The following is a 52,172-nucleotide window of genomic DNA, read 5'->3' on the forward strand; positions in this document are numbered from 1 at the left end:
CGTCTTAGCAAAAGTTTAAGTTGTAAAAAAAGTCCGTATTTTATATATGAAAACATGTGAACAAGTTGAGTTTTAAACTTTGGAAACATAGGTTATAAACGGGTTGGGTTGGTTAGAGGCTATTGAAATATAAACTAAATAGTGATTAAGATTCATTGGAAGCTTTTGATAAAAATTTAAATTTGGTTCAAAAAGATACATTTTTGAAAAAGTCAAAAATTTCTTTATATGTGGATTCTTTATATTTATGTTGATTTTTATATCATACCTTATATCCTTCTCTAACTTGACCCAAATTCTATCTAGAATGATTTTGAGCCTAATATTTAGGCCTAATTTGATATTTTTGTTTGGAGTATAGTTTTGTCTATAGAGATTTGAGCAATGAAGCTTTTACTGGTAAAGCTTTTAATAAAAAGTAATTTATTATTCGATAATTATATTTCTAAAATATTATGGAACTGTAACATCTATTTATTAACTAAATATGAAAGTGTTTTTAGTAACAGATAATATTATTAAAATTAAATTGAACCGGCTGGTTGGACTAGTCTTATCGAGAACCAGTCATCTATCCAGTACAATTTAAAGGATATTTTAAAATGGTCAATACTCGATCAAACATGGGAGAACCAAGCAAACCAGGTATACAAGGTTATTTTCTGGCCAAAGATATCGGTAAGACTTCCCTCTTCCATTTTATTCTTCTGTATTTCTTACTAGCCTTTTCTTTACAAGATAATTTCATTATTGGTGTTGTACTAAACATGCTACTAACGAAAACCCTTCTTTTTGTTAAATTTTTTTCTCTTTTTTATACTCTTTCAATCCGTTGGACTCAGTCGCTACTGAGATAGCTGAAGTTCCATACTTTTTAAAACATGAAATCGTTTTTTTTTTGGTTTCTGGGTAAGAATTCTTTCTTTTTTTATCCTCCATCTACGAGTTCCTCCGTGGTCTCGGCACCGTCCCCGACGAGCTCGACGGCCTCGAGCTCCCCGTCACCGAGGATGTCATGCGGGAGCGCGTCGACTTCCTCCATTCCCTTGGCCTCACCTTAGAGGACATCAACATTTACCCCCCTGTACTTGGTTGTGGTGTCAAGAAGCACATGATCCCCGTTCTCGATTATCTGGGGAAGTTGGGTGTCTGCAAAGGCGACCATCACGGAGTTTTTGCGGTGGTACCCGCAGGTCCTCCATGCGAGCGTGGTGGTCGATCTCGCACCCGTGGTGAAGTACTTGCAGGGATTGGACATCAAGCCTGGCGACGTCCCTCGTGTCCTCGAGCGGTGCCCGGAGTTACTCGGCTTCGAATGGAGAGGACTATGAGCACATCAGTGGCCTATCTGATTGGAATTGGTGCTGCAAGAAGAGAACTAGGAGGGGTTCTCGCTCGGTATCCGGAGATACTCGGGAGCGAGTTGAGAGAGTGATCGAGCCTTTCGTCGAATATCTTGAGAGTCTGGGCTTACCGAGGCTGGCTGTGGCGAGACTGATTGAGAAAAGGCCTCAAATTCTTGGTTTTGAGTTGGGGGACCAGATGAAACCCAATGTTGAGGCTCTGCTGGAGTTTGGTGTTCGGAAGGAGGCATTAGCTTCTATGATAGTTCAGTATCCAGACATCTTGGTGATTGAACTGAAGGTTAAGCTTCTCTTGCAGCAATGCTTGTTTGAATCGAGCATTTTGGTGGGTCGTGATGAATTTGGAAAAATCATTGAGAAAATGCCTCAAGCTGCTAGTCTTAGCCGCTCTACTGTGTTGAAGCATGTTGATTTCCTCAAAGGCTGCTGCTTTTTGTAGAAGCAAGTGAGCTGAATGGTTGTTGGCTGCCCCTAGTTGCTTGCATTGAATCTGGATATTATAAGAATGAGCTTTGAGTATTTTCAAATAGAGATGGATAGTGATTTGGAGGAGCTGGTTGCACACAATAACACCAAGGTATCAGATTATCACCAGGAAAGGGTTAAAGTGTTTACTTGGATGGCTATTCAATTGTTCTGATGAGGAATTTAAAGAAGGATGAAGTATGACTCCATTGAGATTGAGGAAATGGAAACAGAACCATTGTTTAGCATGAAGACATTTCTAGAACCCAGGGAGGAAGATGAGTCTAGGACTGAATATGATGTAGACAGTGAGTATGAGGACCATGATGATGACTTTATGGGAAATTAATTTACTATCATTTTGAGTTGCCTGTTGGTGATTAGTTTCATCTCAAAATGATGTGGGAGTGCGCTAATGGACTGCTATCTCTTTGAAGCCTTCCTCAGAGTAACCTTGTGATGTATACAGCAAAACTTTTCCTTAAGAAAAGCATCCCTTGAAAGCTGAGTGAGAAATGAATTTTATGAAGGCTAATTGCAATGTCAGACCTAAAGGTACACATACACCTAGTCATGCTCTCATCCTTCAGAATTTTTTTGTCAGTCTATCTTTATGAGATGAAAGATTGTATCTCTGGGAAAAATTGTTACGTGCTTGAGCAGCTTATCGTCGGTATCCATATTATATGCGAAGTTGTGGCTTTTTTGAGTGAAAGTAAGCCTTGACACCTTTTAGATCCTAAAGTTGATGTCTGTGTTACATACTTGCAGCTTGATGCTTCTTATAGGCTTTGAAGTTATAGAGTTACTAGTATCGCCTGATCAGATATCCTTCAATATTTGAAGTTATGCTTTTTATGATTTTAATAGATGATGCAGAAGAAACTTATAAATTATAAAATTTTTTAATCAGGAGTCATTATTGAATCCGTGTATTTTATTGTTCCTTTCCCAACTTAAGGCATGCTCCAAACCAGTTCTGTTCTGCACTATCTATCTGTACCAAAATTTCTATTTCAGTGTTTCAAACTGATTCTTTTAGGTCTTCCTTTCTTTTAAGCTTCAAGAGATTCATATTTCATGTTCTTTTTCTTATTTTATTTTTTTTGCATACCTCAACATGGTCATTATAGAATTTTTCATTGGTTCATCTTAAATTTTTCATGAATAGCTGATGACCTCTTAGAATTTTTCATTGCTGTTGGTGGGTAGTTTCAGCAAAAAATGACATGGGACTGTGCTAATGGACTGCCATCAGTGGGAAGCCTTTTCTTTTTTTGGTAGAACAGATTGATTATACAAATCTAGTATGAATACATCCCATAAAAGCCAGAAAGTAAAATATCCTGAAACAAAGGTGGGATGGAAAACGAATCAGTTCATAGGACCTCGCTCGAGTGTTGGGCTACGTAAGAAGCAACCCAGTCAGCCGCCCAATTAGCTACTCTGTAGATATGCCTGGCCACCAAGGACACACACTCTCTAGAGCTTCTCCAATTGCATGTAGGAGTGGGTGGGCACCAGCTGATCTTGCTTGCCCCTGAATCCACCCGATCATTGCGGTCGAGTCACCTTCGACAATAATACAGTTAGCTCTAAGGACCCGCCTTGCAAGGGTGATACCAGCCCAGGCCACTCTCAGCTCCACTCCAAGTACATATGTCTCAAAAATCGGCATACTGCCTGCTGCCACTAGACTCGAATTTGGGCCTTGGATAACAAAACTTGCACCCCCTCTACACCCGTCATCCACCACGCTATTGTCGAAGTTGACCTTTGATGAGAGCACAAAAGTGTGATCTACATACCACTTAAATTAATCTTATTGTTAACAGATGATGATAATATCGTCGAGTTAAATTGTATTTTGTGTTTCGCATAGTCTTATCGTAAATCAGAGATAAAATGCACATTTGGTACAGGTTTGGTTCAGGAAGATGCTTAACCCAAGCTGTGCGCACCCAATCTCGCCATATCCTAGTCGAACCCATCATTTATCAAACTCACAATTATGGGCAGCAGCCAGGCCTGACCATATTAGAGCGACACTTGGCGACCATCCACATGGAATGCACCAGAAACATCCGAAGCCCATCCTTCCGCATCAGTCTGCATCCCAAAACACCCAAAGCACCGCATCCTCTTCCTCTTGATTCTCCTGCGGAACCAGCGAGCAGCACCCCACATCATCTTCTTTCCCCGTAATCCCAGCTTCCGGATCAAGCAACGCAATGCCCGTGATCACCTCCCAGCATCACGCGTCCGTGAACCGTGTCCAACAGCGTCCGCGTGCCAACCTCCAGCCCGAAATCCAGCCACGGATTGCCGCCCTCCGCCTCTGCAGCACCCGTTTCTTCCTTCTGCAGCGCCCCAGCAACGAATCCATCTTCCGCGATCAACGTTCGAGATCCCTCTCCTTCCGCCTGTGAAGCACCCCAGCAGCCGCAATCACCGCCCCGGCTGTCCGCGTCCTCCACCGTTCCAACGCTCGTGATCACCTCGAATGGGAGGCGGTGAAGATTGTTATAAGAGGGGGGAAGAAGAGAGGCATCGGGGGGCCGCCTGCTGGGGTTGAAGGAAAAGAGAAGAAGGAAACAGGGGATGCCCTGTTTCCAAAAATAAAAAGAAAAAAAAAAGATATAGAGAGAGGAGTAACAGGGGAGAGTCTTTGATGTTGATGGCTGGCTAATCCTTTAGGTGAAGGGTGATGGAGGAACCCTTGATGTATTGCTATCTTTGAAGTAAATTCTAAACCTTTAATTCTTATAGATTTATATTTCCAATATATTATGGATTCTTGCATAATTATTTTGTAGATAGTTCTTTAATGGTTTATGTTGATCGACATGTGGACCGCTTTAGTATTTGATTTATCGTTGATGTAATAGGCACGATAAATGCTTAGAAATAGAGTTCATATGTCCCTAAAATATATCCCATGCTTTGATCTATCCTATATTTATATCTTTAATCAAGAATCGAAGAATTTATTTCTTGAATGCAAAATTATCAAGGGGGATTCCAGATCCTTACTCCATCTTAATCTATCCATACTTTGATTCTCTGTGTACTGATTTGTTTTCTATTTGTAAAACATCATCTTAATCAACAAATTAACTGAATTAATTAATTTGAGATTACGCTAATAATCCATATATCGTTCCCTGAGAAATCGACCTCGGATTTCCGAGTTATACTACTTGTGCGAATCTCCTGCACTTGGGAGAACATTTTTTTTCGAAAGCATCAAGTTTTTGGCGCCGTTGCCGGGGAGCGGCTGAGTTATTAGTATAATTTTAGATTTAATTTTTACCTTAGTAGTTAGTATTTTTTTTTTAAAAAAAATTAAATCTTTACTACTATTTTTAATTTCCTGCACAGTTTGCATCAAATTCTGATATCATAGAAATTAGCCGTCTGATTTGACTCAAATTTGGTCAGCTAGTGCAAGACACGTTGTTCAATAATCTGAACGGTCTGATTGACATTCCGAGACTTTTAAGACCATTAGATTAATACGAAACCTTGCTGCTTTATGTTTTAAATTTTCTGCATTTAATTTTTTTTGAATCAGAATTTTATTGTTATTATATCTCATTAACCCTTGTTGCTAATTGAAAATTGAAAAAAAAAAATGGAAAAACCTAAAATTTCAAATTTCAAATTTCAGAATTCAAATTTCAAACTTCAACTCATAAAAATTAAAAAAAAAGAAATAAATAATTTGCTTGATCAACTATTCAATGAAATTTAATGTCATGTCATAAAACATTAAAAAAAAAATTCTCTTGATTGTTGCATATAGTATAAGGCATCAACATAAAATATTCTAAGGGCTGAACCCGTTTAAAAAGATAAGGTCGGGATTTCATCACTCGTTCTTAGCCCAAAAATCACCCCAGTGCATAAATATCCTAAGCTTAACTAAAATCAACTAGACGTTGGCCCCTAAGGACATTCGAGCTCAATAGGACGAAGACCACCGAAAGTTGCACCAATTTCGCTCTGTGGCTTAGTTGATGTTTAGGCAAGCTTTGTCCCTATAAGGGAGACAATTCATCTGTTCGAAGCAAGTGGGTTTTAAGTGGGACCTTTGCGAACGCATCGTGACCCCTCCACTTACCTGGGAGCTTACCTGGTCAACTCGGTTCATTAGACCGGATTGGAGGCTTAGGTGTCCTCTTCAAACCAGTTAGGAGCTGTCTAGAAATTTAAGAAAAACATTAGAAATTAAGGTGTAATGTTTTGATGCATGCTTGATTGTGAATAGATTTTTGTTTTTCTATATTAGGTTGTCCTTTTAGATATCTTTAGGTAGCACTTATATTAAAAAAAGAATAAAAATAAAAAAAAGAGAGGAAAATATTTTGCATGCTAAAGTGGAATAGGGACGACACCGGTCGATTAAGTCGTACAACTTTAGATCATCCCTTAGGACACATCCTTGAAATTCCTTCGCAGTATCTCACACCTTGTGAGATGGCTGATTTAAATGAAGATGCGGGGAGTCACCACAATCGAGAACGAGAACCCCATGTTATGACTCTAAGACAATACCTACAATCGGCTAGGACTAGTCAGCCTTCATGCATAATTTTTCCTGATAATGTAGGACATTTTGACATCAAACCAGGGGTAATCCAATTGCTGCCCAAGTTTCATGGGTTAGAGTCCGAAAGTCCGTATCTTCATTTAAAGGATTTTGAAGGATTGAGCATTACATTTAGAGTGCCAAACGTCACCGAGGATGTCCTTAAGTTGACATTGTTCCCTTTCTCTCTAAAGGATAAGGCCAAAACATGGCTAAACTCTTTGCGACCTAGATCAATAAGAACTTGGCAAGATATGCAGAGAGAATTTTTAAAGAAGTTCTTCCCCACACAAAGGACCAACTTTTTGAAAAGACATATCAGCAATTTCCAACAAAAAGATAATGAAATATTTTATGAATGTTGGGAAAGATTTAAAGACCTTCTTCTCTCATGCCCTCATCACGGATTCGAAACTTGGAGAACCATTAGCTTCTTTTATGAAGGTTTATCTCCACAGTTGAAACAATTTGTAGAGACCATGTGCAATGGTAGATTTTTAGAAAAACACCCTGATAAGGCGTGGGAGTATTTGGATTCCCTCGCTGAGACTGCCCAACTTTGGGATAACGGGGATAGAAACAATAAGTCTTTACCTAAGCCTACTAGCTCTGTACAGAGAGGCCTTTACAACCTCAGAACTGAGGATGATCTTCATGCTAAAATGGCAGCCCTCACTAGGAAGGTAGAAGAAATTGAGCTTAGGAAGGTTGAACCTGTCAAGACTATAGAGCTTAGAAACGAGTATTGTGGTATCTGCGATATGTCGGGTCATACTACTACAGATTGTCCCACCATACCGGCATTCAAAGAAGTTTTGCACGATCAAGCAAATGCTATGAACTCCTACCAAAAGCCTTATAACGATCCATACTCGAATACCTATAACCCTGGTTGGAAGAATCATCCAAATTTTAGGTGGAGAAATGATCATCCTCAACAATCACACCATTCAGTTCCTCCACCTGCACATCCTACTTTTGCATCACCACCCTCTCAAAAGCCAAATATCGAGGATACCTTGCAATCCATACAAACTTTTCTACAAGGTCAAGCTAATATCAATGCTCAAAATACTCGAAATTTTGAAGACATAAGGAACCAATTGTCAATGTTGACTACCGTCCTAAGTACCCAAGAGAAGGGTAAGCTTCCAGCTCAACCCCAACCTAACCCACAAGTGCACGGTAGTAATAATACGGCTCCTTCTAGTTCGCATACAGAACATGCAAAGAGCATCATGACTTTGCGTAATGGAAAAGTCATTAATCAGACCGTCCCATTGAGACCGCAGGTCTAATTCTGATGCTCCCAAAGCCGATGAAAGGGACAAAGAAAAAATTGAGGTCCCAACTTCTACCGAGAAAGTAGAATGTCTTTTTCCTCCACCTTTTCCACAACGGTTAAAGCCGTTGCAAAAGCTCGAACCTAATTCTGAAATTCTTGAGCTTTTTAAGCAAGTAAAGATCAACATACCTCTTCTTGATGCAATCAAACAAGTACCCTCATATGCCAAATTTCTGAAGGACTTGTGTACTGTTAAGCGCCGATTAAATGTTAAGAAGAATGCATTTTTAACTGAAAATGTGAGTGCTATTTTGCAGCACAACATTCTCCCTAAATATAAAGATCTAGGTTGCCCAACCATCTCATGCATCATAGGCGACTTTAGGATAGAGCGAGCATTGTTAGATTTAGGGGCGAGTGTGAATTTGTTGCCATATTCTGTATATGAGCAACTTGGTTTAGGTGAGTTGAAACCAACCTCCGTCACTTTGCAATTAGCTGACAGATCAATTAAAATTCCGAGGAGGATTGTCGAGGATGTATTAGTCCAAGTAGACAAGTTCTACTTTTCTGTCGATTTTATTGTATTGGACACACATCCGGCTTCGAACTCACAGTCTCAGATTCCGGTCATTTTAGGACGTCCATTCCTTGCAACTTCTAATGCATTGATTAATTGTAGGAATGGCATCATGAAGCTTTCTTTTGGTAACATGACCTTAGAACTGAACATTTTTAATGTGTGCAAACAACCCAATGATCCTGAAGAGAGTAAGGAGGTTGATTGGGTTGAAACCATCGCAGAAGAATATTTGTTAGCTAAAGCAATTAACGACCCATCCAATGATAGCTTAATTGATTGGTGTCCTAATGGAACCGATGATGATGATTTGTCCGTCATACCTATTGTGGATAATCTGGATATCAAGATGGTCAATGGGTGGAGACCAAAAGTAGGAGAATTTGAGAGGTTGTCGCCTCGAGAGGTGAAAATAGTACCATCCCATGAGCAAGCACCCAAGCTCGAATTGAAACCCTTACCAAAGGAACTTAAGTATGCTTTTCTTGGACCTGATGACACTTTTCCTGTAATCATCTCGTCTGGACTTGATCATACTCAGGAAAAAAAATTAGTTGGTGTTCTAAAGAATCATAAAGGAGCCTTAGGGTGGTCTATTGCAGACTTGAAGGGGATTAGCCCCTTAATCTGTACGCACCGGATATATTTGGAGGACAATGCCAAAACCACAAGGCAAATGCAACGAAGGTTGAATCCTACGATGAGAGATGTGGTTAAGACAGAAATCCTCAAGTTGCTTGACGTGGGTATTATTTACCCAATTTCCGACAGCAAGTGGGTAAGCCCTACTCAAGTCGTTCCTAAGAAGTCGGGTTTGACGGTGGTAGAAAATGAACAAGGTGAACTAGTTCCAACTCGTGTTCCGACGAGTTGGCGCATGTGTGTTGACTATCGAAAGCTGAATTTGGTCACACGAAAGGATCACTTTCCTCTACCCTTCCTAAACCAAGTGTTGGAGAGAGTTGCAGGGCATGATTTCTATTGTTTTCTCGATGGCTATTCGGGATATTATCAAATTGAAATTTCACCAGAAGATCAAGAGAAGACTACCTTCACTTGTCCTTTTGGCACATTTGCTTTTCGACGAATGCCATTCGGGTTGTGTAATGCACCTGCAATATTCCAAAGATGCATACTCAGCATCTTTGAAGACATGAACGAGAAGTTTTTGGAAGTGTTCATAGATGACTTCTCCGTTTTTGGTGACTCATTTGATGATTGCTTGTCACATTTACAAGCAGTCTTAGCTCGATGTATAGAAAAGAATTTGATATTGAATTGGGAGAAATGCCACTTCATAGTACCAAAGAAAATTGTCCTAGGACATATTGTTTCATCGAAGGGCATGGAAGTAGATAGAGCTAAGATCGACTTAATTGCTAAGCTACCTGCACCCAAGACGGTTAGAGATGTTCGATCATTTTTGGGACACGCCGGATTTTATAGGAGGTTCATCAAGGACTTTAGTGTCATAGCTCGACCATTATGTAACCTCCTGTCCCTTGATACACCATTCAATTGGACTGAAACCTGTCAGGAGGCATTCGAAAAGTTAAAGTCTATGCTTAGCATTGCACCCATCGTACGACCACCTGATTGGTCATTACCTTTTGAGATTATGTGCGACGCTAGCGACTATGCGATAGGAGCCGTCCTACGACAACGCAAGGATAATAAGCCATATGTCATTTACTATGCAAGCAAAACCTTAAACGATGCTCAAATGAATTACACCACCACCGAGAAGGAATTGCTTGCAGTAGTATTTGCCTTAGATAAATTTCGCTCTTATATCTTTGGTGCTCCTATTGTTATCTTCACAGACCATGCAGCGTTAAAATATTTGCTAGATAAGAAAGAGGCCAAATCACGCTTAATACGATGGATACTTCTTCTCCAAGAATTTGACATCACTATTAAAGATAAAAAGGGAGTAGAGAATGTGGTTGCTGACCATTTATCACGGCTAGTTTTTCATGATTCAGTGCCACAGTTTTCCATCAAGGACTCATTCCCTGAAGAGCAGTTGTTTGCACTTTCTAGTATGCCATGGTATGCAGATATTGTAAATTTTCTTGTTACAAGCCGGATGCCAGAACATTGGGGGTCGACAGATAGAAAAATTTTCTTGCGCGAAGTAAAGAATTATTACTATGACGAACCCTATTTATTTAAATATTGTAACGATCAAATCTTTAGACGATGCATACCGGATCATGATATACAAAGCGTACTTTCTTTCTGTCACACTGATGCTTGCGGTGGACACTTTGCCTCTAAGAAAACTGTTGCAAAGGTCTTGCAATGTGGTTTCTATTGGCCTACTATGTTCAAAGATGCCCACGAGTTCTGCAGGACATGTGATTCATGTCAACGTATTGGAAGTCTAACTCGTAGGCAAATGATGCCTCTTCAACCCATTACTATTATCGAAATTTTCGATTGTTGGGGCATCGATTTTATGGGCCCATTCCCACCATCTTTTGGATATGAGTACATTTTAGTTGGTGTTGAGTATGTGTCCAAATGGGTAGAAGCTGTGCCTTGTCGAACAAATGACCACAAACCAGTTTTAAACTTTCTTAAAGAAAATATATTTTCTAGGTTCGGGATGCCCAAGGTTATAATTAGTGATTGGGGAAAACATTTCTGTAATAAACCTTTTGAGATCCTGTTACGAAAGTACGGTATCACTCATAGAATTGCAACTCCTTATCACCCGCAGACTAGTGGCCAAGTAGAGTTAGCCAATCGGGAGATTAAACGAATTTTAGAGAAAACGGTGAATCCATCACGCAAAGACTGGTCTTTAAAACTTTCTGACGCATTGTGGGCTTACCGTACTGCTTATAAAACTATTCTAGGTATGTCCCCGTATCGGCTAGTCTATGGAAAAGCATGTCATCTACCTGTTGAAATAGAGCATAAATCGTATTGGGCCATTAGAAAATTAAACTTTGAATTGTCAGATGCTGGTTTAGCTAGAAAATTACAACTTAGTGAGTTGAATGAAATTCGTCGGGATGCGTATGACAATGCTAGACTTTGTAAAGAAAGAATGAAAATTAGGCATGATAAATCAATTCTAAGAAAATCTTTTGAACCTGCACAAAAAGTTCTTTGTTATGACTCTCGATTACATCTGTTTTCTGGAAAGTTACGATCAAGATGAACAGGTCCTTTCATTGTAAAAACTATTTTTCCACACGGGGCAGTTGAAATTGAGAATCCACAGGATGGCAAAATTTTTAAGGTAAATGGACACAGATTAAAACCTTTTCTTGAGAATTTTGCAGATGAAGAGTACTCCTTTTCCTTGGGGGAGCCTTCTTATGACTGAGCTTGACGACAAAGGTATGTGTATATTAGTTAGAATTATATTTTTCTTTTATTTCTAGTTTTCTTCTTAGGTCTTCTTTTCTGGAAATCAACAGCTCAAGGTATTCTTCTTCCTCCAATATTATTTTCTCTATTGTCTCTCATATATAGTTTTCTTGCATCTTTTACATTGAGGACAATGCAATGTTTAAGTTGGGGGGAGGAAAATATTTTGATTTAAAAAAAAAAAAAAACTTGTTTTTGCATTTGATTTATTCTATTACTTTCTTTTCTGAGCAAATGCACGTGTATTTTCCTATTAAGCTTGTGCAACTATTAAGGCAAGGAACACATGCATACTATGATTGATTAGAGACCTATTATTAGATCCCCACACGTATACTTAATGACAATAGGAAAGCCTCAGGAGTTCACATTTGTTAACTGCATTTTTGTTAGCTTTATCCGTAAAAAAAAGTATGAGTATCCTTGTTCGTACCATAAGGTTTATGATTTGGTTTTCACATAAAGATAGAGGTTGAATATTCCAGTTAGATTACTTAGGTGCCTTATGATCCGACCTTGGTTGACCTATAGTCACGTTGCAGTCACATATATAATAAAAATATCTATATGGTTCAGTCTACCATCTCTTTTCTTGCATGATAATTAAAAAAAAAAAATCCTTATGATGACAAGTCTGGCCTTGTGGCGTAGTCTGGTTCGAGCAATTAAGTCCGAGGGGTGTTTCACCTAATGTCTTGAGCCAACTGGATGGGGGGTCATTGGCTGAAAGCTCGCTACATGAACCTTACTAGAGCCTAATGGGGTTGGACTATTGTAATCGTCATATGTGTTTAAAAATAAAAATAAGCATGAATAGGGTTGGTCGGACTGAACCTAGTGACATGTGGTAATGACTGGTTTGACTCCATTGTGTTGGACCTCTGTGTACCCGGGTTGTTTAGTTGGGATTGATAGCTCTTTCTTTACATGCGAACCATCCTTGACAAATTTAGACAACATGTGATATTCTGAAAATGTGATGGATCAGGTTCTAATAAATTGTAGAAAACATTTGTGGACTTGAGTAGTGCACCTAAAACTCAGGCGGTACCCTGTTGTGGTGGAGGTATTAGTGCTCCAAGAAAGTCATTCTATTTATGCACACTACACTTTAGTATTCCCCTTGCTTTGATACTTGCCAAGCTTAAGAAAAATATATATCACATGTGTATTAGCTTAGGCTTTATTTCATATTTTTTTTTAGGATCTCATGACATATCATTCATGATGTTTGTGGGTAACATCCCTGAAAACCCTCACGAGACAACACTCGTCCACTAGGGTAACCTAGGGGTTAACGGCTTGTTGCACATGCTAAGTGCAATCGTGATTCCTACGAAATTGAGTACTTATCTTAATTTTATGCAATTAGTTCTAATAAAACATCAAAGGATCAACCAACACTCTTTACTCTCATGTTATTGTTTACTCCAAATTGCTAGAGACTAGCAATAAACTAGTTGGGGGTGTGATGAGAGCACAAAAGTGTGATCTACATACCACTTAAATTAATCTTATTGTTAACAGATGATGATAATATCATCGAGTTAAATTGTATTTTGTGTTTCGCATAGTCTTATCGTAAATTAGAGATAAAATGCACATTTGGTACAGGTTTGGTTCAGGAAGATGCTTAACCCAAGCTGTGCGCACCCAATCTCGCCATATCCTAGTCGAACCCATCATTTATCAAACTCACAATTATAGGCAGCAGCCAGGCCTGACCATATTAGAGCGACACTTGGCGACCATCCACATGGAATGCACCAGAAACATCTGAAATCCATCCTTCCGCATCAGTCTGCATCCCAAAACACCCAAAGCACCGCATCCTCTTCCTCTTGATTCTCCTGCGGAACCAGCGAGCAGCACCCCACATCATCTTCTTTCCCCGTAATCCCAGCTTCCAAATCAAGCAACGCAACGCCCGTGATCACCTCCCAGCATCACGCGTCCGTGAACCGTGTCCAACCGCGTCCGCGTGCCAACCTCTAGCCCGAAATCCAGCCACGGATTGACGCCCTCCGCCTCTGCAGCACCCGTTTCTTCCTTCTGCAGTGCCCCAGCAACGAATCCATCTTCCGCGATCAACGTTCGAGATCCCTCTCCCTCCGCCTGTGAAGCACCGCAGCAGCCACAATCACCGCCCCGGCTGTCCGCGTCCTCCTCCGTTCCAACGCTCGTGATCACCTCGAATGGGAGGCGGTGAAGATTGTTATAAGAGGGGGGAAGAAGAGAGGCATCGGGGGGCCACCTGCTGGGGTTGAAGGAAAAGAGAAGAAGAAAACAGGGGATGCCCTGTTTCCGAAAATAAAAAGAAAAAAAAAAGATATCGAGAGAGGAGTAACAGGGGAGAGTCTTTGATGTTGATGGCTGGCTAATCCTTTAGGTGAAGGGTGATGGAGGAACCCTTGATGTATTGCTATCTTTGAAGTAAATTCTAAGCCTTTAATTCTTATAGATTTATATTTCCAATATATTATGGATTCTTGCATAATTATTTTGTAGATAGTTCTTTAATGGTTTATGTTGATCGACATGTGGACCGCTTTAGTATTTGATTTATCGTTGATGTAATAGGCACGATAAATGCTTAGAAATAGAGTTCATATGTCCCTAAAATATATCCCATGCTTTGATCTATCCTACATTTATATCTTTAATCAAGAATCGAAGAATTTATTTCTTGAATGCAAAATTATCAAGGGGGATTCCAGATTCCTACTCCATCTTAATCTATCCATACTTTGATTCTCTGTGTACTGATTTGTTTTCTATTTGCAAAACATCATCTTAATCAACAAATTAACTGAATTAATTAATTTAAGATTACGCTAATAATCCATAGATCGTTCCCTGAGGAATCGACCTCGGACTTTCGAGTTATACTACTTGTGCGAATCTCCTGCACTTGGGAGAACATTTTTTTTCGAAAGCATCAACCTTGAGAAAATTCTAGAATGGGGACTCCCAGGTGAGAAGCACTATCTGAGTCGCTGCAGAAGCAGAGGGGAAGCTCCAGGTGTCCTGAGCTATCGCAGTCTCTCCAGCAATAGAGGGGTAGGTGACCTCAACAGCTTGCATTAAGGTCCTCTCCAAAACGAACCTCGCCGATCGCCGGGTGCCTTCGAAGATGTAAGCATTCTTGGCCAACCATATATGGTAGGCAACATAGGCAGCTCTAATGCCCTATGCCCTGGACGCCTTGGTGGTGCTGCTCTGCAAGAACTCTAAGAAAGTCGAAACAAGCATCCTTGATTGGAGCACCGTCGGAAGCGGGTTGGACAGCTCCCAAACCTGAGTTGCCCTCTGGCACCAGATAAAGATGTGGTCAATAGACTCCACCTCACTGCCACAGCACGGGCAGGTCAGGAGGATGCCCATTCCCCATGTACCAACAACCCCTTAGTGGGAAGACAGCCCCAGGCCAACTACTAGATGAAAAGGCTAACCTGAAGGTGAACTCTCAGTCTCTAGATCCGTCCACCCTCCAATCTACGGCCAGCCTCCACCCTGTATAGACTGTAGAGCTTCCACGCCCTTACCCTCGGGTTGTAAGTGGACCTCTTGACCCTCGTATCCGGATAGCCATGCACCGGGATCGCAATGGACCGCACCCTCTCAGCAAGCCTATCCCCAAATAGTTGGGCCACCAGCTCCATATTCCACCTCCGCTCACCAGGATGAAACAAGTCGCAGACTCTCAGTGTCGCCGTAGTCTCCATACTGATTATAGTCGGCCAACGCCTCAGTGGTAAAACCAGGCATCCTACATCACCTAAACCGATTGGCCATCACCCAACAACCACCTGATATTGGAAAAGAGTCAAGAGACCTTCTGGGCATGAGCGCAAACTTCCCTCCAGAAGAAGAACCTCTAATTTTCTCAGTTATTAGCACCTAGGGTCAATTGGCCGTACTTAGCCCGCGTCGCTGAACTCTAGAGACTATCAGGCTCAAGTATAAATTTCGCAGCATGCCTAGCTATCATGGCCTCCCTCCTAACAATTAGACACTGTTGTATACCCAATCCCCATCATGAAGAGGTTGGCAAATAGTCTCCCAGGAAATCAGGTGCACCCCACCACTACCACCACTGTGTGAGCCCCACAAGAAGCTCCTAAACATCCGTCCAAGCTTGATCACAGGTTCTTCGGAAGAATGGTATTAGTCAGGAGGTAAACCGGTATCGAGCTCAAAACCGATCTAACCAAGGTCACCCTGCCCATCATCGATAAGGCTCTGGATTGCCATGCCTCTAGCCGTGCACGCATGCCCTGTTCTGCTGCCGCACACTTGACCCTCCGGAGTCTACTACCAATGATAGGCACACCCAGGTAGCTTCTCGGTCCATTCTGCTCCGAGATCCCCAAACATTCTTTGAGTGCAACCTGTAGCTGAGGGCGAGCCTTGGGACTGAAGAAAATAGCAAACTTGTGGAGATTCACCTTCTGGCCTAACACCTGATAGTAGTAGCCTTCAAAAATCCTTCTGAAGAGACTGGCATTCCGAAGAGAGGCCCGTCCGAGCAACAAACAATCATCTGCAAAAGGCAAGTGCAAAATCGGCCGGGCCTCTTGCGAAGGCACATAGGAGTCAAGCGCCTGGTGCAAGGTCGTGGCCCGAAGTGCACGTGACAATGCGTTATCACACGTGATAAAGAGGTAAGGGGAGAGGGGACAACCTTGGCGCAGACCGACAGTCGATCGGAAAAATTTTGTCGGGGTGCCATTGATCAGGATGGCAAAGAAGGGCGCACATACACGATTGAGGATCAATTTAACCCATGCACTGTGGAAACCATAGCTCTCCAGGGTGACTTGGAGGAAGTTTCAACGCATTCGAACATAAGCTCTCTCCATGTCGAGCTTGATGGCCTTGAGACTTCGGCGGAAAGGCGCTCTCAGCAGATCATGCATAAACTCCTGGGCCAAAAGGATATTGTCTGTGATGCTTCGCCCCTCCACAAATGCCCCCTGCTCAGGGCTAACAATATGGGGAAGGATCAGTTTCATTTTGCAGACCATGATCTTAGCAACTGCCTTGTACAGGGTTGTGCATAGGCTAATCGGTCTGTAGTGACCTGGTTCAGATGCATCCTATATCTTCGATATTAGAGTGCTGAAAGTTCTCTTCCAGGCCTCTGGCATCCTCCCAGAGTTGAAGAATTGCTGGATCGCGACCACCAACTCATAGTCGATGATTACCCAGAATCTCCTGAAGAAGGGGCAAAAACCATTGGGACCTGGCGCTTTATCCTCCGCCATAAACCAAATGGCCTTCCGAATCTCATCCGACATCACCTCAGCTATTAGGGCAACGTTGTTTGCAGCACCAACCTGCGAGTCTGGCAGTGGATACGAGAAGGATCCCTTCCCCCCTCCCAAAGTAGCAGTCCACCTTGCTTGGAAGAAATAAAAGATCTCCTGCCTGATCTCCTCATCCCTATCAATCCGCTGCCCATTGCTGCTCCTTAAGATTCGAATCCGATTCCTATGTCTCTTGATGACCGTGGACTAGTGGAAAAATCTGGTGTTCCTGTCCCCCTTCCTGATTCACTGAACTTCGACATCTGCTGCTATAGGACCTCCTACTGCTGGAGTAGGGAGTGGTGCATGGCAAGTTTCCCTCGAAGCTCGGCTAACTCGTCCTGAGTGAGTCTCCCATTCTGGTACTCCCTTTCCTGGAGCTCCGTGATAGCCACCTTAATGTCATCCAGTCTCCTGAAGATATTGCCGACCTCCACACGATTCCACTTGTAGAATCTGCGCTTAGCTAACTCCAATCTGTGCATCACGCGATACATGGCATCACCATGCATTAGGATCCTCCAAACCTCTCGGACAATATGCCAAGACTAAGGGTAGGCGAGCTTGAACTTCTCAAAATGGAAGGGGCTATGATACTCAGTGCTAACGAGAATTGGACAGTGATTTGAGGCAATCCGCGGCAAGTGGCATACCTGGTAATTAGGAAAACACTGGATCCAGCCGGCAGTGGCAGAGGCTCTGTCAATTCTCTTCCATACCCTGACCGTGCCGAGATGATTATTGCACCAAGTAAATCTCGGGCCAGTGAAACTAAGATCAACCAAATCGTTTGCTCCAATAAAGTCACGAAATTTTCTAATTTTAATCTTATCAGAATAGGGTCTGCCCCCTCTTTTCTCCTGGGGGCCATCAATACAATTAAAGTTACCCGCCACCATTGACGGAATGCCCTGCTCATTCAGGTTGGAGATCTCCTTTCGGAGTACCCGATGCTATCCGTAATCTATACTAGCATACACACCAGAGAAGAGCCAAGGGTTTTCATTAGATTCTGAAATCACAATAGCAACATGCTAAGTACAATTGTGGAAAACATCCACATTCGCCTCTCCCACCCTCCAGGTTACAACAATGCCTCCGGCCAGCCCCCGAGACTCAATGGCATAAAAAGCCCCATGAAACCGGAAATCGACGATGAACACGAGCAAGACTCCCACTAGATAGCCGCATCTCCAGCAACACACAAATTCAGCATATGTTGTTGCACCAGTATTCTAAAAGTGGATAGGAAGGAGGGTTTGCCGGCTCCCCTACAATTCTACAACAGAATTTTCATGGCGGGGACTAAGCAGAGGATGGTTGGGCTTCCTCCCCCGAGCTCCCTCCAACATCCGAGTTGGCTAGATCACCTTCCAAAGCCAAGCCTTTTCAAGAGTGACCTTGTGATGCATACAGTAAAACTTCTGATGAAGAAAGTTATTCTTTGAGAGCTGAGTCAGAAATGAAATTTATGAACTCTTTGCAACGTCATGACCTAAAGGTCCAGCTAGTCATGCTCTCATCCTTCAGAAAATTTTGTCGTTTGTCAATCTTTATGAGATGAAAGATTGTATCTCTTGTAAAAATTATTGCATGCTTGAACTGTTTATCTTCACTATTTATAGTGGATACATTTTTGCAAAAGTTTGTAACTTTTAGAGTAAAAGCAAGCTTTGATACCTTTTAGATCCTAAAATTGATGTCTATATTACATAACTGTAGCCTCATGCTTCTTATAGGCTTTTCAGTTTTTCGAGACTTACAAGACTTGCCAATCAGATGTGCTTAAATATTAAAACTCATGCTCTTTATGATTTTAATAGATGGTTCGGAAGAAACATATAAATTATAAATTTTTTTATCAGAAGTCATTACCTAAATTCATGCATTTTAGTGTTGTCCCATCTTAAGGCATACTTCACCTCTCACATACTATATGCACTAAATTTTTACTTCACTGTTTCAAACTGATTCCTCTAGATCTTCCTTTCCTTTGAGCTTCAGGATTCATATTTAGTGTTCTTTTATCGATGTGCATTTTTGCATGCCTCGACATGGCTGTTTGAGAAGTTTTTCTTATTTGCCTGGAAAAACCCTTATGAATAGCAGATATCCTTTTAGAATTTATCGTTGCTGTTCAAAATTTGAAGCATGATAATGATTTTGTTTACCTATTGAATCACAAAACTATACAAATTCTTTTGTTGCTGAACTGCACTAGTTTCCTTAAGTATTTCTTGCATTTAAACTTTGCACTTATTCTTCTCATCCATTTCATTCTATCTGCAAGTCAGACCTCTGACAACTGATTCTATTAAAAGAATAAGGCAAGGCATTCTATTATCAAACATCCAATTCTTGTAAGTTTACCGAACTATCTTTTTAATAAAATACCCTTGATTATTGAATGTTTGCTAGTCTAACTCCTATCTAAAGAGTGTGATACAACATGCAGAAATTATTTGCTTTAAAAGATATTCCACAGAGTTGTCCAGTGATAGCTCAACAGTTATTTCTAACAACTTCAAATTTAATTAGATAGGGTGCTTCTACTAACTCACTCAACAGAATTTAGTAGTGTAGGATAAATTTCAATTTCATCTGGTTGCCAATCCCCATGTCCTTGTAGATTTGTTTACACCCAATGCAAACTAATTATAGACCAACTGATAATAAGAATAATGATGCATCAACCAAGGAATTTTGAGTTATTCATGTATTGACACTTGAAGGGATAATGTAAGACAGTCTAGGATTGGGGCTATAGGGTCTAGAGAAGCAACGTTGAAACCTGTAGGCTGCTGGAATTAGTCTATGACCTGAGTTTTCAATAGAACTGAACTAAAAAAGTAATGTTTTTGAAGAAAATAAGTATTGGTTATTATCAAGGTTTTAAATACCGATATCAAATCTATAATGGTTGTCCCAAAATAGTACAATACCAATGCAGTATTGATATGGCTGGTATGTACCGAGACCCTCGTAATCAATAAAAAAGAAAAGCAACTAGCAAACATTAGAAAGGTATCCAACTGGTTTTGGCAACCTGAGGTTGGTACTAGTGTTGGTTTTGCATCAGAATGGGATGGTAGCACCAGTACTGGTGGTACCATCCCATTCCAACAGTATTTGATTCCTTGACTATTATATAACAAGTCTAGGAATTAATTTGGATTTTAAGGGCTTAAACAATCAAATAACTGGAATCAAATGCTTGCTAGAATTTTTTTGGGAAAATATCTGATTATACATGACAGGAAGGAACTGGACGAGATAAAGTTATGTTTTGGATCAAAGAGGTTAGAAGAAAGCCAAGTGATGACTGTAATAAAAGAATGAAAGAAATAAATGGTAGAAGGAAAGAGGGAGGATAGTACTGGACCCAATCCGGAATCTTAGAATCACACCTAGGTTGCAAGCCTTCTTGCTTATTCTATGGCATCATACTACAATAAGCAAGGTCAGAGGAACCAGTAACAAACCCCGTACTAGTTTTCCGGCATGTACCGACACAGCGGAATAGACGGAAGAGAGGGAGAATGAGAGAGGAAGAGAGAGAGAGAGAGAGAGAACGGGAGAGGGAGGACGAGGACACTGGCGGAGGGCCCGTGGAGCCCGACAAAGGCCGCGAGGGGGCCGACGCCGAGGAAGAAGGGCCGCTTAAGCGGCCGACCCCTGTTTCGAACCATGGGCTCTCCGCCGGCATCCTCTCCCTCTCTCTCTCTCTCTCCCTCTCTTCTCCGCTTGCTCTCTCTTTCCTTCTCTTTCTCCGGGTCCGGAAACGCGTTCCATTTTTTGAGCCGGAACCGTACCGGTGAGCCACCGGTATGATTTGAAACGGTTTGAAACAGGCGGAACCAGCCGGTTCGGATTGGTTCCGCCGACCTTGACAATAATAAAAAGAACTTTGAACTTTCATTCATCATTTTTTTGCATAAAAAAGATATGATTACCTCTATCAACTCTCATATCTAAAGGAATAGATAAGCCTAACAAGACTTTTAGGCTCTCTAAAATACCCTTATAGCATGTGATTACTGTTCATAGTTACTATAGCATGAACAGTAGTGGTACAGTAACTTGATTCATAAAGCTATCAATAAACTATAGATCATTTAATCTCTTTTTTGATTTTAAAAGATCCACTGAAAACTAGAAGTAACCAAAAATAAAAGGAAATACAAAAAAATTGATAACTAAATTAAATATGATAAAAATATTTAAGTTGCAGCCGCTATGATGCATCGTGGAACGATCTTGGATCTCCATCATTTGATTTTGCTGTGTAGGAACTTGCCCTGGTTTCTTTTAAGTCAGTTCTGAAGCTGCATTGATTGATTTCTCATAGCAATGATAACTTTTGATGGATGCCCCCCATAGGATGTCTAAAAAAATTCCTAATGCTTGGACTCCAGGCATCTTCTCATCCTCTCTAAAACATAATAAAATGAGTGTATGCCTCTCTGCTGAAACAAACCACAAGTGCCAGATTAACGAAAGCTGAAAGAATGTTGGAAGATTTTGCATTTGTGAACAACTTCATAGTCCTCTTTGATAGCTGTTGCTAGTCCTTTTGGATTATTCAGACTTAATATAAGCTGCCTTGCGATCTTCATAATTTGTTAGCTCTCCTATTGACTGATAAGTTCCTCTTTCTATGTGTGTGGAAACATTTCGGCCATGATCGAGTAATCATTGACCATGATTTCAGAATCTTTCAAAGACTGTTGTGTTGATTGCAAATTTGCAATGAACTTCTTCAGATGGTAGAATCACCTCCTTCTTTGGCTCTTTCTATTATTGGTACAAAAAAAAATCGTTTACTTTTAAAGATGTTTCTTTTTATTTATTTCTTCAGATGTGGTAAATTTTGGCTCTTTTTTCACTTGGATCATAATACTTACTTTGTTGTCCTCAATCTGACTTTCAAGCTGAAATAATTTATCTGATGTTGAAATTGATCCTGGCTTCTCCTCCATGATGTCTTTGTGCGCTTTGCCAAGCTCTCTAGTTGTTGATAATATGATACTCTGCCTTTTGTGTGCAGGGCTGTTGGTGTTATGACACTTCACCTTTGATGTACACCTAAAAAAGCTCCCAATTTGGAATTTCTGTAATTCAGTCAACTTACAATTCTTCCTTGAATCATGATATTTCGAGGTTAGTAGAGAGTTCAACATTGTTTTTACTTTATTGTGCATGCTGATCAATAACTCATCACGTTGTCAGTGTTAAAAGACCCCTATCATGATGATACCAGGACTGTCCTTGACGAGTGTACATGGTGTGTAATCTATGTTATAAAACCAAACTGATGTAGGGCAGTGTAGTATAGGGATCTATAAGGTGTAGAGAAGCAGGACTGAAACTTTTAGGTTGCTGAAATTTCAGGCTATAACCTGAGTTTTTAATAAAACTGAAGTAAAAAATTAATGAATTTTGAAGAAATAGGTATTGGATGGCTATTATCTAACCTAGGGTTTATGAAGTGTTTATACCAGGAATCAAGAGCTTGCTGGAGTGTTTCTGGAGAAAAAGCTGATTATACATGACATGAAAGATTTAGGGAAGATAAAAGTAGATTTTTTTATCAAAGAATATTAAAAGAAAAGGCAAGTAATGACTAGAATAAAAGGATGAAAGAAAAAAATGGTAAAAGGAAGAGTGACGATAATACGGGACTCACTTTGGAACCTAGGAATCACACTTAGGGCTACAAGCCTCATGCTTATTCTACGTCATCACACCATAGGAAAAAAGAAAACTCTGATCTTTCATTCATCCCTTCTTTTTGCCTAAAAAATCTGATTACCTCTTTTAACTTCCATGTTTAAAGGAATTGATAACCCTAACTAGACTTTTAGGCTCTGTAACATACCCTTATAACTTCTGGTCACTGTTCATGTTTATTGTGCCGTGAATAGTGCATGAACAGTATTGCTATAGTAATTTGGTTCATGAAGCTATCAAATAAAACCAGAGATTACTTAATCTCAGCCCTTGATTTAAAATTTTCTTCTAAAAACTAAAACTAACCAGAAAGAAAATACAAAAAATTGACAACTTTATTAAATCTTATAAAAATTCCTAAGTTGCAGTCTTATGAAGAATCATGGCATGATCTTGTGTCTCCATCAAGTGATCACGATTGGCTGCTTCTGAAACAGGCCATATTTGGGTAGTTTGTTGTTTGAATTAACTATCTACGAAATCAATTTGGATAAAGAAAAGTTACAAATGTAAGGAACCATTAACAACCACTAAGAAGTTACCAAGTAGATGTAGTGATTCATAACCCACCGAATAACCGATGTGGGACTAACCACACGCCCGCACGGTCCTCATATACTCCTCCTGTTTCAGCCATGATATTCTCGTCAGGTTAAGGGTTCAAATCCATACAAATCTAATAACAAGCACTACGATCGGCTCGTGGTCAGCCCCAATAGATCCATGTTATAGTATCCCCTCGTCCATATAAGTTGGGTCGGATTTTTTCTGATATCATTTATAACAACTCAGGATCTTACCCAAAATAGCTAACTAGAAGGTATTATATGCGTTCCTTAATCCTATATAAGTACCCAAGATCTATCCAGCAAATAACCGATATAGGAATAAACACACGTCCGTATAGGTCCTCACATGCGTTGTATTAGTTTAGACTTGTGATTGGACAATAGCTTGGTACTTATGATCATATGATGGAACAGTTTGAAGCCCAGGTGTCTGCATCTTCAATTGGTCATGCTTTAAGCACTGGCTAGTTGGGCCGATGCTGAGCATGATTCAATGCAGTCCATCTAGCAACGGGGTCAAAATCTCAACCTCATGCCCTGGTCCTCTGCTGTTTTTTTGGTTTTCTTCCCCTTTTCGTTTTTTATGTTATGTTTTTGCTGTGGGAGACGGTTTGAAGTTGGTGAACTAGAACTTTGAAATATCAATTGCCTAGGACTGGAATGCATGAAGCAAAAGCAAGCTATCAAATTTGAAGTGAGTTTAGTCAAGTTTGGATCCACTCCATGATGCATAAATCATTGTTGGTGGACTTCCATTCCTTCTTTCTTATTTTTCGGAGAAGATATGGTTTGCTTCCTTTTATCATAACATTAAAAAAATGAAACTTATTGATTTTTATGCAAGAAGTAGCATATTTTTATCCCCATTGTATAAGGTATGCTTTGTGTTTGTCTGATTAATATCTGATATCTTTTGGTTTTTGTTTGTTTCAACAGAGAAAATATAACAAATTGTCTTGAAAAGAAAAGTCTTGGGGAAAAGTCATGAGAGAGTGGGAATTCCCTCAATGATGAAGTTCGACATTATGATGCAAAGTTCTGAGTAAACTTAATGCTCCATGGCCACCCACCTTCTGGAAGTTTTTTTTTTTTTTCCTTCTGGTGCCTCTCCAAGAGAGAGAAAAGAGGCAAGTGTAAGAACTAAAATCCAGAATTTGCTCATCATGTAAAACAACTTTACTAAGAAAACAATCTTGAATAATGGAATCACATCAATCCATCCTTGTTTTTACATATAATTAAGTGAAAGATATAATGTTAGTATCAACCAAATACAGTTAAATGAAAAGAGAAAAGATCTATCAATTTATTACAAAGTAAGTCTGATTAAATTTTCCCACCAAATTGTGCAGCCAAAACAACCACCCAACTTTTAGAAGAAAGGTAGCAATCTCCTGACTTCAGCGAAGCTTCCAAGAAGACTTTGACTAACCCCAGTCCCTGTCATTTCTGCTGGTTTAAGAAAGGCCGGAAATGTCAAATGTGGCATCCCATTGTTTGACTGGAGTACTTTTTTGACTTAAATGTTGGAAGAAAATGAAAGCATGGACCAAGCTTTAGTCTTTATCACCTTCTGTAGGCCTTCAAACTGACCCTTGTACGAAGGATCCACATGATGATAAGGATCCACATGATGATAAGGCTGTGACCCATTGTACCCTCGGCTCTAATGCCACTTGTCACGAATTCAGAGTCTAAAAATTTTAAGCTATTAGATGGAAAGCTAGGATGGCAAGTAATGAAAAGCATGTACTGAGTTGAGTATCAAACTATAGCTGGACCATAGAGGATGCAGGATGCTTCGTTAATGTCCATTGATTTAGACTCTTTTCCCCTTCTCTTATACAACAAAAAAAAGATCGAGAGTGGCCTGAACCAAACCAAGAACAAAAACAGAAGCCTTTTGACTCTCTCACATATGGCTCGGCCTCGAGCCCTGGGCGGATGAGACAAGAAGCAAATAGGAAATTAAGAAGACAGTAGAGATAATTTTGTTAAGTTGCTAAGATGGACTAGGTATGTAACCCTATGTTTATTATTATGTCTAGGTATCTAACCCTATGTTTATTATTATTAGTCTGACTAGTTAGAAAATTGGGTATCTTATGCACCTAAAGAATATATGCACAGGATAAAAGCCCATGCTTGATATTCATATGAGAGGTAGATTGAATGGTCTAGGAGAAGAAACATTGAAATCCAAAACCCTTTCGAGTGCGCAATAAAATAATCGGGATTACTTGTTCGACCTAAAGGCGATTTATCTTGTCCTCCTCTTTTAAGAATTCTTTTGCTTTTCTTTTTTGAGATAAATTCTTTTACTTTTCAAAGCTTATCTAGGTAGAAAAGTTTCTTGCTCCCCGTTGCTAACATTTTCCGGGCACCATTCATATAAGGCTCGTTTGGTTCGCAGGAAAAGAAGAAGGAAAAATGTGGTCAATGGAAAAGTAATGAGATGCCTCTTGTTTGATTGGAGTTTTCAAAGGAGAGAGACGGAAAAGTTATATTCCCATGGGAATATGATTCCCACATTTCATGGAAAAGTCTTTCCCATGCGAAATATGAGAAAGTTACTTTTCCATAAGCCGGAAATCATCCTATTTTTATTTTTTTTCAAAAAGACCCTTCAGCATTAAAGTGGCATTAAAGACTTAATTTTTATTAAGGGTATAATAGAAATTACACATAACTTTCTCAGGAAAGTGGATGGTCAACCAAACATAAGCACTCTGAAAATCTGTTACTTTTTCATGGTCAACCAAACATGCCAAAAGAACTTTTCCAGGCATTTTCTTCCTATGAATCTGCTTCCCAGGAATCATATTTCTAGGAAGGAAAATGCTTCCCGCGAACCAAACAAGCCCATAAGAAATATTTATCGCACAAGCTATTTTGAAAATAGGCCCTTGATGTTATTTATGCACATCTTATTGATAGAAAAGATGGTTCAATCTTGACTGCATTTGCTGAATTAAAACAATGGCTGAATAGTCAATGGGTTATCGATTTGACAATTTGCTCGTTTTTGTGTTGCCTACAGATTATTGCTTCAAATGCTCATGAATTTAGATAGGTGTTTGAGTTCTGCACTCTGGACTGTTATTTTATTTTGAGTTTTTGTTGCCCATTTTAATTCTTGAGACTTTGTTTTCATGACCATTTTGTTTAGTCTCTATTTGGCTGCAATCCACGCCTGATTGTTAATTAACAAAAAAATGTAATTATGTGCAAAGGACTAAAAATAAAGTGGCCAGCTATCTGTAGAGCTAATCATCAAATGGAAGTCAAATTAAAGTAGAGCTGTTAACTTTTCTATATTAATTATATCACTGCTAAAATAAAAAATATTATTTTTAACTAATATATAGATTTGCATCTTAGAAAGATTATCTTGATTGAACAGTTAAAAGACCAAGTAAATGTTATTATTCTGTTGTATGATGGACATTGTAACAGTATATGATATTTAAACAACAGATGCAATTAAATTCCCACCTTGTACAATAGATAGCACACCTAGGAGACAACTAACTTCTTAAATAAACTGTTATTGCAAGATGATGGCTTTTATTTTAGTTTTAGAGCAATGCTGAGTCCAACAAAGTGTTGATGATGAGTCAAAGCAGGAAAGGTATGGATGTAGTCTTGATTGGTAGGCCTAACAACCCTAGTTTAGTCGGCAATTGACCTTGAGAAAGATTGTCCCAACTATCTAGAACTTGTGGGCTAATTAGTGGGGACAAAAACATCCATAATTGGCAGCTTAGAGTCATCTGTCTCATTAAGCTCGTATAAGATAAGAACCAAAAGAATGGCTAAAAAAATTCTGAGGCAAAACAAGAAATTTTGAGGTCGGTCTATTGGATTAACTATCATTTTATATTTTAGTGAGTGAAAATTAAATCCTAGACCCTTGATTTTGATGGCTATTTTATATTTGATTTTTGACCCATGCATAAGTATGTAAGGAACAAGTACAATTATGTAAAGAAAAAGATATAATTATGTAAAAATTCCCTAACACATACTATTTCATTTCCTATGAAATACAATAAAGGTTAAATAATAAACAAGAGATAAATATTAAAAACAACTGACATTATAACAAATTACAATGTCTAGATTCTCCCTGAAGATGCATCAAGTTCAAAAAGGGACACAATTATGGACCACCATTCATCAATTAGTTAATCAAAGATATCCCTTTAATTAATGAAGCTTAAGATTGTATAAGCAATGGTTGTGTGATATCACGATGATGTAAGTGACCATTCTAATGGTGTTGGAATTTTTCCAAGCCATTATAGCAGTTGAATGTTCCAAGCTTTTGAAAGCATCTAGAGCGAGAAATCAAATGCGTCTCTAATGAAGGCCTCAAATTACTAAAGAATAAGCATAGTCTATTTTTATTTTTATTTTATTTTATTTTATTTTATTTTTTGTGTGTAACACTTTGCAAAAAAATATCGCACAAAGTATCTTAGATAGATGTAAACAGGTATATCACATGAGGCCTCTCTTTAAACTATTTTTCTTGATAAAATGAAACTCTTTTCTCTTTTTTGATGATTAAATAGGTGAAGAACTCGAGCAAAATAAGGAATTATCAAGAAAATTGCAGCAAGCTTTCAAGAATGCTTTCTTCATCAATTTTTCACAACCCTCAAAGTTCTTGTGAGTGACACCTATAAATAAAAACAATGAGAATTATTTGATTAATTCAAATTAAAATCCTCTCCATGTTGAAAGAATATTTGCAATTCAGTTATTTGTCCAATATTATCTATGTAGGTCCCATCTAACTATGATCGGGCGAACAAATAGGACAAGCTATGCATGGCAAGTGCCTTAATTGTATGTTCAATCATCTATTAAGAATAGATGGGACCGAGTTGTATAGATGGTGATGGGCTAATGACTAGATAATTCAATTATCTTAATTTTGCATAAAAAATATTAATTATTAATTTTGTAAGAAAAGATTTGTTTTTTTTTAAATTAGGGTTTCTTAGGCATTTTCATCCCATATTTAAATACAAGATAAATAGTATATATTTACTATATACCGAATAAATATTTACTGATACATATATATTGAATATCTAATTCATATTGGTTGGATTACTACTTGTCTCACACTTAAATATATGACCAAAGATTGCCAAGGAATGATGCATAAATATATATTTTTCTGCTACAAAAATCTAAGTTTTCTTCTACTTAATGAACATTTTATCGAAAATCCACTTCAATTATTTAAAAAACTTGAGATGAGTTGATATTTAAAAAACTCATGGAAGTCAACCTTGGAAAGAATATTTCTAAGTAAAAAATGTTATAAGCTAGTTAGTGGTCATTAAGAAAGTTGATATTATAAAAAAAAAATTGACAAAATCTCTTGAAATATTACAATATTATCTTTTAGGTTAAAAAAACTGAAAGTCTATATATGTCTAAAAATATTAATGAAATAATAGTTGATTCTTTTTATAATAAAAAAAGTCCAAAATCTTTGAAAGTTATTGCTTGCTAGATTGATAAAATCTTTTTATGATTATATTGAATATCAAAGTTCAAATCATGCATTCACATAAGCTCAGCATCTCAGGAGTATTTGAAGGAATGGAAACTCTAAAAGGGAAACATCAAATACTCATATTTATGTCACATGATAAAAGCATTAGAAGAAAAGGGGTGAGGGGTGGGTGGTGGCGTCTCCTTTCTTCCTTCCCCTCTTATTTCCTCATGTGAAAGTTTAGCATTTATGCAAACTTCTTTATTCTAGATTCAAGTAATCCTTCATCGCAGCTATCCAACCAACTATGCTACTCTCACACTGCATCGCATATACTTGATGTTAGTAGTTGCAACAGGCATTGCTTTGGCATTAGGCAATGCCTTAACAATCACAACCCTTATTTTCTTATAGGAAGTTATAGTTTTGATGAATGTAGAATGATGCACCTATAAGTATTGTGGGCTTGGATGATTTATCTTGGATGGATCTTTCTTGCCCTTTTTTTTTTTTAATAACGAGAGAGTCATCATTATCTAATGTACTTATCATATATACTAAAATAGATGCACTACTTGCATTGATCTCTTTTCTTACCTTGTTGACACTAATTATTAATAACATGATTTATTCCTTCTCGCATTCCACATTATCATTTATAAGATAAAAATTATGTATTATATTGATGAAAATTATATATTAATTAATTATAGCTAATAGAAAAATGGTTATAATCACTTGCTATGGAGATACTGATATTAATGATGAGATTTAGATCCTTCTCACATTTCACATTATCATTAATAAGGTGAAAGCCATATATTAATTAAATCAATGAGACAAAGAAAGTTGATACTAAAGATGTAAACAAATAATTGCAGGCTATAGAATAATAGTTCTTAGTTATTCTATAAATATTATAACAATTACAAAAGAATTTATATAACAATTGAAGTAGATATATCTAACATTCATAATTTATTTAATATAATAAAAACATTATATATAAAAAATATATAATAGATATATTTTTTATTTGTTACAAGACTATATTTAATATCATATATAACAAATATAGTATATAATTTAATTTTAACTCAAAATAAAACCAATTGCCACATCTATAGTCTTGAAATTTAGTATAATCTATACTCCACCCTTCACACATATAATTTACTTTATGGCTTCAAGTAACAACCATTACAATGTCGTAGTGGCACTATAATAGTTTTGACAAACCTATGCAATATTTTAAATCTAATTTATTACACTTCTATATTATATTTACAATACAATTTGAAAATAGATAAAAAAAATTATATCCATGGATAGTGCAAGTTATATGCTAGTATACATATGAAAATGGAAGCTTTGCTTGTGCTGAGCTCTTCACTCACCACATAGACACTAATACTAATGACGAAATTTAAATCCTTCTTGTGCTCCATATTATCATTAATAAGGTGAAAGCCATATGTTAATCAAATCAATGTATTAATTAAAATATATATTAATTAATTGTAGCCTATAAAATAATGGTTTTTAATCCCTCCTCATGAGGATACTAATATTACTAATGAAATTTACATACTTCTCAAATTCTACATTATCATTGCTAAGGTAAAAACTGTATATTAATTAAATCAATGGGACCAGAGACTGATATTGAAAATGTAAATGATTAATTGTAGGATTAGAAAATGTTTTTTTAATTTGTTATATAAATATCTTAATAATTATAATAGAATTTATATAACAACTAAAATAATATATTTAATATTCATAACTTATTTAATATAATATAATAATTATATAAGATAAAAATATATATTCTTAATTTGTTATAATATATATATATATATATATATATATATATATATATATATATATATATATCATATATAATTTACATGTTCATTATTTAGTTTAACTCAAACTTAAGCCAATCAACATATGTATAAGCTTAAAATTTAGTATAATCTATATTCCAGCATGCACATATCTAATTTATTTCATTGGTTGAAGTAATAGTCATTACCATATCGTAATGGTACCAGAATGGTCTCGACCAACCTACATAATATTTTAAATATAATTTATTAGACCGCTACAATATATTTTAAGAATAATCCAAAAATAGATAAAACATAATATTTGCATATTTAATGGGTTATATACTAGTGTACAACTATGGTGAGATCCAGATTTTTGTCCATGGAGGAGTCATAATTTTCCATCAATAATAGGACTTTATTTCAATTATATGTTCACATTTGGTTATTTCAATTTTTTGATCTCCTAAAAATTCAAGCATGTAACTTCTTTCCTTCTCGTAATCTAAGAACCAAAACAAACTCCCACATTTGGATTTTTTTTCACAATAAAAAAAATCAATAGTAACTTATGAGATTTTGATAATAATATTATAATAAAATTTAATATCATTGATATTAAAATCACTCATTATAATATCTATTTGATGATAAATTAAAGACAACTAAAATATATAAATTTTATTTTTTTATAAAAAATATAGTATGAATTATATTTAATGATTTCTATCTAAAATTTAGATGATCTATCACTACTTTTAATTAATAATTATTTTTAAGAAATTAAATGTAGAGAGCTTCTTTTTTTTTTTTTGCTAAAGCGGGTATTTCATCCAACATGGGTATGAATATACCTAATGGAATCAGAAAACAAAAGGTCCTGAAAATCTCCGGGCTTCCCTTCCTCTTCAGTTCATAAAGTGCCTCTAGAGTGGCTCGCTATATAAATGCCGTCACTCTGTCGGTCTCGTTAGCTTCACGATATATGTACGTAGTGTGAAATGTAATATTTTTATTTATTATTATTCAAATATTGTGGAGTAAGGGGTGAACTTCTGGTTGGATTTTTTTTTTGATCCAATTGATAATCATGATCGAGTCATGCTTTGTAATGATTGAGCCTTGTTGTTCTATTTAAAGTAAAGATAATTTAGAATGGAGATCAAGGCAGCATGCCGAACTGGCCCCTAAAAGTCTAAAGAGAAAAACAGGACAAGAGTCGCTGTCCAAATAAAAATCTGGGCCAGAGCCGTTCCTTCCTAGAAACACGCGTCGCTTTGTACGTAAAGAAGGAAAACTCTTTCAACTCAAAAAGAGTTCGCAGCATTCCACGCCTCCGCCTTCGCGGTCCCCCCGCCACCCCTTGACCCCTGAACCACCCCTGCTCCTCTCCATCACACGTGACCTCGCCCCAAATCCCCAATACCCTTCATACTTCCCCCTGACGACTCCCGCTTTCAAACAAAAAGAACTCGGCAAACCTAAGTAGGTGAAACCTCACATCACTTTTCAAAATTCTTTCAATTCCTGTGACCTGGCAAGCCATTTGATAAAATAAAAAAACGTTGTCCTATGTTCCATAGTGTATGGATATTTGTGCCATCTATTAAAAATCATATAACTGTTTCTCCTAAAATATGCTAATAAATGTAAACTATTATACATCATTACACTCAACCATCGCTTTTTAACTCCTATTGCTCTGCTTGCTTGGCCTCTTCATTTCTTTGTAAGCTCATGACATAGATCTCTTAAGCAGGACCTTCGTCCTTCCCTCTATTGCCCATTCTCCAATGATATTTTCCTTGATCCATGGGCAGCTTTTCATTCTCTGTGTTTAGCTCTGTGAACCAGTGGACTGAGCCTGGTCCACTCGACTAGCCTAGCCATATTGGGCCAACTTCACGTGCTATGTACAAAGGGAGGATCCAGAGAAAGACTCCAATTGAGAGCCTTCTTCCTCTCCGATCGCGATGGTGATCGCAATTTCATCGTCACCCAAAGACCGGCCGAATAAGGCCGGAATTGTCTATTTAAAGATCCTCTTCCTTCTCCTTCGAGTTCACCCAAGCTACCGATCTCAAGCTTCTCCTCCGATCTTCTTCCTCAATTTGTCGCTTGAAGGAGCCGCCAGACCACCTCACTGGATCGAAGAAGGTCTTCTTCTTCTTCTTTCTTTCTCTCTCCTATTATTTAAATGAGATTTGGGTTGGCGAATCGCTGGTAAACCATTCGAAACAAGGTGCCCTGTTACGACCCCTTTTTTTTCCAGGTTTCGTCATCATCGGCCACCGTTGCCGGCGATGACTACGGCTGAGAGCCGTCGTGGCCACCTTCGCCTGGGGCAAAGCCACCATGGGTTGTCACCCCTTCTGATTGAAGAAAAAAAGGGGGAGACGGGCTCTCCCCTATTTTGGGGAAGAAGAAGAGTCTCTCTCTTCTTTCTTTCTCCCATCTCTATTTCTCTTTTCTCTCTCTTTCTTTGTTTACTTTCTCTCTCAATGTGGACTTTCTCTCTTCTTTTTTCTCCTCTCTCCTCTCTCCTCTCTCTATCTGAACTTTCTCTTTCTAGAGTTGATTGGCCCCATATGTACGACTCTCAGTGATTTCTGGATTGACCCAGATGAAGGGGCCTGATCTAGAGTCGTTGAACAACGTGCCGAGCCCATCATAGTCCTTGCCAAATATTATTAAATTTGATCACTTTCGATATCTATCGAACCATCTGTACCTACTTCGAACATGATCAGATGAGTTTTGTCTTGATTAGACCAACCGAGGTATCGGACACTTCTGCTTGGTCAGCCCTATGAGGGTATTGGAATTAAAGTTTCCATTTGTTTTAGAATGATTGTGATAAATTCTGATAATGTTTAAATACTATGATTTTAGAAGGATTTTTGAAACTGATTGGATTAATACTTTGGATTCGTTCGCAAGATAAATAATGTAACTCTTTTTCTAAATCTATCAACAAATTATAGATATTTTCTTAATCAAATTATTCATGATTTATAAAGTTGATGCATAGTATTTTATTATTATATATGCATCTTTCTAGAATCTTGTATAATTCTTAATTGAATGTATTGATTTTGATATAGATTAAGTTTGATTGATGTCGATGTCGTATAAATTTATGTATCTTACGATTTGGAACACTGAATACGAGAAAACGAGTTTTTGCTTCGAAATAGATTTGGACTCGCAACAATACTATGTATCGATACCCTGCCAGTGGGGTTCATTCACTGGTATATCGATACTTTGCCAATAGAGTTTATTCGCTAGTATATCGACACTCTACCAGTAGGGGTTATTCGCTAGTATATCGACACTCTGCCAATGGGGTATAAGTTGGCATAACGACACCCTGCCAATGGGATATAAGGTAGTGGCGAGGTTCATGGTGGGGAGAATGAAGAATTTGCTGCCCAGTATTATCAGCCAGGAGCAGGGCACTTTTGTGGAAGGAAGGAGTATATCAGATAACATCCTGCTGGCTTAGGAGATGATGGGAGATTTACAGCAAGTTCCGAGGAGGCGATGTTTGATGGAAGTGAAACTGGAGATGGAGCGGGCTTATGACCGAATCCGGTGGATTTTCCTCAGATGGGCATGGGAGAGTTTTGGCTTCCATCAGGTCTGGATCGATTGAGTTCTAGGCTGTGTGCAGGGACCAAGTTTCTCCATTCTAGTCAATGGCACGCCTTCATCCTTTTTCCGAGCTACAATGGGGCTTCACCAAGGATGTCCTCTGTCCCTGTATTTATTTATCATTTGTTCTGATGTGCTTTCTCGGGCTTAGCATGTAGCCTATGAGGACCGGGAGCTGGCGGCGTACAGCCCAACCCCTAGTGCCTCCCTATTTCTCACTTACTTTTTGCAAATGATTGCTTGTTGCTTGCTAGGGCGAGGGTGAGGGATGTGAGGGCCCTTCAGAGTGTGTTGTTAGAGTACTGTGCGGCTTTCGGGCAGCGAGTTAATCTCCATAAGTCGTCCATATATTTCAGTCCGAGCACGGAGCGGAGGGTGCGGCGAGAGATCAGGGCGACCTTGGGGATGCAGGAGCAAGAGGGGGCGCTGGATTATCTTAGGGTTCCACTCACAGGGAGGAGGCTGCAGGTAGCAAAGTGTTCTGCCTTGGTGCAAAGGGTGCGGAGCAGACTTGAGGGTTGGAGGGCATCATCACTATCTATGATGGGCAGATTGATGTTGGTCAGGTCAGTCCTTTGTTCGATACCCATTTATCTTATGGCCCATACTGTTGTGCCAAGGACGGTGCTGGTGGCGATTGAGCGGCTCATGCAGAGCTTCCTATGAGCCTCGGAGGGGGGGCACGGGATACATCTGGTGGCCTGGAAGAGAGTTTGTCTGCCACTGAGCGAGGATGGTTTGGAGGTGCAGTTACTACTAGCGAGGTGCGAGGCACTACTGATGCGACGGACAGTGCAGGTGGTTCTGGAGCCGCATGGATTCTGGAGTCGGATCATGATACTTAGATATGGTCGGGCAGGCTTAGTCGAACAGGTGGTGGGCAGCCGGAGGGGTTCCTTTATGTGGCAGGCGATTCGGAGGTATCTGCCCATGGCCTTGGTGCACTCCAGATGGTTGATTGGCGACGGACGGAGCATTGATGTGATGGAAGACCCATGGGTAGATGCACTTCCACCGAGCACGTGGCCGACGATGATTAGTGATGAAGGGGCTGTAGGGCTACGGGTGTTCGATCTCCTGAGGCTGGGCCTTGCCGTCCCGGGATCAGCAGGTTTCAGATGTTAGGATTTGGAGCACCACTTGCAGAGCCAGAGTCAGGATTGGCGACGTTTCCCAGGTTCTTCGGCGGGAGTCAGAGCTGGGTTTGGATTGCGGCTGGGTATGGAGGTTTGGGTTACACTAGAGGGTTGAACTATTCCTCTGAAAGGTGGCTTGGGAGTGTTTGCCGACGAGCTCCGTGCTGAACATACGTGGAGTGGAGATCCCCCCACTGTGACTGGATTGTGAGGTAGACGAGACGGTTGACCATACACTATTCCGGTGTGTGTGGGCGAGGGAGACATGGAGACTGTCCGGGATCCCGAAGGATACTTGGAGCCGGAGAGACTGCTTTCTTAAGGTGGTTCGGCACTGGTATGGTGCCCCCCAGATGCGTCGGGTGGCTATTATAGCATCCTGCATAGTTTATCAAGTATAGATGGCTAGGAATGCTAGGGTATTTGGCGAGTGCAGTCCATCCCCACGATTCGTGATGGAGCGGGCTCGGGCATAGGCAACAGAGACTATTCATGCAGGTTTAGATCATCGACCTTTGATAGCTCGAGACATCTGGGGCTTCCATATTATTTCGGCAGCTTCTTACATGATTTTCTTCACATGGAAGCCTCTACCTCCGAATTTTCTCAAGATCAATTTTGACGACTCTGTCCTGGATGGTGGTAGGAGGGGAGGGGCCGGTTTTGTCATCAGGGGCCTGAGTTCGAGTGTGGTGGCAGTGGGGGGGTGTCAGCTCTTCGACACCTCGGTTCCAGAAGTAGAGTTACGGGTGGCTTGGATGGGATTACGTTATGTGCGATATGTGCTTTAGGCGACTTCCATCCTCTTGGAAGGATATTTGGCTACAGTGATCAGCTGGTTCCGGAGGGGCCCGAACAGTGATAGAAAAGTTTATCCCTTACTCCGTGATATTTGGTTGATGGTAAGGAATGGTGTCACATTTCAAGCTGTGCATGTATATCGTGAGGCTAATGAGGCAGCGGACTGGGTGGCGGCATTTGTAGCGCGCCACTTAGGAAGCACATTATGGGTTGGGGAGGATGAGATGCCTGGTGCATTCCGTGACCTTTTGTTTGCCGATTCTACTGGGTTCATCCGTACCCACGTTGTATGATACGCCTGTTTCAACAAAAAAAATGAGAATTACATGTTGGCATGTCGACACTCTGCCAGCGAAGATTATGCATTGGCATATCTATACCATGCCGGTGGGAGTTATACGTTGGTATTTTAATGATTTCATATTCTGGCCTAGTCACATGGTATAAATGTGGTCATAGTTCATTAACATCGAGATGAACTTGATGATTTGAAAGATAATTAATTTGTAAAATAAGCTTCGAAATTTTAAGTGACTGAATAGCGTATCGTTTTGGCTTTGAATCGATGTATTTTGTATGTTTAATTTTAGTATATTATTATTATTTTATTTCTTAATTTATCTAACTAAAGTATTTATTATTTACTACGTTGTCTAACTCATTATACGATTTGTTACTATTTTTATAGATTCGAAAAATTAATTCAACTCGAAGATTTATCGTAGGAGAGCGATTAAAAACAAGATTTTGACATTTTTATTTATACTAGATTTTATATTAAAATTGATACAAAATTTTAAAATATTATTAATTTTATTATTTAATAAAAAAATTAAATATTATTATTTAATTTTTTTGCTGTTTAATTTTGATAATACGATGAGATCCTTTGCATATTTACGGAAAGGGTTATCTAGTGCGGCGGTTGCTGCGAACTTCGACTCGGGATCCCAAGTCGGGACGTGTCAAGCTCGTGCAGCAAAGAAGAGGACATCACTCCTCTGCCTTAGTCCCTTACCCCCTTCAGAAGAAATGGGAAGCCCATGATCTCTTCCTTCTCCTAAACCTTTTTGACAGCTAGCACCAAATTTTTATTCTCCTTTCTCCTTCTCTTCCTCATTCTCCTCGTTCTCGTAGCTTTCCTTCTCCGTGTGAAAAGAAACAAAGAAAGGAGATCGGCCCCGAAAAGAAAGCTGTATCATGGGCTGCGTACAAGCCAAGTGCTGGCTTCGCTGCCGCCGGTGCTGCTGCCGCTGCCAGCTCTCCTCCGCCGGCAGCGACGGCGCCGCCTCCCGTGACGGCGACCCCGGCCACGGCCGGCACATCATCTCCGGCAGCCCCGTGGGCTCCGCCGCCGTCCCCTCCCACCGCCTCCTCCTCCAGTTCTCCTCCCTCTCCCAGCGCGGACACTACCCCGACACCCCCGATCGCGAGAACCAGGACACCTTCTGCATCAAGACCCAGCTCCAAGGCAACCCGAACCTCCACCTCTTCGCCGTCTTCGACGGCCATGGCTATTTCGGTGCCCAGTGCGCCGCTTTCGCCCGCGACCACCTCGTCGAAGACCTCGCCGGCGACCCCCATCTCCTCGAAGACCCCGTCAAATCCTTCAATTCCGCCTTCCTCTCCACCAATTCCGAACTCCACAACAGCGAGATCGACGACACGATGAGCGGCACGACGGCGATCGCCGTCCTCGTCGGTGGCGACACGCTCTTCGTCGCGAACGTCGGCGACTCGAGAGCGGTCGCCGGCGTCTGGGACGGGGAGCGGGTGGTGGCGGAGGACTTGTCCAGTGATCAGACGCCGTTCCGGGAGGATGAGTATGAGAGGGTCCGGCGGTGCGGGGCGAGGGTGCTGAGCGTCGACCAGGTGGAGGGCATAAAGGATCCGGCAATTCAGAGCTGGGGGATGGAGAGTGAAGGGGACCCGCCGAGGCTGTGGGTTCAGAATGGCATGTACCCTGGGACGGCGTTCACGAGGAGTGTCGGGGACTCGACGGCGGAGAGCATCGGTGTCGTCGCCGTGCCGGAGGTCATGACGGTGAGGATCACGCCGAGCCATCTCTTCTTTGTCGTGGCGAGCGACGGGGTTTTCGAGTTCCTCTCGAGTCAGGCTGTGGTGGATATGGTATAGCTCTGTTGATTTTTCAGATTTCTCAAGAAAAGGATTGCTTTTAGTTTGCAGTTGCTTCCTGTTTCGCCGAATTTATAGTTTCCTGGTTTCGTAGCTTTGAGGATCGAATTATTTCATTCAAATGAATTCCTGAATCATAAAAGTTAAAATGTGGTAAAAAAGGTATATGCCAGCCCTGAATAAAAAGCAAGGGATTTGAGTTGGGTACATGTGCAGTTGATGCATTATTTAAATGAATTTCATCTGCCACTGTGGTGGTAGCTCAGTGGAACTGGGTCTTACTTCCAACCAAGTGATTCCGAGTTCGAAACGCGCGGGCGTTGATTAAATTGTGAAGACCGGATGCTCTCTGCTCGGACACGGAGTCTGGGAGGGCTTATTGGTCCGCCGGTAGCCTCGGTGGTGCCAGGTGTGACGTCCTCACACGGAGGGTAACCGTGCCGGAGCCCAAAGGGGTAACGAGCCGGGCCCACGGGTGGGAAGGGTATGAGTAAAACCGGCCGAGGTGCCCAACACACGGTCATTTCTGCCCGCATCGAACATTCTCCTGGCGGGGTGGGGGCTCAGTGGGAGCTACCACGTGGAGGTGGGCTCGTCCCTTCCTCTTTTTTTTAGCAAAAAAAGCAAAAAAATGAATTTCATCTTTGCCTTCTCTTCTTGCCGGGAGTTTCTTTCTTGAAGTTAATATCTTTTACTTTTATTAATCATCTCTTGTCTCACAAAAATTTCCAGTTATATGTAATAGGGTTTGAGACTTTGAGCTATAACTCATGTCAACAAAGTTTGATATGCATCGACTCAAGGTGAATGATGGTGGAATGAGGTGAAAGTGAAAGACATGGCACATTATCTGTTGATGCATTAGTGGAGCCAAGAGAGAGAGAGAGAGCAGGGGCCAGGGCAAAAAGATAGAGACAGTGGCAATGTAGGTGTGAAAAGAAACTGGGGGTTGAGTGTGGCCTGAACCTTTTTCTCTCTTTGACGCACGGCTAGCTTGTTTGGTTGCTGAGATATCTTTTTTTTTTTTTTTGGTAATGCAGAGCTATTGCCAGAATAGCTGGTTCTGTCATGAAGATTTCACTAGTCTGAAGGAGACTATGTTAGGAAACTAATCCTTTCCAGCCCTCCATCCGAATGAGTTTTCTGCTATATGACTATGTTGTGCATTCTTGGTTTTGGAGATGATATACATGTATATGTATATATCTATATCTATATCTATATATATATATATATATATAGATGACACATATATATTTTTGTGTAGGTATATATATGTATATATATGTGTGTGTGGATGTGTATATTCTTGTGTGCATGTACGTTTGGATGTATATTTGTATATATTCATTTTTGTATGATGAAAAATTGTAAAAAGATATGTTGCTTTCAATTTTAGATGCACATAGCTAAGGTTTACACTGTGGAGCTTTCTAAGGGAACAACAGCCCAGATATCATTTAGGTTGTTCACTTTATAACATTACTAGCATGTTCAGATCCATGTGGATTGATTTTGCTAGTTCGTTAATATATTGGAAAACTACTCCCTGCAACATCTTTTTAAGAAATGCAAGCTTATGGTTGGATTGTAGTTGTCTCCGCAACCTTGTATGCTTGCTATTGCAAAACTTTCAACTGAAACTTTATCTGCTATACTATCAAATTCATTGTTAGCAGAAATAAACTTGGATTTAGCATATTTCGAAGCACATTATTATGTTCTGCATTTTTGCTACCTTAAAAATAATATATCCGATGAACTTACTGACTAGTACTTCTATATTGCTAACTGTTAGGTCAATGTTCTTATGAGCTAATTCTTCTTCCTTGAACCACCAATTGATGGAAATCAAAGTAATAGGAAGTGAAAAAAGTTATGCCCTTGGTTGCTTTTTTTGACTGATAAAATCAGTAAGCTATGGATGCATGTCAAGATACTAGGAAACATGCAAAAAACTTATGATCTACATTTTGGTATATCACAACTACTATATGATACGCTGATGCAGTAAGTTGGATCAATCTATATTGTTTCTGATAATTTTTCAAAGTGGGATTGATTCCTACATAGAAGTCTTGTCATATATACAGATAGATGGTGATAAGAAAATTAATATATATTAAGAAATTTCATATAGTTTATGGCACCAACAATTGTTTATTATAAACTAAATGTTGCTACTCATTCATAGTGAACTCGTATTTTTTGGTGACAAATCCACCTCGACATTACAACAACAAAGAAACTCATAGCCAGAGCATAGAAGAGGTTCAAATAGAAAAGATAGATTTTCTGAATAGCAACTTAGACAAATCACAAGCAGACAATAAAGTTAAGCAAAGTCAGAGTGTAAAGATAAGTTGCTTCAAATGCCCCATTAAAGAGCAAGAAGATGAAAACAAGAGATGGCAAGAGTGAAAAGAAAATCTTATTCAAACATTAAACAAATCTAAGCACTAAATTGTACTAGTAAGGAATTAAAATGAACATAGGTGTGAAATGGCATCACCTTATTATAGTCTTTAGTTTGGTACATAAATCTTTGTATTATAATGTGGCCTTCCCACCACTTAAAAAGAGAGGGAGGAAGAATCGGTTCGGACCGGTTCGAACTGCTCGGAACCGGGCAGTTCGCACCAATTCCGCTTGGAATTGTCCGGTTCAGACCATTTCTAAGCGATTCGGGGCCGGTTCAGGCCGGTTCGGACCGATTCAGGGGCGGTTCCAACTCCCGCAGCCGAACCAACCCGTCCCGTCCCGGGTTGGCTCGGTATGGCCCAAACCGGACGGTTCGGCCCGGTTTGGCAGACCATGCTTTTAATTTTTTGCAAACTCCAAAGTGTGTTTCGATTACTTTATCTGTATTGCTATAGTTGGGAGGTAAGTTCTCTTTTTTATATATGTTTTAATGCTTAAAATCTGTGATTTCTATCATTCAGGGAACTATGCATGCTTTTGTTTGTTGAAGGTCTATGATAGTTGTCTACTTGTCTCAAGTGACATACTCAATATTTCTGCTGTTATACTGTTTTTATTTGTTGATCAGGCAATTTAGAATGCCATGCTGTTTTTGAAAGTAAAGGGTACAGGCAATAGATGTATATACTGTATATAGAAAAGCTGTCGTTCAACATAATGGATGTATATATCCATTTATCAAATATTGGGATTAGTTTTGAAGTTTAGCATATAAATCATTCTTACCCTTTATTTGTAAGGTTACGTTAAATGTAAGTATGACTCTAGACTCTGTTTCAAAATTTAGACCAAGCTATCTTGGTCTTCTTAGTCTTGACACATTGATAGAAATACAAAACACTGTCCTTGAACTAGTTTGTGGGTGGATCTTTGGTGCACGTGGATATTGTCTGGATTAGATAGATATCCATTAGCTTATACTTAACAAGTGCAGTCCTAAACTTCTAGAAAGTTCTTTCCTAAACTTTATAATTTTATTACTCAACATTCTCCACTATATGAAACTTGCCTAACATGATTGCATACTCTTATCTACCTAGTGCTATTTTTAGCAAGATTTTACATACCAGACCATACCGGGCATACTATGCTGTATCAATAGGAACCTGACATGGCATAAGGGCTTGATATAGCACCAGCCAACACATGATATGGATGCTATGCTGACTTAGCACTTTTTCGTATATCAGTATTGGGGGGCTATCAAACCATGTTGTATGATAACGGTATGGTACTGGTATAGGACCTAGTATTGAGATGTAAAACCTTTTATCTGTAGTTTTGTGTTTTATTGTAATAATAATGATGATGATAATAATAATGATAACAATGATAGCGATAATAATACACCTATAGATAACTGCTTCATCCACCCCAATTTACTCATGTGTCTTGTCTATCTTTTAATTCCTCTTAAAAGATGATCATTATTGGTACTCTCTTCGTTATCAAATTTATACAAGCTTTATTTTTTAATTCTTTTTCACTAATTGCATTCCTCGTACTTTATTTTCATTTTGTTGTTTTCTAAAACTCTTTCAAGCTCCACATTCTAATATGCAACTCAGCAAATGCAGATATATTACCATATGGGATTTTTCATGCGACCCCCTGCAAAACTTTGGCACTAAAAGCAATTCCTCAGTCTATGAAATTTCTGCAGACACCTCTGACAAGTCTAGCTGTTTTCTGCAAAGAAAGGAAGGAATGTTAACGATCAATAATCAACATTCAATCACAAATAACGGGCATTCATGATTATTCTTCTTAAATAGTTGTTTAAACTTTTAAATAATGATTTTTTTCCTGAAAATCAGATTTTCTCTTGAAAATCAGATTTTCTCTCTTTTTCTTAAATTTCTTAAGGAGAAGCTACTAGCAAACCTCAATGACCACTAACAGCTATTATATTCTCCGTTTCGAGGAAGCAGATGACAAAAAAGCACATCACTTATTTTCACATTGCATTGATAAGATCCTTGGTTAGGGTGTGGAAATTCAAGTTCCAATGAACCATCTATAAATAGTGTAGGTTATACTTAGATTTTATAGTTAATTTATTTATTATCTATTCTTTTTTTTTGTTTAGTTTTAGATAAATAGGTTGGATATTTTAAATTTACTTGCAATTTAGGGACTCAATTTTAGGCTATTTTTCTACTGGGTTTTCAACTCCTATTTTGGGAATGATTAGTGTCAGTAGAACTTACTTTAGTTATGGGTTGGATTAGGAAAGTTTTATAATTATTAAAGTTGTATTTAAGAGATTTTGATGTTTGTTTATGCTGGGTTTCATAAAAATGAAAATTTTCTTATTTTAGTGAATCCTATATTCTTTGTTAGGAAAAGTTCGATATCGCCACATATGTTTCTTATTATTATCTCTCTCTTAGGAAGAGTCTACAAGTATCCCGATTAGATAGAAAATCCTAATCTAATAAATATATATTAAAATGGAGGCTTTGCTTGTGCAAAGCTCTCTATTTGCCATGTGGATACCCATATTAATAACATCATTTATATAGCTCTCTATTTTGCATAGTAATTAGAGTTATTTAATATGGTTCTTTAATAAGAAGTTTATTAACTTATTAAACTGTATTAAATAAAAAACCTTTATCAGTATTACTAAATTAATATAGAAATTAGTTGTATTATTAATAATCATATTTGCTTGATGTATGCTGATATTAATGAAAAACACTTTCCATTAGTTCTATATCCTGCCTGTATCTTGCATGGGTCATTAAATTTTTCTAATATTTTATTAATTTCTATTGTATTTTTATGATCATGATCTTACTTAAAAAATGAAAGTACAACCACTAATGATCCCTCTATATTGCATTTATATGTCTCCTAGATGCAATACGTTTCTATTTCTTATTATGCGCAGGTTGGATCATGACCTTATTATTTTATAGTAATATTTTTTTACTATATTGATAGATATACATATACTATTAGAATTTTGTACAGTGATAGTATATCATAATATTAAATATTGAAAATTTATTTTAGAAAATAATTAGGCTCTTATATTTACTATATTATATTCTATTTCTATTATTCATTCTATTATATCTATTCTATATTACATTTCAAGAATAGTTGAAAAAAGGAGAAAAATTGCACCTTGGAGATAAGAGTTCTCAAAAAGGACAGGGGGATGGAGGATCATTTGAAGATGGAATTTCAGTATAAAACTCCCTTCCATCAATGGTTTGAGCTTCTGAATGGACCAGTGACAGAATTACTAGAAATGGTGTTTCAGGCCACTTTCTTTGATCGAGAAGGGTAAGGAGAGATAACACGTCGTTTGCTTCTTTCTGGTGGTCGGATACCATGTCTAGAGAAGGACATGGCCTTAGAAGGCAGTAATCTTAAGAGGTGCATGCATGCAAGAGTGCATAAGCAGGAAGCCTGCAGGGTATTCAAATGCTACTATGTATATGCAACAACTACTTACTACTACATTTCCACTATTGATTAAAAGATAAAATATAATTTAGTTCTTATATAATCCCAAAATTCAATGTGTTTTATTAATCATCCACTCACTATTTATTTATTCATATAGCTTACCTAAATGCAACAAGGATCCCATGTTGCTGCTTCAAGGGAAGCACCACAAACTTCAATCAGCTGATGACTGTAATGAAGATTTTAGGCTTCTTGCATGTGTCGTAAATGTCAATATTTCTTTGGATGAGTGCTGTATCAATTTGAGTTTCTATTTTGATATACTGAATCCAAATTACTCCTAGTTTGCGGTTGGAATTGCTTCTATTACAGCTTCGTGTCCTTTGCTGCAGGTGTCCAGATACCCAGATCCCCGAGATGCCTGCTCAGCAATTGCTGCAGAATCCTACAAATTATGGTTAGAGCATGAAATTCGGACTGATGATATAACGATCATTGTCGTGCACATCAGAGACTTGTGTGGTGTAAGTTAAATGTTGTATGCATCAATTACCTAAAATTAGTTGCATCTTTGGTTTGTTAGTTAGTGCTAGTCTTTCAATAAAATCTGTTCAGTCAGATGCTGTAGCAACTAATGAAGCAAGTCATGCTGGCACAAAAGCTTCCTTAATGGTTTCACAGAAAGCAAGAACAGATATATCTGCATCCCCAGGGCCAGAAACTGGTCATCCAAAAAGAAGGAATTTCCTTGAGCTGCAGTCATGTCCTTCTGACTTTTCCCTGGAACGAAGTCTTGCATGTGTTGCTCCTTCTCCTACACACTCGTTATCTATAGAAAAGGTATGCATCTACTGCGATGCTATTGTGTTCTACGTCTTATTGATCCTCTCTGAATTCATTGGAGATCTCTCTTTCTTGACAGTGATATGTCCAGACTGACTGACTGACTGAAGCTGCCTGGTATTTGTCCTACCTTCCAATGTAATGTGCCTTATCTAACTTAAACTTACTTTCTAAAGGGAAGCATCTAGTCTTTTCTATGGTAATTTGGTTATAAAATAATGGAATATTCAATTTACAGTGCCAATTTTTTGTCAAACAAACCATGGAAACTGTCAATTGGATTGCCTTTCTTTGTTATATCACTGTAATTTTGAACATCCATGAGTTCTTAATTGTTTGATTGTTTCTTTTGTAATTCTGCATGCATGGAATATGCTTACTCTAACTAATTATGCCTGACAGGATAAGTTCAGCAATGGTGGAGGGAATAACTTAATTCCTTGTGGGTTTTAATTCCAGGAATCCATTATCAGGAGCTTTCTTTTATCATCTTGGCCACATTTCCAGTATGTCACCTTTTACACCACTTGTATATAACTCAAAGGCTGTTCAAAGCAGTGCTGATTTGAGGAAAAAATGGTGCCTCTTGACCTTTTCAAGGACTATTGAGTGGCCATTGCTGCATGGAGGTGGAAGATGGTTGTGCGGTATTTGGCATCCTACCTGTTAATTTATTGCAGAAAGCATGGGGGATGAAGCGTCAAATGGTCGGCATATGAAATGCCTGTGTTAGGAAGTTAAGGTTTATAATAAGGTGATGAACAACACTCCCAGGAAAAGCATAGACAAACCATGCAACTGCTTCGTCTTTTGGAGAAATGTTATTTCCTTGGTTAAATGAAGGAATGAGATGGTCATCTTGTACATAACTAACTAGACTAGTTATGTGAAACATGCTTGAAAAATGCTAAATAGTGGCAAGTCTCTACCTACCAAAAAAGAGAGAAGAAATAATAGTAATGTTGTTGCGTTACTTTGCACTTGCTTGAATGCCTTGTGTGCTTGCTTAATGTATGTTTGGAGAATTTTGTCTGTGATAGAATGATGATTTCTATTTCATGACACCAGAACTTGACCTTCTCATGTGGATGTCTGACACTGGTCTGTCAGCTTAGATTGCCTGTGAGATCTTCCAGGTCATCCAGAGCTCGGCCAACCAGATGAATTACTTCAATCTGTGCAACTGCGTGCCTCATATCTACACAAGTAACATTCCAAGTGTTACAATAAGAGTCTAAAGTTATTATATTTTAGTGCCACAATTTTGGGGGTTATTTAATTTTAGTGCCACGACTTAAGTTTTTCTGCTGATATTAGCTTGTATGAAGTTTTCTGCTCACCATGTAGATATCAGTATTAATGAAGGTAGTTTCTATTTGGACATCATTAAAATTCATTGCTTAATGTGCGATAAAAAAAGAACTATTGAAGTTTTATATTTATTTTAATTAGTTATACTGCTATATTATATTTTAAGAATAGTAAAAAAAAAAGGAGAAATGATCGTACTTCGTACATAATGGAAGATATATGCTAGTAATTATTGATTTTGCAAGCAAAGATTATTTTTTAGAAAAAATTCAAAATTCCTGGATAATTTTACTGTTAAATATAAGTACGAGATTAATGACAAACTTTTACAGAATGTGCAATATACATTTATTGAACGTTTGTTGCATGCATCGAATACTTGATAGATATTTGCACAAGACACTTCACCTGATATACATTTGTTTAGACTACCTTCTTCTCATACCTCGGTTAAGGGTAAAATCATTGACCCCTTATTGCATATCATCCAAAAAGAAAAAAATTAAAGCCGATATTTTCTTGCAAAATCAACAATTTTATGGTTCCTTATCCAAAATCTATGAATATATATATATATATATATAATATTATTCATATATAAATAATATTATTCATGATCACTTTAATCTTTTTAATAAGAGAATATTATATTTTTTACCTATCACTCAATAGTTCAACTTGCACAACGTGCATTAAAAGCCAAACAAACTAATATAACAAAGATCAAGAAGAACCGAAAACAAGATTAATATACCCTCACTTGATCCCTTAAAGCATCTAGCTAGTGATGCACTCGGCTTCTTGACATCATTGTTCTCATATTTGAGCTCTTCAGCAATATGGTTGCCACATCTGATATTCTAACTTATTCTAAATTTGAAGTTAATGGCATGTCGCTAGCTAGAAGCTTCAAAGGGTTATGTAATAGGATGAAAAATAAGAAACACCAGAAAAATTCCATTATCTAAAGGGCAAAAGGGATCTTACTGGGAAATTTTTGGAATAAGAGCGATTTTATATGCAAATATCTAGAAGATGGGTTTTGTATGCAATTAATCTGTGATAGAGCCAAAAACTGTTATAAATAATCTATTGTACTATAAAATTATAGTTCTCAGTGGTATTGGTAATACTCCGCTCGTGATACTGTGATGGAACGAGAAAAGCGAAGAGTGATTTCATCACTGTAATTATACTTTAAAGATTAATATATAAATTGAATCAAACTATTATTTGGTGGAGAAAGTTCTCTTCAAGAAATTTTATTAGTATGTCAAAAAAACTATCCCACTAAAATATTAGAAGCATGGGATAAGGTATGACCCCTAATTTTAATTCGGATGTTCCAAAGGGCAGGATGCTGGGACTCTGGGAATCATGTTGCATGGCCATCAACTCAAGCTATGTAAATAAATTCTTGTCTTCTACCTTTGTGGGCCAAGTTCTATTGGGGTCCACCTTCCTATAAATATAAAAATATGGCTAAAATCTTGGCTCCTACAAATCCTCGCATAGTCTAACCACCAGTTGCACCCTCTAGTGCATCATATTGTCTATCTACACACCAACCCTTAGCAATAATAATTCAAAACTTTAATGTTGCTATATTTCTATTTCTATACCTCGCTCGTGGTAGACAAGGTATTTTTGGTGGGTCCTTAGTTAATCCATTAAGGGCATATTTGGTCACAAAGAACTATATAGAAAATAAAAAAAATCATATAAGAAAACATTTTTCAAAGATATAGTAGTGAATTTTCTTAATTGTTATTTTTAAAAAAACAAAAAGAAAAGAACTACTTTGTCATAATTCATTCAATTCTCTTTTGCAACCAAATATATCTTCAGAGATCCTCTTCCTGCCATATACACCACAACATAGCTTACTGCCAAATTTCTAGCACTGAAAAGTCGGAAGGCCTCCAAAAATCATCCTTCAATTTGTTTTAGGACTTGTCAATAAAGATTAAAATAGACCAGTGGCAAAAGGGAAAATGCTTGAATTGAATCAACTAAAAGTGCCATATTGGACCAGACTTGATCTTCCTTGGAAATCCAACATCCTTATAAACCTCTTCACTAGCCTTTTCCTCTTGGTGCAGCCAGTCTCCACTACGACTAAAATGACATACTTCTAAGCCTCCAAGACCCAATTCTTACCTCCAACCTTCCCCTTTCGAAAAGAAAACAAGAAAGAAGAAAAAAAGAAGAAGGAAAGCATGGATAAGTTAATGGGGATCAGCACCAGCTTTTAAGGGATGCATGCTAATAAATACCCCCCTTGCCCAGATTGCAGTCCACGTTCACTGGGAAAAACTCGGTCTTTCTACCGAACACCTTTAAATTTAGCAATATTAATATATCCCTCCAAAGTCAAGACTTTGTATTTATCCAACCCCCAACCCAAGCCGTCGTTGGTGTTGTCTCATCCGAGCCGGAGGGTTGGTGTGGCGATGGCGTCGGGCTCCGTCCAGAAATCCGAGGAGGAGTGGAGGGCGATCCTCGCGCCGGAGCAGTTCCGGATCCTTCGGATGAAGGGAACTGAGTAAGATTCGCTCTTATTTCTTTTATTTCTCTCCTTTTTCTTCGAGTACTTGTGGCTTGATCTTAGTGTTGTTTTTCCCCTCCCAATGCTGATTTAGGCGATTTTCATGATTTTTTTTTGTGGTTTCGTTGCTTTTTTTGGAAGTATGTGTTTTGATGCGCCATAACATCATGATTTTTTTTGTGATTTTAGGTCTATTAGTCTGTATTTTTTTGAAACCTGCGATGTTTAATGAAATATATAAATTCTCTGAAATCGTCGTATTTTTGAAAATTTCCTGAAATTTCTACTTTCGTTAGAGTTCTTCGTATACATTTTTTTAAAAAAATTTTCAGATCTCTCGCCTTTCAAGATTCGAACAACCTCCAGAAAAATATCACTACTTCAGAAGCTACAAAAGCCTTGGGTTGGGAAAAAAAGTGGTTGGAATCGAAAATTCGATTCCTTTCTTTATAAAAGGTAGTCAACCATAGCCCAACTTTTCCTGTAAAGGAAAGGATTTTGGCAATTAAAAGCTCCCAACATAGGCTAAATTTTGCATGTGCTTATCTTAAAACTTCTGTCTTCTTGCGATTTTCCTGAGAAAATGATGTGCCAATCGGATTAAACCATGTGAGTTTGCATAGTTTTCTTGGTTACAGATTTTAATTGACACATGGTTCTGGATTGTTTCTTTATCGAATTCTTAATGAATTTGTATGATCCTGATGTAATGCTTGGTTGCATTTAGACTGTGAATTAATTAAGTATTCCTGTATCCATTGTTCCTTGGCTTTACTTAGAATTTTCATTGTCGTCAAAATCTTTATGTGCTTTAGCATTAATTAATTCAACCATGTAATGTTCATGTGATGTTATTGAGATAAGGTCAAGAGATTAAGGCCAGCTTACTCTTGGCATTGATGTTGGAAATGTTGGTCTGCCTAGTGCCATGTTAATTACCAATTTATCCGTTCTGTTTCTCTGGTAGTTGGTTTTATAATATTTTTAGCTGCTTGTTTTATTTGTTTTGCCATGGACTTGTTTTTTTTTTAGTTTGACTTGGCGCATCTATTTTAATTGGAATTATGGATTACTCTGATTTTGTTTTCCAGTTGGCAGTTTCAGTACTTGTTAACTTGAAAAGCTATATGCTGAATTCATCTTGTTTTGGATTGTCTCCACTTGCAGTTAGAAGCAATCTTTTGAAATATTGTGATTTAGGTTACTTACTGTTTTCAAGTCCTTTGTTTGCTGTTCCTATCTGCTGAATCACAGGCATTCTGCTGTGTAACACTTGAGCGTATAATTGATTTACTTCTTAGATCACTATTTGTCGTAAGTTTTATGATTAGGATTAATACATATATCAGCTGAAATCATATAATTGTCTATTACTCTCTACTTTGACCTTCAAAACTATGGTTTGAATATGCGTGCATTTGGAGAAGGCCTAAATTCTCGGTATTTTTAGTGTTTCATTATTTTGGCTCTTAGCTTGATACCTTGTGTATTCCTGATTTATCTGATGATATGGATTATATTAGCTGGAGTCTTCTACCTAGAGTGCTGCAACTGCTCTGAAATCTCCAATATCTTGCTCCAGCACCCGCTTCCTAAGCTCTACCTATTCAAAGTTTTCATTGAGCTCCACTTCCTTGCTCCTGCATTAAAAACTACTCATGTACCTGCTCTGATTCAGGTACTCAAAGATGGTTCCTTATTTTTCTGTTGATTTATTAATTCAATAAGTTGTTTATGTTGAGACATATTTTGCAAGACAATGTTAATTTTGCAAAACTTCTAGATTTTCCTGCCTATCAACTGGTATACGAAGACTCATGAAACGGTTCTACCTTGCTTGAGTATGCCTAGTTCAGGTATTTGGCATTGACACAAAGGATTCAAGTCAAGCTAACAACTAATCATAAAGGTTTTGCTCAATATTTTTCCTGTAGCCTTCTCAAATTGGAGTTTTGCTCCATCAGAACTCCCATGTAAATAGGAAAAGTCATGGTTGATTTGTTATATAATAATAAACCTTTATTTACAAATTATACTGCCATCACTTCATTTACAAATTATGATTCAGTTGGTTGCTTTGTACTAGATGGACTCTTCTACCGTGCACCTGCTTTGGAATCTCTTCAATTTCTTGCTTCTGCGGCTTCTTCCTGGACACTTCCTTCTTCAAAGTTTTTTTTTTTAAAAAAAATATTTTTTATTTACAAGCTTTGCTTCCCTGCTTCTTCCTCCAAACCTACTCTTGCACTGTCTTAAAGCTTTGTTGATTGGCTGTATAATAATGAATTTCTACTTTCAAGGTATGATGGCATCGTTTAAAAGGGAAAGGGCATTTAAATGTGTTTGACAATTATCGGATGGTTTTATGGTTAAACAGTTGATTCAATTAAATGCATTTCATAAATTTCTTTGTTTCATTTTTGAATCAAGTCAAGTATTTTGCACAGACATGTTTTCCTTTTAACAAAATAACAAATGAGAATATCTTAGAAAATTCAAGATAATCTTTATGTATCCCATGGCATGTGGATGCATGTAAGATATGAGAAATGTAAGGGCTCTATTACAACATTACATTCATAAGAAAACTCACATAACTTTGATGTAACACCAAATGTTCACTTAAGGTATCAAGTGTAGATCTTTTGTTCCGACTTCTCTTCTAATCCCCCCATCCATCATGTCATCGCGCTTGAATATCTGCAAATTGCAAGTCTTAGCTTAAATTAGCAACTTGTACTTCTAGTTTTCTCAATGATTTTTCAAATGATGAACTTTTGCTGGTTCATGAGCTTGAACGGACCAGTTTCAGATTTCATGCCGGGCTTACGATGTTTATGGTTCATTTTACCATATATTTTATTTTTTAAAAGAGATTAAAAAGAAAATGGGACATTCTAATAGAACCGAACCCCTCACCCTCAGAAAAATAAAATAGACAAAGCAGCAGGAGGAAGAGACTGGATGTCCGCTTCTGGTGCAGCTCATAAGTTTAAACAATTGCTAAGCTGGCATTCATTTCAGCCGATTCTAAATGAATGGAAAAGAGGCCTGTTACTACGACCAAGGCCTAACGTTGTCATTTAACTCAATGATCATGTCCAATGTATTGAATTATTGTTTTAGTCATTTAGAAATCTGACAAGTACATCTTCCAACAGAAAACAAAAACGGTAGGCCGTAATATTCATACTCACAATTCGCGTTCTGCA

General features: G+C 38.4%; 1 protein-coding gene, 1 non-coding gene and 1 pseudogene across 7 annotated transcripts; 2 read left to right on the forward strand and 1 right to left on the reverse strand.

The window, feature by feature from the left end:
- The first annotated feature begins 623 nt into the window (after positions 1 to 623).
- LOC103721365 lies at positions 624 to 24,475 on the forward strand (annotated as a pseudogene).
- LOC120108426 lies at positions 6,721 to 6,829 on the reverse strand. The gene has a single exon (XR_005509792.1). It is a non-coding gene; the product is annotated as a small nucleolar RNA R71 (small nucleolar RNA).
- Positions 24,476 to 37,155: 12,680 nt separating the features above from the next.
- Positions 37,156 to 46,081, forward strand: LOC120103717 (probable protein phosphatase 2C 35). Of its 6 annotated transcripts, none has more exons than XR_005509791.1 (6): positions 37,156 to 38,348; positions 44,651 to 44,782; positions 44,874 to 45,098; positions 45,181 to 45,218; positions 45,561 to 45,607; positions 45,702 to 46,081. XR_005509791.1 is itself a non-coding variant. In XM_039122032.1 (5 exons), exons 1-4 carry the CDS (start codon positions 37,419 to 37,421, stop codon positions 45,181 to 45,183), a joined length of 1,290 nt encoding a protein of 429 aa, XP_038977960.1. In that variant the 5' UTR covers positions 37,156 to 37,418; the 3' UTR covers positions 45,184 to 45,218; positions 45,561 to 46,081. The 6 variants fall into 6 exon arrangements, 2 of the variants coding, with proteins under 2 accessions (XP_038977960.1, XP_038977961.1); XR_005509790.1 differs by having other exon boundaries at positions 37,157 to 38,348; positions 45,181 to 45,239; XR_005509789.1 differs by having other exon boundaries at positions 45,181 to 45,239; positions 45,504 to 46,081.
- Positions 46,082 to 52,172: the final 6,091 nt, after the last annotated feature.

The sequence above is a fragment of the Phoenix dactylifera genome, unplaced genomic scaffold (assembly GCF_009389715.1).
Source record: "Phoenix dactylifera cultivar Barhee BC4 unplaced genomic scaffold, palm_55x_up_171113_PBpolish2nd_filt_p 001328F, whole genome shotgun sequence".
NCBI classification, from domain to species: Eukaryota; Viridiplantae; Streptophyta; class Magnoliopsida; order Arecales; family Arecaceae; genus Phoenix; species Phoenix dactylifera.

What these genes read in the sequence shown, in the direction of transcription:
- LOC120103717 (XM_039122032.1), top strand. Translation starts at nt 37,419, where the DNA reads ATGGGCTGCGTACAAGCCAAGTGCTGGCTTCGCTGCCGCCGGTGCTGC. An exon ending in GTCAGGCTGTGGTGGATATG is followed by an intron (nt 38,349 to 44,650) that starts GTATAGCTCTGT and finishes CCTTTGCTGCAG; the next exon opens with GTGTCCAGATACCCAGATCC. An exon ending in ACATCAGAGACTTGTGTGGT is followed by an intron (nt 44,783 to 44,873) that starts GTAAGTTAAATG and finishes AAATCTGTTCAG; the next exon opens with TCAGATGCTGTAGCAACTAA.